At 42.8% G+C, this 72089-nt stretch overlaps 1 protein-coding gene across 2 annotated transcripts; it reads right to left on the bottom strand.

The window, feature by feature from the left end:
- Nucleotides 1-20955: 20955 nt before the first annotated feature.
- Nucleotides 20956-25584, bottom strand: LOC121976836 (serine/arginine-rich splicing factor SR45-like). 2 transcript variants are annotated; one of them, XM_042529206.1, is made up of 7 exons: nt 25257-25584; nt 25022-25094; nt 24504-24760; nt 22243-22320; nt 21642-21711; nt 21514-21551; nt 20956-21318 (listed from the first exon to the last, which is right to left on the bottom strand). In XM_042529206.1, exons 3-7 carry the CDS (start codon nt 24749-24751, stop codon nt 21252-21254), a joined length of 501 nt encoding a protein of 166 aa, XP_042385140.1. In that variant the 5' UTR covers nt 24752-24760; nt 25022-25094; nt 25257-25584; the 3' UTR covers nt 20956-21251. The 2 variants fall into 2 exon arrangements, with proteins under 2 accessions (XP_042385140.1, XP_042385141.1); XM_042529207.1 differs by lacking the exon at nt 25022-25094.
- Between the last annotated feature and the right edge of the window lie 46505 nt (nt 25585-72089).

Below are 72089 nucleotides of genomic sequence, written 5' to 3'. Positions count from 1 at the left end.
TGCATCCGTAGCAGGTCACTTCGAATTTAACCTTCGAGCTGGGTTGGGCTTCTTTAGACTGAATGGCCTTTCTGAGATCCTTTTTGTTGAAGCCCTTCTTTTTGCAGAGCTTCTTTACTAAGTTGACTATTTCGATTGTAAGTTCATCGTCGTCTTCTGAATCTAGTTCTTCTTCTGACTCAGGTTCGGTTCTCCGCTTGAATTTTGACTCACGCGATCTCCCTGTTCCTGCAACCAAAGCCAACCCTTTCTCGGTTGGGCGTGCATTAGTCTGTTCATGAAGTTCGAGTTCTGCAAAAAGTTCATCTAGTTTATTGGTAGATAAGTCCTTGGAGACCTTGTAGGCATCTACCATGGATGCCCACAAGGTGTTCCTTGGAAAGGCGTTTAGAGAATACCTTATGATGTCCCGGTTGTCTACCTTCTGTCCAATTGCATGAAGACCATTGAGCAGATCTTGAATCCGGGCATGGAGTTGGGCAGCTGTTTCACCTTCCTGCAATTTGATGTTAAATAATTTATTAAAAATTAGGTCTCTTTTACTTACTTTGGTGTCGGATGTCCCTTCGTGAAGTTCAATTAGTTTCTCCAACAACTCTTTGGCACTGTTGAAGGGGCCGACGCGGTTGAGTCCTTCTTTTGATAGGCCACACTGGAGGGTGCAGGTTGCCTTGGCATTAGCTTCCACTTTCTTGATCAAAGATGCATCCCAGTCCTCGTACGGTAGTGGTTTGCCGGCGCTGTCAGATGGTCGTTCGAATCCGATTTTGACAATCATCCAGACTTCAAAGTGAGTCGGGAGATATGCCTCCATCCGACCTTTCCAGTACCCGAAGTCGTCTCTGGTGAATAGCGGAGGGCGGGCAGTACTGTAGCCTTCTTGAAGGGCCATTTCAGTTTTACCTAAAGCGAAAAAACAACAAAAAAAAAATATCCCAGGACTTGGTCCTGGCTTAGTAGTGCTGTAGAAAAAAATGGATCACGAACTCGGGTGGTGTTGCACCAATTCCGAGAAAAACCGATTCGATGGAAAAAGAATTAGAATATAGCTATGAGGCTAAATTCTAATCGACTCCGAAAAAAAATACCACGAAAAAATATTTTGAATGGTGGTTGCACCGATTCAAAATGACCCCGCTCTGATACCAATTCATGGATCGAAAGCGCTAGAGGGGGGGTGAATAGTGCTCGTGGCTTTTTTAAGCTTTTAAAACACAGAATAGAAACGCAGCGGAAAGTAAAATCAAACACACAGAGACGCAGGTGTTTTACTTCGTTCGGAGCCTATGACGACTCCTACTCGAAGACCCGCGGTCCTTGACCGCTTTCGGTGGGCAACAACTATATATCGGAAAGATTACAATTTGAATTACAATTAATGCAATAAGTAAACTAATATCGACAACAAAAGATCGAAGAGTCTGAGCTTCGGGTTGTCGACGTCGAGTAGTAGCACTTCAAGGTCGTCTAGTTGGCAGCACTTCACAGAAGAAAGCTTAGAAATCGTTGTTGTTTTGGCTGCACCCTCGACCCTCTTTTTATATGACATTCCGGGTGCCTGGATCCCTTCCGGGCACCTGGAGTGTGACGTGGCCAACCAACCAGGATGCTCCACGTGGCGAAGTCGCGACAGGGATAAAACTTGGTCCCGGGCGCTCGGACCTGTTCCGGGCGCCTGGACTCCGGGCGCCCGGACTACCTTTTTTCAGCAGGTTCCTCACCTGCAAAACAAGGTTAGTCCGAGCAAATACCCTGCAAGACAGTGTTAGAATCTGATAAAACACAGTAAGGAATAATTGACAGTCTTCGGACTGTCCGAGTCTGACTTCGGATTTCCAACCGGAAACCCTAGGTCGACCCGACGCCTACTGTTCCCTCTACGGGGAACGCGTCCTCACCTACTCCCCTCAGGAGAGATTACCTGATGCCAGTCCGGTCCTCCAGAACGACTGGACTTTTCGCCTAGGGTTACCACCCCCTATGACCTAGGGTTACCGCCCCCTAGGGTTTTTCTCCACCTAGGGTTACCGCCCCCTAGGACCTAAGGTTACCGCCCCTTAGGGTTTTCCCTCACCTAGGGTTACCGCCCCCTAGGACCTAAGGTTACCACCCCTTAGGGGTTTTCACCTGCCTAACAGCAGCTAGGACTTTCCTGAAACACTCATTCAAATATTTTAGATCACACACTAACTTAACTTTGAATCCTTTGCCATTATCAAAACTAAGGTTCGATCGTCGGATGCTTCCCGCACCAACACAGTCTTCACATGGATTTTTTTTTTAAGCCTCAAGAAGATTGAGTTGGTTACTGTAGGACAAAAATTGGTATAATGGGTAGGGGTCAACTTTTAAGTAAAGCCGAATGAAAAATCTTCCCTTATAATACTTAACTATAATTTCAAACAGAATCTATGTTGCTAAAGGGATGATTCCATTATCTTTTTGCTATCATTGCTTTAGTATAAATTAAGAAAAAGAAAAAGAAAAAGATAATCATATTATTGAATCCAAAATTCATAATCAAAAATAAAAAAAAAGATAGTCCGGTGCACGAAACTCTTGTTATGCGAGATCATAAGAAAGGATCCATTTTACACAGTCTTACCCTACTTTTTACATGAGGTTGTTTCCAGGATTCGAACCTGTGATATTTTGGTCGCAAAGCAACAACTTTACCATTGCGCCAAGGCTCCCTTTCAAAAAAGGTAGCTCGATGCATGAAACTCCTGCCATGCAGGGTCCCGGAGAAGGATCCATTATACGCAGTCTTACTTTGCTTTTTGCAAAAGGCTATTTCCATAATTCGAACCCGTGACCTTTTGGTCATATAACAACAACTTTATCGTTACGCCAAGGCTCCCCTTCCAAAATTCATAATCAGAAATACATAATATAAATCCTTATATAGTTAAGTTAAGAAATCCTAAATAGAAAAGGGAAAAAAATCAAATTGTCCTAATATATATATATATATATATATATATATATATATATATATATATATATATATATAATCTAACATCCTCCCTCAAACTCACAATGCTACAGCTAGAAGTATTGAGAGTTTGTCAGACAAGAAATGAAAGCGTGAAGCGGAATGTGTTGTGTCTTGGTAAACATATCGACAATCTATAGATATGAAGGAACAAAAGGTAATGTGATGATATCAATCTGAAGATGATGATGAGTAATGTGACAATCAATTTTAATATGTTTCGTCTGCTCATGAAAAACTAAATTGCACGTAATTTGAATAGCACTCTGATTATCACAATATAACAAAGTAGGTTGATGAAGAGAGATACTCATATCTGCAAGCAACTAACACAACCAAACTATCTTACAAGTAGTTGTGGTCATGGCACGATACTCAATTTCTATAAAAGATCTAGAAATAACATCGTATTTCTTACTCTTCGAAGAAATAAAAGAATTACCAAGAAAAACGTAGAAGTCAGTGGTAGGTTTGCGATCCCTAGGATCACCAGCCCAATCAGCATTAAGATACGCATGCAGCTCCAGAGATGAAGTAAAAGGAAATAAAATACTTTGAAATTGAGTGCCACAAAGATACTTGAGAATATGAAGAATAGCAGCCGAGTGCATGGTAGTTGGTGCATGGTAATTGATGCAGCCTTTTAAACCCTGTTGAAAGAAAAATTGCTCTTTAGATATTAATCATAAAAAGCTAAGTGTTACTAAAATATTTTTTCCTCTTTAAAAGCCTAAGGTTCCAAAATTTTAACTAAGTTGTTTAAACTAAAACTGCGTTTGCAATGCTACAAAAGAAAAATCTTTCTCCGACTAAATTAATTGATAAAGTTTTCGAAAACCAACTTCGAGCTCAAACTATTTTACTTAGTGAATTTTATTTAGTTAAGATTTTTCTCTTACCTTTTTTCCTAAAAATCTTCATAAAAAAGTTAAGATTTTTTTCAAACGTTCTTATTTTTTTGATGAATGACAAAGGGAGAGAGTAGAGAAATTCAAAAGAAAGGTTAATTTTATAAAGAAAGCCTTTATTAAGGGGGAGCCTGACAAAGTTTAAGTTTTAGCTTAACCATGCTTGCATTCTAATTTATTAAGCTTACTTACTTAAACTTTAAGCGTCTATTTTACTTAGCTTTGAATTTCAGTTGCCATAATAAAAAAGGGGGAGATTGTTGGTGTGGGAAGCATCGACGATCGACCATTGTTTTGATAATGACAAAGGAATTTAAAGTTAAGTTGTTTTGTGATCTAATGCACTTAATTGAGTGTTTCAGGAAAGTCCTAGCTACGGTTAGGCAGGTAGAAAACCCTAGGGGGTGGTAACCCTATGCGAAAAGTCTTGGCGGGTCGAGAGCTTCAGGAAAAAGTCCTAGGGGGGGTAACTCTAGGTGGAAAGTCCTGGTGTCGCGAACCAGGTGAAAGACTGGACCAGCCGGGAAGCGGAAGTCCAGCAGAAAGTCCGGAAGCTTCGAACGCTGAGCAAAAGTCCAGTCGATCTGGAGGATCGCACTGGCAACAGGTAAATCTCCTGAGTGGAATAGGTGAGGACGCGTTCCCCTCAGAGGGAACAGTAGGCGTCGGGTCGACCTAGGGTTTCCGGTTGGAAATCTGAAGTCAGACCCGGACGTCCGATGACTATCAATTATATCTATCATATTGTTTCTGTGCTAACTTTGTTTTGCAGGGTTTGTGTTTGGGACTAACACATTTCGCAAGAACAAAGAAGCACACTTAGCCTCTGATGAACAGTGTCCGAGGCGCCTCCATGGGGCGTGGAGGCACCTCGGGTGCGAGCCAGAAGGAGTCCGCGAAGAGGAGCTGAAGGCGCCTTGGTTGGATCTGGAGGCGCCTTGGAGCTGGGATTCAAGGCGCCTTAGACTGGCCTTTAAGGCGCCTTGAGGAGGATAAGCCCAGAAGGAGTCTGTGCTGATCTACGCGACTGAATCGGCTCATTGGAGGCGCCTCGGACAGGCTTGGAGGCGCCTCCAGCACTGTTTAAAAGGGGACTTCGAGCAGCAGCTTGGAACAACGATACACAAGCGATCCTTCTGCGTTCAACTGCTAACGAGTTCATCCCGAAGTGTTGTGACGACATACCGACGACCCGGAACTCCAAATTTTGATATTCTTACTGTCGGTATTGTTTTCTTTTATAGTTCTAAATTGTAATAATCTTGTAACATTATTTTGAGCTTATAGTTGTTGCCCACCAAAAGCGGTCAATGACCGCGGGTCTTGGATTAGGAGTCGCCACAAGCTCCGAACTAAGTAAACGACCGTGTTCTTGTGTTGTTCTCTTTTCTTTATTTCCGCTGCGTGTTTCACTCCGATAGTTTTACGAATCGAACGAAATAGCCACGAGCGCTATTCACCCCCCCTCTAGCGCTTTCGATCCAACACTAACATGTTGGTCGGTCCTAGGAAGATCGTACCGGTTCCACTGTACAAAAATATTGTACAAGTGTCAAACCTTTCCTAAACACTTAATTGAGTGTTTCAGGAAAGTCCTAGCTACGGTTAGGTAGGTAGAAAACCCTAGGGGGTGGTAACCCTATGCGAAAAGTCTTGGCGGGTCGAGAGCTTCAGGAAAAAGTCCTAGGGGGGGTAACTCTAGGTGGAAAGTCCTGGTGTCGCGAACCAGGTGAAAGACTGGACCAGCCGGGAAGCGGAAGTCCAGCAGAAAGTCCGGAAGCTTCGAACGCTGAGCAAAAGTCCAGTCGATCTGGAGGATCGCACTGGCAACAGGTAAATCTCCTGAGTGGAATAGGTGAGGACGCGTTCCCCTCAGAGGGAACAGTAGGCGTCGGGTCGACCTAGGGTTTCCGGTTGGAAATCTGAAGTCAGACCCGGACGTCCGATGACTATCAATTATATCTATCATATTGTTTCTGTGCTAACTTTGTTTTGCAGGGTTTGTGTTTGGGACTAACACATTTCGCAAGAACAAAGAAGCACACTTAGCCTCTGATGAACAGTGTCCGAGGCGCCTCCATGGGGCGTGGAGGCACCTCGGGTGCGAGCCAGAAGGAGTCCGCGAAGAGGAGCTGAAGGCGCCTTGGTTGGATCTGGAGGCGCCTTGGAGCTGGGATTCAAGGCGCCTTAGACTGGCCTTTAAGGCGCCTTGAGGAGGATAAGCACAGAAGGAGTCTGTGCTGATCTACGCGACTGAATCGGCTCATTGGAGGCGCCTCGGACAGGCTTGGAGGCGCCTCCAGCACTGTTTAAAAGGGGACTTCGAGCAGCAGCTTGGAACAACGATACACAAGCGATCCTTCTGCGTTCAACTGCTAACGAGTTCATCCCGAAGTGTTGTGACGACATACCGACGACCCGGAACTCCAAATTTTGATATTCTTACTGTCGGTATTGTTTTCTTTTATAGTTCTAAATTGTAATAATCTTGTAACATTATTTTGAGCTTATAGTTGTTGCCCACCAAAAGCGGTCAATGACCGCGGGTCTTGGATTAGGAGTCGCCACAAGCTCCGAACTAAGTAAACGACCGTGTTCTTGTGTTGTTCTCTTTTCTTTATTTCCGCTGCGTGTTTCACTCCGATAGTTTTACGAATCGAACGAAATAGCCACGAGCGCTATTCACCCCCCCTCTAGCGCTTTCGATCCAACACTAACATGTTGGTCGGTCCTAGGAAGATCGTACCGGTTCCACTGTACAAAAATATTGTACAAGTGTCAAACCTTTCCTAAACACTTAATTGAGTGTTTCAGGAAAGTCCTAGCTACGGTTAGGCAGGTAGAAAACCCTAGGGGGTGGTAACCCTATGCGAAAAGTCTTGGCGGGTCGAGAGCTTCAGGAAAAAGTCCTAGGGGGGGTAACTCTAGGTGGAAAGTCCTGGTGTCGCGAACCAGGTGAAAGACTGGACCAGCCGGGAAGCGGAAGTCCAGCAGAAAGTCCGGAAGCTTCGAACGCTGAGCAAAAGTCCAGTCGATCTGGAGGATCGCACTGGCAACAGGTAAATCTCCTGAGTGGAATAGGTGAGGACGCGTTCCCCTCAGAGGGAACAGTAGGCGTCGGGTCGACCTAGGGTTTCCGGTTGGAAATCTGAAGTCAGACCCGGACGTCCGATGACTATCAATTATATCTATCATATTGTTTCTGTGCTAACTTTGTTTTGCAGGGTTTGTGTTTGGGACTAACACATTTCGCAAGAACAAAGAAGCACACTTAGCCTCTGATGAACAGTGTCCGAGGCGCCTCCATGGGGCGTGGAGGCACCTCGGGTGCGAGCCAGAAGGAGTCCGCGAAGAGGAGCTGAAGGCGCCTTGGTTGGATCTGGAGGCGCCTTGGAGCTGGGATTCAAGGCGCCTTAGACTGGCCTTTAAGGCGCCTTGAGGAGGATAAGCACAGAAGGAGTCTGTGCTGATCTACGCGACTGAATCGGCTCATTGGAGGCGCCTCGGACAGGCTTGGAGGCGCCTCCAGCACTGTTTAAAAGGGGACTTCGAGCAGCAGCTTGGAACAACGATACACAAGCGATCCTTCTGCGTTCAACTGCTAACGAGTTCATCCCGAAGTGTTGTGACGACATACCGACGACCCGGAACTCCAAATTTTGATATTCTTACTGTCGGTATTGTTTTCTTTTATAGTTCTAAATTGTAATAATCTTGTAACATTATTTTGAGCTTATAGTTGTTGCCCACCAAAAGCGGTCAATGACCGCGGGTCTTGGATTAGGAGTCGCCACAAGCTCCGAACTAAGTAAACGACCGTGTTCTTGTGTTGTTCTCTTTTCTTTATTTCCGCTGCGTGTTTCACTCCGATAGTTTTACGAATCGAACGAAATAGCCACGAGCGCTATTCACCCCCCCTCTAGCGCTTTCGATCCAACACTAACATGTTGGTCGGTCCTAGGAAGATCGTACCGGTTCCACTGTACAAAAATATTGTACAAGTGTCAAACCTTTCCTAAACACTTAATTGAGTGTTTCAGGAAAGTCCTAGCTACGGTTAGGTAGGTAGAAAACCCTAGGGGGTGGTAACCCTATGCGAAAAGTCTTGGCGGGTCGAGAGCTTCAGGAAAAAGTCCTAGGGGGGGTAACTCTAGGTGGAAAGTCCTGGTGTCGCGAACCAGGTGAAAGACTGGACCAGCCGGGAAGCGGAAGTCCAGCAGAAAGTCCGGAAGCTTCGAACGCTGAGCAAAAGTCCAGTCGATCTGGAGGATCGCACTGGCAACAGGTAAATCTCCTGAGTGGAATAGGTGAGGACGCGTTCCCCTCAGAGGGAACAGTAGGCGTCGGGTCGACCTAGGGTTTCCGGTTGGAAATCTGAAGTCAGACCCGGACGTCCGATGACTATCAATTATATCTATCATATTGTTTCTGTGCTAACTTTGTTTTGCAGGGTTTGTGTTTGGGACTAACACATTTCGCAAGAACAAAGAAGCACACTTAGCCTCTGATGAACAGTGTCCGAGGCGCCTCCATGGGGCGTGGAGGCACCTCGGGTGCGAGCCAGAAGGAGTCCGCGAAGAGGAGCTGAAGGCGCCTTGGTTGGATCTGGAGGCGCCTTGGAGCTGGGATTCAAGGCGCCTTAGACTGGCCTTTAAGGCGCCTTGAGGAGGATAAGCACAGAAGGAGTCTGTGCTGATCTACGCGACTGAATCGGCTCATTGGAGGCGCCTCGGACAGGCTTGGAGGCGCCTCCAGCACTGTTTAAAAGGGGACTTCGAGCAGCAGCTTGGAACAACGATACACAAGCGATCCTTCTGCGTTCAACTGCTAACGAGTTCATCCCGAAGTGTTGTGACGACATACCGACGACCCGGAACTCCAAATTTTGATATTCTTACTGTCGGTATTGTTTTCTTTTATAGTTCTAAATTGTAATAATCTTGTAACATTATTTTGAGCTTATAGTTGTTGCCCACCAAAAGCGGTCAATGACCGCGGGTCTTGGATTAGGAGTCGCCACAAGCTCCGAACTAAGTAAACGACCGTGTTCTTGTGTTGTTCTCTTTTCTTTATTTCCGCTGCGTGTTTCACTCCGATAGTTTTACGAATCGAACGAAATAGCCACGAGCGCTATTCACCCCCCCCTCTAGCGCTTTCGATCCAACACTAACATGTTGGTCGGTCCTAGGAAGATCGTACCGGTTCCACTGTACAAAAATATTGTACAAGTGTCAAACCTTTCCTAAACACTTAATTGAGTGTTTCAGGAAAGTCCTAGCTACGGTTAGGCAGGTAGAAAATCCTAGGGGGTGGTAACCCTATGCGAAAAGTCTTGGCGGGTCGAGAGCTTCAGGAAAAAGTCCTAGGGGGGTAACTCTAGGTGGAAAGTCCTGGTGTCGCGAACCAGGTGAAAGACTGGACCAGCCGGGAAGCGGAAGTCCAGCAGAAAGTCCGGAAGCTTCGAACGCTGAGCAAAAGTCCAGTCGATCTGGAGGATCGCACTGGCAACAGGTAAATCTCCTGAGTGGAATAGGTGAGGACGCGTTCCCCTCAGAGGGAACAGTAGGCGTCGGGTCGACCTAGGGTTTCCGGTTGGAAATCTGAAGTCAGACCCGGACGTCCGATGACTATCAATTATATCTATCATATTGTTTCTGTGCTAACTTTGTTTTGCAGGGTTTGTGTTTGGGACTAACACATTTCGCAAGAACAAAGAAGCACACTTAGCCTCTGATGAACAGTGTCCGAGGCGCCTCCATGGGGCGTGGAGGCACCTCGGGTGCGAGCCAGAAGGAGTCCGCGAAGAGGAGCTGAAGGCGCCTTGGTTGGATCTGGAGGCGCCTTGGAGCTGGGATTCAAGGCGCCTTAGACTGGCCTTTAAGGCGCCTTGAGGAGGATAAGCACAGAAGGAGTCTGTGCTGATCTACGCGACTGAATCGGCTCATTGGAGGCGCCTCGGACAGGCTTGGAGGCGCCTCCAGCACTGTTTAAAAGGGGACTTCGAGCAGCAGCTTGGAACAACGATACACAAGCGATCCTTCTGCGTTCAACTGCTAACGAGTTCATCCCGAAGTGTTGTGACGACATACCGACGACCCGGAACTCCAAATTTTGATATTCTTACTGTCGGTATTGTTTTCTTTTATAGTTCTAAATTGTAATAATCTTGTAACATTATTTTGAGCTTATAGTTGTTGCCCACCAAAAGCGGTCAATGACCGCGGGTCTTGGATTAGGAGTCGCCACAAGCTCCGAACTAAGTAAACGACCGTGTTCTTGTGTTGTTCTCTTTTCTTTATTTCCGCTGCGTGTTTCACTCCGATAGTTTTACGAATCGAACGAAATAGCCACGAGCGCTATTCACCCCCCCCTCTAGCGCTTTCGATCCAACACTAACATGTTGGTCGGTCCTAGGAAGATCGTACCGGTTCCACTGTACAAAAATATTGTACAAGTGTCAAACCTTTCCTAAACAACCTATTGTGTTCTTTAGAAGTTAAATTAGGAATCACAAACGGAACTTAACATTATTGATTCCAAATTTAACTTATCTGTTCTTAATGGTTTAGATTTGGATCGCAAGCGGAACTTAACACTATTGATCCAAATCAACTTATGTTATAAATTCAATTAAATATTATTTTCCAAAATTGGCTTCCAGGACTGCATGGCGAGGCACATGGCCTTCTTGGGTATGAGAGCATCCACCACCGCCTAAACAAAACCTTTTAAGGAAAGCTAATATTTAATTTCCTTATATAACTCTAGGTTTAACCAAAAAGAACAATCGAATCACAAATTCGAAAAATAAAACAAAAGAAACACAAATTTAAAACAAATCCGAAAACTCTAGAATCATATGCCTCTTGTGTTTGGTATTTCCAAAAATAACTATACAAAGAAAACTAGTATGATGCGGAAAACAATTACTAGTTATACCTTTCTTCATAAGCAAATAACCTCTTGATCTTCTACCGTATTTCTCTTCTAATCTCGGACGTTGTGTGGGCAACGATCTACCGAGATGAGAATCCACCTAAGCTACCTTCTTCTCCAAGCAAGATTCGGCCACCACAATAACTCCATGAAAGGATGAGGTTCGACCACCACCACCAAGCTCCAAGGGATGCAAGAAACAAAACCTCCTTTCTCTCCTTCTTCTCCTGGCTAGAACCGGCCACCATGGACTTCTCTTGTGCTGATGCCGCCGACCACAAAGGAGGAAGAGAAGAGAAAGAGAAGAGGCCCTAGGGCCGGCCACACCAAGGAGGAAAAGAAAGGAAGAAAATAGAATAGAGTTAGCACCCATGAAGGCACCTCTGCCCCCTCTTTTATAATCCTTGGCCTTGGCAAATAATGAAAGTTTAATAAAACTTTCTTATTTTCTTTGCCATGAAAAAGAAAAAATTAATTGATAAAAATTAATTTTATTTTCTCTTATTGAAGTGGCCGGCCACCTTAAGAGCTTCCATAACTAGGTAAGTTTTAAACAAAATTAAAACTCCCTTATTTGTTTCCAGAAATTTTAAAAATAAAATTTCTCTAATAATTTTTTCCTTCATGGTGGTTTGTAAAAAGGAAATTTTATAAATTAAAATCTTTCTTTTAAACATGTGGATGATTTCCAAAAAGGAAAGTTATCTCTAAAAATTAAAAACTCCTTTCAATCTACAAATAAGGAAAGATATCAAATCTTTTCTTAATCTTTTGTAGAAACTTATAAAAGAAATATTTAATTTTTAAACTCTCTTTTAAATCATGAACATGGTTAAAAAAGAAAAGTTTTCTTAAAAATAAAATCCACTTTTCAAACTACAAATAAGGAAAGATTTCAAATCTTTTCTTAATCTTTTGTAGGAAGCTATAAAAGGAAAGATTTAAAATTTAAACTCTCTTTTAAAACCATGATATCCACATAAGAAATAATTTTAATAAAAATCCCTTTTTATTTTCTATGTGGCCGGCCACACCTAGCTTGGACTCAAGTTAGGGCCGGCCACTAATCTTGACATTATCCTTGGGTCTTGGCCGGCCCTAGCTTGGGCCCTTTGACCCAAGCTAGCTTGGCCGGCCCCTTTGGGTTGGGTAAGAAGTGGGTATGTGGTGGGTATAAATCTCTATATACAAGAGGCTACGATAGGGACCGAGAGGAGAAATTGGTTTTGGTCTCCTGATGAAATTAAGCTTTCCATGTTCGCCCCGAACACACCACTTAACTTCATTAATAATAATTTATACCACTAAAGAATTATTATTGAACTACCGCACCAATCCCAAATTATATTTTGGGCTCCTTCTTATTATGAGTGTGTTAGTCTCCCTGTGTTTAAGATGTCGGATGTCCACTAATTAATTAAGTTACTGACAACTCATTTTAATTAATATCTCTGTCCAAGAGTAGTATCACTCAACCTTATCATCATGTCGGACTAAGTCCACCTGCAGGGTTTAACATGACAAACCTTATGAGCTCCTCTTGGGGACATTATCAACCTAGATTACTAGGACACAGTTTCCTTCTATAATCAACAACACACACTATAAGTAATATCATTTCCCAACTTATCGGGCTTATTGATTTATCAAGCTAAATCTCACCCTTTGATAAGTTAAAGAAATAAATATTAAATATATGTGCTTGTTATTATATTAGGATTAAGAGCACACACTTCCATAATAACTAAGGACTTGTTCTTTTATTAAGTCAGTATAAAAGAATTTTCCTTAAATAGTCTTGCTCAATACACTTAGAGTGTACTAGTGTAATTTTTTAGTCAAGATAAACTAATATCTAATTACACTACGACTATTCCAATGGTTTGTTCCTTTCCATCTTAGTCGTGAGCTACTGTTTATAATTTATAAAGAACTGATAACACGATCTCCTGTGTGTGACATCACACACCGTGTTATCTACAATATAAATTAATTGAACGACTACACTCAGTATATATTGTTGAATCGAAAAGAATTTAGATATCTCCACAATGGCATGATATTGTCCACTTTGGGCTTAGACTCTCATGGCTTTGCTCTTGGGCTCTCCCCAAAAGGCCTCATGCTAATGGAGATATCTTTCTCTTTATAAACTCATGATCTTTCCCATGTGTTTTCAATGTGGGACTATGTTTACAACCTTGCAACACCAACAATCCCCCCCTCAAACAAAGGACCACAGGCTTCCCATGTCCGATCCTTGACCCACCAGGTCTTCCTGCCCCTCGGTCCACCGGACCTACTAGGACTTCCTGTCTGGTGTCTGGTCCTCTTGATGCGAACATAGGAGCCCCCACTTTCTTTGTTCGAGTCAATATTGTACCCACATAGCTCAATCAGACCATAGCTCTTGTGCACAGTCGGTGGTTAAACCTTCTGGCAGTCCGGGCTCTGATACCAATTGTTGGATCGAAAAGAATTTAGATATCTCCACAATAACATGATATTGTCTACTTTGGGCCTAAGTCCTCATGGTTTTTGCTCTTGGGCTCTACCCAAAAGGCCTCATACTAATGGAGATATCTTTCTCTTTATAAACCCATGATCTTTCCCATGTGTTTTCAATGTGGGACTATGTTTGCAACCTTGCAACACCAACATATATAAATGTAGACACTTGACCAATGTGATTCTTATTTCTAAATAAATGTTTATACAAAAGCTAGACTTTTAGTATACACTCCAACATAACAGACAAAAGGAGGATCAACCGATAACTTTATGGTAACGCGTGCCACCGACAGATGGCATGGTTGGCGGCATGGCTAGGCAGAGGATTGTATGATGGAAGCTTCCACTGTCATGTCAAAGATATGTTCGGGTCATTGAGGTATGGTGTCAGAGACGCTTTCCTGACATATCTTTTCAGGGAAAACTTTGGGAAGAGTGCACACCTCGAAAAGCATGCACGCGCGCTCTCGGTAGCCCTATATAAGGAGCACCAAGCTTTAACGGAGGTATGCATAATTTCTACTGCAGCTACACTGTTATTCTGCTTCTCCGCTTCCTTGCTTATACATCAACGAAGATTGACTTGAGCGTCGGAGGGCCATCGCTGGGGAGCCCCTCTCTGGCCCGGCACTGACGCTGCTGTGATTGTAAGATCCTCTAGCTCGAAGTTCACCAGTGGTCAACGGAAGCGAGACATCCCCCCAGCATCCATTGCCTCGACGCCTCGGACAGAATCAGGGAGCAAATGTTTCCTCATAATCCATGTTATACTCCTAAGAATAACATTTAGCAACAAGACGAGCTTTGTATCATTCGATAGATCTATCAGATTTAATTTTGATCTTATATACTCAATGATAACTAATAGTGTGCTTTCCTGGTGGCAACGACAACGTTTACTGATCCTGTCCGAACCGGTTATCAGTGGACGCTGGGCACGTGGCGCTTCCTGCTAGATCCTCGAATGCTCCGGTGAACCTGCAACAAAACCGAGCCGGGAGGGGTGTCCCGGCGACGGCCCTCCGACGCTCAAGTCAGGCGAGGAATAACAAAAAGGTGGCTTCAAGATGAAGATTTTTCATACCTCCAGTGGAGAAATGGAAGCCTTATATAGATCTCTCAAAGAAGCCTGGACGTGCCAATCAAAGCAACCACCTGCCTTTGACCATGCCCAGGTATGAGTCTGTCAGAAGGGCCATGTCTGAATATGGATCTGTCAGGGAGACGTCCATGAGACCATACTGTTACTGTATCAGCCTCTCCATGATGTGACGGCAAGATCGTGCGATCTTGTGTACGGCCTAATCATCAGACATGCTTCTGCTGATATCTTATATCCTAAGCCGAGCGCATAGGCCGCTCGACCTTTATACCCTCGCCCCTATTTGGCCGAATCGGACAACCCCCTTGGCCCCTGCCGAGCGGACTCCGCTCGGCCCTTCGGTCTTCCCGCCTTGGCGTCGGAAACATGAGCCCATGGATGGGCTTATCTCTAGTCTGCTCGGACCTACCCATCCGCTCGGCTCGGCCATCCACCGCACAGCCTTTCATCGGTCCTCGGGTTGATCCCCTTCGAAGTGGGTTCCCATTCTTACCGTCGGATCACTTGCCTTCCCTTCAAGTCTAGTCGAAGGAGGCGTGAGTCCCACCGATCGACTATATGTGTCCGAGCCGCGCCGCTTCCGTAGCTTATAATATCATCGGGCCGTCCGCCCGCCAAATTCACCGCTCGGCTCTTTATTTTGTTGTCTTGTTGCTTAATGTTGATATTTGCTTGTCTAGATCTCCTCGAAATTATGCAAATCCTCTCCATTAAGTCGGAGCACGCGGTATGGGCGCATTAATTGCACTTGGTGACGTGGCGCCACGTGTCGACCCTTGTGTGGCGCGGCACACTTACGATGGGACGCCTCTTGAAATGGACGCCCGATGGCGCCTTGTTTCGTGACTGGATCGGACGGCGGTGGTCGACGCCTACGGCATAAAGCCTCCGTCCTTTTTCGCATATTCGCCGCGCGTTGCCTTCCTCGTTCTGTTGCTGCGGCCTCCGCGATCTAGTGTCTGGTTTTTAGCGGCGATCACCTCATCGGTGATTCTTTCCACCCGTTTCCTTCCCAGTGAGTCCTCTGCCTTCACTTAATAGGTCTTCCCTGCTCATTTCGCTCCTTTCGTTTCCCTTCCTTTGATTTTTTTCTGAGATGGCGAGTTCCTCCGAACCCGCTGTTAACATTTCGGGCCCCTGGTACCTGACCATGGAGAGCCGATTCGATGAGGAGCATGCCCAGCGCCTTGTTCGGACATACGGGCTTCCTGATGACCACGAAATAATTATAGCCGGCCCGACCGATCGTCCACATGACCCGCCGATCGGCTCCATTTGTTTCTTTTTAGACCAATTCCAGGGCGGCCTTAGATTTCCTACCCATCCATTTATTCTGGAGGTTTGTAATTACTTCCGCATCCCGCTCGGCCAGCTTGTGCCGAATTCCTTTAGGTTGCTGAGCGGGATGGTCGTCCTCTTTAAGTTGCACAGTATTCCTCTTGACCCTAAGATATTCCATTTCTTCTTCTACCCCAAACAATCCGAGCCGGGCACCTTTATCTTCCAAAGTAGAATAGGCTTTAAATTTTTTGATAACATGCCGACCTCCAACAAATACTGGAAGGAGTTTTTCTTCTTCATCCGACTTCCCGATCGGCCAGCCTTCCGCACCCAATGGCAGACCGCCGTGCCGACCCAGTTCGTAAGTAATCCACCATCTTCATGCGGCGAACTGGTTGTCCTGCCAACGATACAAGATCGACCAGTTGCTTCTCCCGTTCGGGCGAATCTCCCCTTCCGCATGAGTAAGGACTCTTTACTCTCTTAGTCTTTTTTGTCTAACTGATTTTAATTTCTTTCACTGCAGCTGATGTCATGTGGCGCTCCAAGGCTATCGCTCGCTTGAAATTGAAGTCTGTAGAAATTGAAGCGGCCACCAAAAAGGAGCTCGCCGAGCGGGGTTTAATCCCTAGCCGCCCGGCAGGTGCAGGAGAGGGAGGGGCACAGTCCGCTCCTAAAACAGAAGCTGCCTCATCCGCTTCAGCGGCGGTTGAGGCGGAAATCGATCCTGTTTCCTCGGCTCCCGCCGAGCTGGGCGTTCCCCAGGTTGGAGATCCACCTTTGGAGGTTCGGCGGAAACGTCAAAGAGACCCCCGCCTTCCGCTAGCCCCATGTTATACTCCTAAGAATAACATTTAGCAACAAGACGAGCTTTGTATCATTCAATAGATCTATCAGATTTAATTTTGATCTTATATACTCAATGATAACTAATAGTGTGCTTTCCTGGTGGCAACGGCAACGTTTACAATAAAAGGGCAAAATGGAAATACGTCAATGCTAAAACAAATAGTCCCCGACAAAGATATCCAAGGAAGAAAACAGGGAGAAATGCTTAGCTTAAAAACATAATTTTTCATGAGGAAAAAATAACAGTTCAAGGTCTAGGTTCCACGACGACCAACCAGACAAAAATGGATCTGTGTTGGATAAACAAAATCCTAAAATCTTGCTATTAATCAAAAATATATACCTATGAAGGATGTCGCTAGGGTTCTTCATGATAGCGAGTCAGGAAAGTCGTGCCTTCGCGAGTGGGGCGCCTTGATGAGTGGAACACCGCTAGGGTTCTTCATGTAGTGGGGATGGCTTCGAATGCCAAAGTAGGGTTTCACAGGGCGAGAAAGACTCTGCTAGGGTTTCGCGAGTTGGGACACCTCCGCGATCGTGACTTCGTGAGTCGGCAAAGTTGGGAATAAGTATGGTCTGATTGTCATTTAATAAATTTTTAGAAGTATTTTTATCCCAAGGGGTAAATATCGGAGGATAATTTTGGAGAGAAGATTTTGTTAACCCCAGAATCAAGAAAAATCTCACTTTTTCAAAGTTGTCCCATTCCTAATTGCATGCCCTCATTTCACGACGTGTTAGACATACATCAATGACTCGAAAATCGCTCATTACCTAAACCAAACAAGATTTTTATTGATAACCTTGGATAAATAACCAAGATTATCAACAACAACTTTTAACCAAACACACACTTATAGTGTGCTCTAGTTGCCCAAACCTATATTTTGATTGCCCATAGTTTAGGTCGCTCACAACTTTCACTCTAGCCTACTAAGGCTAGGTCCTCCTAGGTTGAGGTCTACCCTTTGTCTAAGTATAAATTCACTTAACTCCCATTTCACAACAGTTTACCTTGTGTAGGCTTCTACTCAGCTTCTCGTCATTTGGATGCACCAACTTCTCTAGTTCACTTCTCATGTTTTCTTCTTGCTTTACTGATGTGCTATTTTATCAAGCTTTTCATCTCTTAGGTGCATTGAGCCTATCGGCTCCATTCCCATGTTATCTTTTTCTCTCGCTTACTCCATATTTACCTACATTCGTTACTTTTTGTTCGGTCCCTCAAGTGTCTCATACCATCCTTCTTCATTCTTTTGTGAACCCTTAGTTATCGAATATATTTGTGTCTATTACTAAGTTCCTATGCACTTAACACACATTAAATCATAATTTAAGGCCTTACTTAAAATTTTTGTTCAAAAATTAAAATCATAGCCAAACCTCTCGAGGTATTAGCAATCACTTTCTTTCTTTTGAATGTTTGAAAAAATTATTTAAGGATAAATGAGCAAGAAAATAAAGATTAATGTATAATCAAGTACAACAAATATGTAGATTCCCCTTGCATCCATTCTCTCCCTAGGTCAACTTTCCAATTTTCTTTGTCATGATTTAACCTACTTCTCTCCCTTTGACAATATCAAAAATTGACATCCAAATAATCTTGGAGTTAATTTTGTAGTTTAATTTGTAAATATTGATTTTCAAAATTGAACATTCCTGTTGGTATATCAATTTTTTAGAAAATCATTTAAAAATTTATAAACTTCAAAAAATTTGTCTGACATATTTTCACATAAAAATATTTATAATGAAAAATACATATCAATTTTTAAGATTATAACATAAAATTGAGACCATCCTACATGATTTCATTCAAAAATTATGAGAAAATATATAAATTTTGAAAAAATCATGAAATTTTTAGCACTTAAAGTTTTCATACCATATTTTTAGAGAAAACTTTTTTTTCAAAAAAAATTATTCTATTTTTGAAATTTAAGAATTTAACTATGAAACTAACTTTAAACTAAGCACTATGTAATTGCAATACATTTTTTACCAATCTACTATAGCAGTGAAGAAATGATCACCAAGGTATTGAAAATTAAATTAACATCTCATGGGATATCATCAAAGTATTAGTCATCATCAACTACACAAATCTTATCTCTCCCTTTCCCACTAGATTGCCGTCGATGCAAGATTGTTGGCATCAACACCTAGAAAATTCACTACAAAGCTAGTTTTAAACGACAAATTCATAAAAGCATTACTGCAACAATATCTCAGTAACTATTTATTGTAACGGTTTCCTAAAGTGCATCAACTATATAATTCTAGTTTGTAATTACCGACGGAAACAATAGTTCTGTCAATAATGACTGGTGGAACCATCGTTTCCATCTGTAATGCTGCCTGCGGCGCACAATGCTCCCGACGAGTATGTACCGATGGAGCAAATATTCCGTTAGAAAAATACCGATAGAAATTAGACTTCCGTTGGAACTCCCCGTTCTGACAAATAATATTCCAACATATGCTTTCCCATCAGAATTCCATTGGAAAGCGGATACCAACAGATGCCGATGGAAAATTCCATCGGTAAACCAGAAATTTTTTTGTAGTGAGATAAATTATTTCAACTTTCAAAGTGTAGCAAAGCACTGTCCCTGCAATAAATGGTTACTTGCCTCTTCGCAGAGGGGAGCAGTTGCTCCTGGAGCTTCTTCTTTTATCGAGCTTGACATGTAACAATCAATTCCTAATGTTAAATAGTAAAACAAAATATCATTTTTACACTAAAATTTCAATTTTTAGGGGAAAATTTGAGGAAAAAACTATATTCTCCATAAGGTAAGTAAATTTAAGCCTTTTATTCGCTCGACCTTTGCTCGATTGATCATATATTAAAGCCTTTAGGCAAGGCTAAGTGCACTTAAGCTCGTACGGGTCTTGCCCGGCCGAGTGTATACACAAGACCTTCTATTCACTTGGCTTTTGCTCGACCGATCATATATTAAAGATTTTATATAAGGCTAAATGCCTTTAACTCGTCCGTATCTTGTCCGACCGAGCGTATATGCAAAGTCTTATATTCGTTCGACCTTCACTCGATCGATCGCATGCTAAAGACTTTATATAAGACTAAATGCCTTTAACTCGTTCGGATCTTGTCCGACCGAGCGTACACATAGAGTCTTATATTCGTTCGGCCTTCGCTCGACCGATCACATGCTAAAGACATTATATAAGGCTAAATGCCTTTAACTCGTTTGGATCTTATCCGACCGAGTGTACACATAGAGCTTTATATTTATTCGGCCTTCACTCGACTGATCGCATTCTAAAGACTCCATACAAGGCTAAGTGCCCTTGAGCTCGTCCGGGCTTAACCTGACTGAACATATACACAGAACTTCTACTCGATCAGCAAGTGTCTAATCAACTAACTGAGTATATTATTTCTTTATTGTAAAGCTTTGAAATACTCATATTTGGTCAGGCTTATAATTGGTTAACCTTAATCATATACTCTATTTAAGGGACTTCCGGACGTAATTCCAGGACCTTTGATATAGGGCGATTGGCAAAACCAGATTACCAATCCTGCTATCTCCTACCCTCAACTCCCTTATTATAATCCTAATATCTACGTCATCTCCTGGGACTGATTATTATAACCCATATCACTAACCTCCCCTTCAAGTCTAGTCGAAGGAGGCATAATCGAATGACTAGACTCAAGTTCTAGAGCAAGCTCACCTCATTATCCGTGCATGAGGGCACGGAGGCACCTTCAAAGCATTTGAAGGCACCTTGAGCTTGGCATTGGAAGGCGCCTTGGAGATCGCTTTCGGTCGGATAACGTAGAAGACTTCGGCAATGATAAGGAACGACTTACTCGAGATAAAATTTAAAGGGTTGAACGCACCTCTAGTGAGATTGTATGCACCTCTAATGCTCTTTAAAAGAGTTGTTCGACCAGTGCTCAAAGACAAAATTCACTTACAACTCATACACGCAATCCTTCGAGATTTCAATAGCTTCGACTTCATCCTTCTACTGTACTGCAACATTGCTACACCCGACTACTATCAAGAAGCCGCCCAACACGAAGCTCGATTTGACTATCTTCAAAAGTGTTGGGTAACGAATGTTTTTGTATTTAATTACTACTTTAAGGAAAATATAACTTGCTACACTTATCTTCGATTTTATTATACTTGATTCCCTCTCCCAGAGATTCAAAAAGAGGTCAGTAGTAGATCATCTGTCGATAGATTCGCGAGACCTGGATCTTAGAGTAGAAATCACCAAATGCTCCGAATCAAATAACTCCTCAAGTGATTGTTTCTGCTTCTATCTTATCCGCTGCACCCCCCTCACACGTGCGCTACGATCCTCCACTAACAACAACTAAATAGAACTTAACTAAATCAAAATTACATGATCACATAGTCAAGGAAATTACATCAAATGCATTCATTGTCATACTCAATACCTTTGCTGTAAGGGCAAAAGGGCAAAATGAAAACAAGGTGATGCTAAAACAAAAAAAAACCCAGATAGAAATTCATCGGAGATATCCCAGGAAGAAAACAAGGAGAAATGCTAACTTAAAAACACGATCTTTCATGGGAAAAAAAAAACAACAGTTCAAGGTCTAGGTTCCACGATGATCAACCAGATAGAAATGTAGCAAAGCACTGTCCCTGCAATGTGGTTACTTGCCTCTACACAGAGGGGAGCGGTTGCTCCCGTTGTCGCTGTGGCTTCTTCCTTTATCAGGCCTAAAATGTAACAATCAATTCCTAGTGTTAAATGATAAAACAAAATATCATCTTTTCACTAAGCTTTCAGTTTCCAGGGGAAAATGAGGAAAAAACTATATTCTCCATTAGGTAAGTAAATTTAAATTACTCTGTCATTTTATGCTAATGTGGACAAAGTTGAATGGTGAAAGTACAAATGTGAAAACATTTTACCTTATAGGACTGCGACTTCTTGTTCTTCTTCCAACTCCCTGGAAAGCAGGAGAAGTTAGATTTGGGGGTGGTGTGTTATCCTGAAGAAGTGTTTAACACAAGTGTATATACAACATGCTGTTAAATACTTTGTGAGGACTAGAAGAACCCGAGTATGATGCTTTAGAGTTACCCCGCCTTGGTGAAGGAGAACGACCCCTACATTGAGAAAGATTTCCATTATTAGAGAAGCAAATACACTCAGTATATGGAGACAAACTCCTTGGACTATGTGGGAAAAAATGGGCCCAACATCAAAAGGACACTAAAATTACTTGTGGATATTAATTCCTCCATCTAGTGATACTAGGCCTATTAAAAGGTCCTACCAAAATTGTAGATCCAATCAACTCACAGCAGCCCTAGACTAACACTATGAACATTGGACAAGGATATGGAATTAGCCAAGATTCATTTTTATAAGATCAAAAAAATAGCCAACTAAATATGGAAAAAATGTCCAAGACTTTTTCATACTGGCCAAAAGATGGCATACCTTAAATTATTTCAAGAGATCAAATCAAGAGCATAAAGATATATTTTTTACACAAGCAGGAATGAAAATGGTGGAATTGTAAATTAGCAATGAAGAATAAGAGGGTTCATACATGCAAGTTCACAAAGGGAAAGGGGAAGCACTGCCAAAACCTGTGAGGAGATATTGGTCTAGAATTAGAATGTAGAGATCACCTCATTGGCGAACGGCTACGATGTCGATGTAGAGGAGGTGACCTCCTTGATGGGCTCCTTCCGTGCCTAGGAGGTGATCTGAAAAAGAAATTCCATTGAGGAAATGATCATAAGCTAACATGATACTTTTAAGACTTTAATTGTTACAAAATTAGATATATATAGCCAAAAAAAAGATATAATTTAGAGCATGTCAGCATATTATTTATGCAATATTTCCTTTTCCTTATCACACAATTTTATGTTTGTTGAGTATAATATGTAGCCTCTTTATACAAGTTTTCAGTAATTATATAACTTCTTGTAAGTTATGGTGTATGGATTAATTTCTTGGCACAGACTTTTAACAAAACTGGCCATATCTGCCAACGAGGGCAAGGAGAATAAACTTGAATAATCTGATTAGAGTACAGGCAGAAGTTACACCAGCATACAATCTTGGATGCCAGGGAATTCCAAAAATTCAAGTAACTGCATCGTTAGTGCCAATCATATTAATAAAATAATGTTAAAAGGCAAGGAAAACCACCAATACCAATCTCAAGCCCAAATGTAAAAAATCGAGGATGGTGTTAGACCTTGGCAGATAGCATAATATAATGTTAAAAATAGTATAAATATGGATCCTTATCATGTCTGCTGATTCAATGGTGGGACAGGATTGATACAGCTGGCAACTTGAGGCTTATTCTAAAAAGGCATGGAAGAGATTTATGGTTGATGACTTGAAGCATTAGGGAACAGATAGCTAATATGGGTATTAATTGGTGCAGTTTAGGGCGCTTCCTTTGGCCTAATTCTTATTCAAGTGAGTCTATTGTATTGAGCAAGGATGAGTCTTCTCCCAGTTTCTCTCTTTGACCTCTCACTATCCTGGTAGTTCTCTCAACATTTTTGTCCGTTATAACATTTAATTGATTGACTTTTCATCCTGTTAGCCTTCCTCGTCTTCTTATTCCTCCTCTCCTTTCTGGATCTTCCTCCTCTTCCCCTCTGTTGTTCACTTCACTTATTGATTTTCCTCTGCTCTCATTTCCAGTTTTAACTTCCCACTTTCTCATTCTACTCCCTTCGTCTCTCCCTCTCCCTCTACTGCTACTATTCTCTTTAGATTCTCACTGCACTTAATATTAATTGGTGATGTTTAGGATGCTTCTTTTGACCTAATTCTTATTCAAGTGAGTCTATTGTATTGAGCAAGGATGTCAGGTGGAAACAATGGATCTATCTGATGTCGTCCCTCTTTTCCCAGTTTCTCTCTTTGACCTCTCACTATCCTGGTAATTCTCTCAGCATTTTTGTCCGTTATAACATTTAATTGATTGACTTTAATTTTCATCCTTTTAGCCTTCCTCGTCTTCTTATTCCTCCTCTCTTTTCTGGATCTTCCTCCTCTTCTCCTCTGTTGTTCACTTCACTTCTTGATCTTCCCCTGCTCTCATTTCCAGTTTTAACTTCCCACTTTCTCATTCTACTCCCTTCATCTCTCCCTCTACTGCTATTATTCTCTTTAGATTCTCACTGCACTTAATATTCTTCTCTTCCTCCAAGATACAAATCCTTTTTCCTCTCTTCTTCCTGTTCGTCCTTCCATCTTCTTCAGCTCCCATCTTCCTTCCAAAGGGAGAAACTCACATCTCCAATTCTTCTGGTAGTTTCCCAGCCAATGATATTGTTAAGTAGCAGCATAACTGCAACTCAACAACAAATCTTCTATGAAATAAACATAAAGAATATGCCAAAACAGTCAATCAGGCATATACTATGATTCTTCAGTTTGACAAAATTTTCCATCATGAAAATAATAGAAAACTACCTCACTCACAGAAGAGTAGCTAAAATTTCAGGCCTCTCATTTAGAAATGCTATGCATGAAAATGAACTTTCCAGGAGCAAACATGACATGAATACCAAATAAACGGACTATCTCGTGCAGATAAGCAGAAATTGTTGTAGAAATTAGATTAAGGATTCGTCACATTACAAAATAATGAAGAATTGAGGAGAGAGAAAATTCTTGTTCAACTTGTATAAACATTAAAAGGTTACATTCATTGCTTGACTGGAAAGAAAAATTGGGGTTCTAGTTGCAACAAATTGTGCTGTTGATTTAGACAAAAAGTAGGATATCCTATAGTAATTTTATAAGATATTTGGCTGAAGGAAGAAAAAAAAGGGTAAATGTTTATATATGGTTAAGTTTAACCAATAAGTAAATTATGTGTGATCTAAACAAGTGTGAACAAATTTCATTGACTTACCGCCTCCTAGGAGGAAGAGGAGATCGTTCACCAATGTTTTCAGCATCTTCATTCTCCTTTGTTTTCCCCTTCAGCATCTCTTTGAGTTTTTGAAGCTCTTTATTTTTCTTTTCCAGCTCTATATTTTTCAGTTTCAGCTCTTTTTCAAAGTTTTTTAACTTCTGCTCCAATTTTTTAGTCTGCTCATATGCAAACTGAAAGTTTTTCATAATCTCTATGGCTGAATTCCGATAATTGTCTTCAACCATCCTTTATAACTGCAAAAAAAAAAAGGAAAAAAAGAACCGGAATAATAAAAAAATCTGTCCTAGTTTATACAAAATGTCTTCAAAGTAAACCATTAACATATAAATCACTTAATTGATTATAACTAGAAAAATGATCCTTAATTACCCATCTCATTACATTACAATAATATATAAATCATAATATTTAGCATGAATATAGAAATTGATCACAACTCATACTAGAAAATAACAAAATTACAAACAATGAGTGAAAAAGATAAAAGAACTTACTTTTCTGAGGTTAAAATCCAAAGTAATAAAGCGATGCCCAACTAAGATCACACCGGTGTTCACAATTTAAAGACTAGAGTGCAAAAGACAAAAATGAGTGCAAGAAACAAAAATTCAAATGGATAATAAGACATAATAATAATTTCAATATAGATTCTTTTTTCTTTAGGCAGCAGTGAAAAAAAAATAAAGAAAAAAAAAGATTAAGCTAGCTATAAATTCAGACGAAGCATACCTAGATTGATCGCTTCTCGGTGATGGTACAGATCGCTACTCTAAGAACACGTCGACAAGAAGAACGCCTCTGCTGGGGACGACACGAGTCAAGCACACGGCGGTGCCCTAGGATGCCGAACCGCCGACGATCGCGAACAAGAAACGCCTGACCGCTCAGCAGTGATGGCCTGGACAACGCCGGTACCGTCGATATCTGGCGGCGATTCCCCAGATGACGTCGGTGAGGGAGAGATCGGAGAAGGAGGAAGAGCTCTGTCGTCGATGGATTACTCGCGTGAGAGGGAAGAAGAAAATAAATCGGGTTTTGGGTTTCCGTGAGAGGTGAGCTCTTTATAGCTACGTAGGTTTTAATCGGCTCATACGACATCTATTTAAATAAAAAAAAAATCTAAAAAATCTTTAAAATTTCATAAATTATTCTAAGATAATATTTATTAATAAATTTATATGTGTCACATTCTCCTCTACTAATAAAAATTTAGTCTCTAAAGTTACGACTACTCACTAAAAGTAAGAAGTAATATATAAACTCATTCTAGTTATTGAAATAAACTTTACACACTTTCGATAAACAAGTGCGGGTATCGAACCCGGATCTTATCTTCCAATTCTCAAGTGGCTTCCTCATCCGAATAGTGCTGTCATCTGACCTTTACTAGTCAGATCGTCTTGTTATGCAATTGGCGCTCGTTGCGGTCCAAAATCCGTATAGGAATCTCCTCATAAGATACGTCTGGTTGAAGTGCAACCAATACATCTGCGAGAATATGCGAAGGGTACGATACGTACCTCCTCAACATAGACGCATAGAACACATCATGCACCCCAGTGAGTGATGGTGGTAGCGCCAGCTGATACGTTATCTCACCTATCCTCTTGAGAATTTGGAAGGGCCCAACATAACGAGGAGCTAATTTATCCTTCAACCCAAACCTTTTAACACCTTTAGTAGGGAACACCAGTAAGAATACATGATATCTGTGGAAAATTCTAAAGGTGTGTGATCCGGCGGTAAGAATGGGGGGCCCACCTTCTGAAGGGTCCCAGCCTAAGGACGGATGGAGGGCTGGCCAAGCGGGTAATGGTTCGAGCGGAGCTAGAGATAACCCATCCATGGGCTTGGGTTTCCGACGCCAAGGCAGGAGGATCGAAGGGCCGAGCGGGAGTCCGCTCGGCTGGGACCAAAGGGCCGAGCGGGTTGTCCGTTCGGCCAAGATAAGGGCGAGGGTACAAAGGTGGCCGAGCGGCCTATGCGCTCGGCTCGGGATATGGGATATCAGCAGAAGCATGTCTGATGATTAGGCCGTACACAAGATCGCACGATGGAGGATCTCGCCGTCACATCATGGAGAGGTGGATACAGTAACGGTATGGCCTTAGGGATGTCCTTCTGACAGACCCATACCTGGGCATGATCGAAAGCAGGTGATCGCTTCGATTGGCGTGCTCAGGCTTCTTCAATAGGTCTATATAAGGCCCCCATTTCTTCACCGGAGGTACGGGCATCTAGATCTCTGAAGCCACTTCCTTTGTTATTCCTCGCCTGACTTGAGCGTCGGAGGGCCGTCGCCGGGACACCCCTCCCGACTCGGTTTTGTTGCAGGTTCGCCGGAGCACTCGAGGATCCAGCAGGGAGCGCCACGTCCCCAGCGTCCGTTGACTCCTGATTCGGACAGGATCAATTTGGCGCCGTCTGTGGGAACGCACCTGCATCCGAGCAGAGGCAATGGACGAGGCTGGAAGACTACACACCGTGGCACTCTCACAAGAGGAGTTTGACGCTATAGTCGAGGCGAGGGCAGCCAAGATAGTGGAGCAGCAAAAGGAGAAAGCACAAGCTGAGCGAGCGCAACAGCAAACAACCTCAGCTTCAGCAGACCGCCCGGAATATGTTTCAACAGGAGGGTTCCCTCGGGCTCTCTTCCGTACTCCCCCAGAAACCTCGCCCGCCCACGGGGAGCAAGGATCTTCGTTCGATGAGCCTCCCGTTCGGGATCATAGAAAGGGTAAAGCTCCCCGAGCGGACGCGCCACTCGAGCAGGTTCACCGACAATTCTCTGAAGCCATACATCGGGATCCGCTACCAAAATATTATACACCACCGCCGATCGGAGCTTACAATGGAATGACCGACCCCGACGATCATTTGGGGAAGTTCGACAGCATCGCCACCTTGCATCAGTACTCCGATGGCGTAAAGTGCCGGGTATTTCTCACCACTCTATCGGAATCTGCACATGGGTGGTTTCGGAGACTGCCGGACGGCTCTATCACTAGCTTCCAGGAGTTCCGGACGGCTCATCAAATGGACAACCGAGCTAAGCGAATTTGATATCCAATATCAACCCCGCTCGGCTATCAAAGCACAAGCCTTAGCCGATTTCGTGACAGAAGTGCAGAACCCGGAACCCGAAGCTGTGTGGAAAGTGTTCGTGGATGGATCGTCCACTAGACACGGAAGCGGAATTGGCATAGTATTGCTGTCCCCTCAAGGAGAGCGGATGCAGCTCTCCGTCCGGCTAGATTATCGAGCGACCAACAACGAAGCAGAATATGAAGCCCTTATTGCTGGATTACAGGCCGCTCGGCACGTTGGAGCCGACCGAGTCATCCTCTATTCAGATTCCCAGTTGGCTGCTCAGCAAATCTCGGGGATGTTCGAGATAAATAGTGCAAGGCTCAAGCTCTACGTGGAAGCTATTGAAAAACTTAAACTCAACTTCAGGGAGGTGGTTATTCAGAAGATCCCCCGGGCGGAGAATCAAGTGGCGGACGAATTGGCCAAGCTGGCAAGTGCGTTATCCCCGGTCGGCTCTCAGAAGCCGATCGAGCAAGTATCTTTAGTGGCACATGTCGATCGGATGGAGGGCATCACATACCCGAGCGACTGGAGGACAACTATTGTGGAGTTTTTGCGCTCGGGAGCTATCCCATCCGACCGGGAAGAAGCTCACTTACTGAAGAGAAGGGCTAGTCGGTTCACCCTCGTAGGAGATCAACTCTACAAGAAGGCCTTCTCCCGTCCGCTCCTAAAATGCGTCAGCTGGGAAGATGCCGAGTACATCCTTCGAGAAGTGCACCAAGGTTCGTGCGGTGGACATCCAGGAGGAAGGTCATTGACCAGGAAGATTTTGCTAGCCGGGTATTTTTGGCCAACACTTCAAAAGGATGCTGCCCAGACCGTTGCAAATTGTCTATCCTGTCAGAAGTATCACAGCATGTCCCACCGACCGGCAGAAGAGATGAAAGCATCAACTGTGGCGTGCCCGTTCGACCAATGGGGGATGGACATCGTGGGACCCTTCCCCATGGCTACCGGGCAGCGGAAGTTCTTATTGGTGGCGGTCGATTACTTCTCAAAATGGGTGGAAACTGAGCCACTTGCAAAAATATCCGAGCAGATGGTCAAAAAGTTCATATGGCAAAATATCATATGCCGCTTTGGCATCCCAAGACGACTCGTCTCTGACAACGGACGTCAATTCACGGGGAAGTTGCTCGAAGAGTGGTGCGACAGTTATGACATCGAGCAGCACTTCACATCGGTGGCATATCCCCAGAGTAACGGTCAAGCCGAGGTAACAAACCGGGAAATTCTCAGAATTTTACGGGCTCGGCTTGACCATGAAGGAGGTAGCTGGGTAGACGAGCTGCCGGGCGTCTTATGGGCTCTCTGCACGACACCAAAGGAGGGAACGGGCGTTACTCCCTTTCACTTGGTATATGGAGGCGAAGCAGTCATCCCGATTGAAGTTGGGGTGGAGTCCGTCCGGGTGCAAAACTACGATGAAGATAACGCCGAATGGAGGAGCGTGGAGCTAGACTTGGTCGAAGAGGAAAGAGCTAAAGCGTCCGTCCGGCTGATGGCGTACCGGCAGCGTATGAAGCAGAACTACAACCGACGCGTGATCCCTAGGGCCTTTCAAGTAGGCGACCTGGTTTGGAAGAAAGTTAAGCCGGTTGGGGATGTCGGCAAGTTGGAAGCTCCCTGGGCAGGACCCTTTGAAGTGGTCGAGAAGCTCCGTTCGGGCGCTTATTACCTCAAGGATGCGGAAGGTCGTATGCTAGACCGGCCATGGAATGCCAATCACCTTCAGCCCTATAGAGCTGGGTGAGAGGTGCGCTTTGCTCTATTTTGTGTGAATTCAAAATAGCTGTACTCCTTTTATCGCAGGAAGTAAATTATTCCCAAGGCATTCTATGTTCATAGCCGAACGGTTGGTTATCCGAAGGCCCCGAGCCGTTCGGCCGGAGGTATATTGAACGAGCCACGCGCTCGAACGAAGGCCAAGGCCGTTCGGCCCGGTAAGGAGTTAGCCTTGGAAGGCCGACGAGCTCCGTCGTTAAAGATCGAGAGCCGCGCCGACCGGCTATAAATATCCGCGCCGACGAGCTCAGTCGTTAAAGATCGAGAGCCGCGCCGACCGACTATAAATATCCGCGCCGACGAGCTCCGTCGTTAAAGATCGAGAGCCGCGCCGACCGGCTATAAATATCCGCGCCGACGAGCTCCGTCGTTAAAGATCGAGAGACGGTCCGGCGTCTATAAACCCTCCGGCCGGGAAACCGGGAGACGAGCCGGCGTCTATAAATCCCCGAGCAGAAGACCGACGAGCTCCGTCGTTAAAGATCGAGAGCCACGCCGACCGGCTATAAATATCCGCGCCGACCGGCTATAAATATCCGCGCCGACGAGCTCCGTCGTTAAAGATCGAGAGACGGTCCGGCGTCTATAAACCCTCCGGCCGGGAAACCGGGAGACGAGCCGGCGTCTATAAATCCCCGAGCGGAAGACCGACGAGCTCCGTCGTTAAAGATCGAGAGCCGCGCCGACCGGCTATAAATATCCGCGCCGACGAGCTCCGTCGTTAAAGATCGAGAGCCGCGCCGACCGGCTATAAATATCCGCGCCGACGAGCTCCGTCGTTAAAGATCGAGAGCCGCGCCGACCGACTATAAATATCCGCGCCGACGAGCTCCGTCGTTAAAGATCGAGAGCCGCCCCGACCGGCTATAAATATCCGCGCCGACGAGCTCCGTCGTTAAAGATCGAGAGCCGCGCCTATAAACCCTAAAGATCGAGAGATGCGCCGACCGACTATAAATATCCGCGCCGACGAGCTCCGTCGTTAAAGATCGAGAGCCGCGCCGACCGGCTATAAATATCCGCGCCGACGAGCTCCGTCGTTAAAGATAGAGAGTCGGTCCGGCGACTATAAATACCCCGGGCGGACGAACGAGTACAAGAGTAAGAAACCGCGGAAACCAAAGGTACCAAAACATTTAGGCCCACTCGGGGAGCAGATGTTAGTCTTTCAAAACTTGCCAGATACAAGCAAGTAGGCCCTCCCGCTCGGACTTTCTTTAATGGGTTAAGTTAAACAGCCGCTTGACAAAGAACACTTGGAGCATGAATGACTCGGAGCATAAGCGTTAAGCAAACAGAAGAATATTATGAGTAATAACCAGGAAGACGCAAGCAAAGATAAATTGCATTAGAGGGAAAGCATGCCGAAACGGCAAGTACAAAGAGTTGTACTGGACATGAAAAACACAAAAACAAGACAGGCAACACTCCTCACTCGGGGTCTTCAAAGTTAAAAAAGGCGTCCGGGATGTCGTCTATCATAACAGCCAGATCCGAAGGGGGAATGCTTAGGTCAGCAGGAAGGTGCCCCCTTTTCTTCAAGTACACCATGGTGACCTTGACCGCCTCGGCGAAAGTTGAGGAGACGTTGCCACCGAATTTTGCGCCGAACCGCTCCGAGCGGAGGTATTCTTGGCGCACTGCTGCTAGGCGGTTCGGCTCTCCCTCCTTATATTTTTTGAGTGCCGCTCGGGAAGCGGTTAAGGTATCTTGGACTGCCTTCAAGTCCACCTCGGCCTTTGTGCGTTCTGCCGAATGGTCCTCTCGCTCGGCGTTCAGCTGGGCCTCCAGATCCTTGGATCGCTGATCTAGCGCACGGACATCTACTTTCATCTTGTCCAAATCAGCTACCGCTCGCTTCTTCCGGGCAGTAGCGCGTTTGGCATCCGCTTCGCGCTTCTTGACTTGGCCCTCTAGCCGAGCCACCTCTGTAGCCAGGTCGGCAGCCTTCTTCTGTTCGGCCTCGAAGGCTTGTTTCTCTCGCTCAGTCGACGGACCTCCCGACACTTGGAGTTTTTCCAGGAGCTCCTCCAGCTCGGCTAGCCGATGGCTAGTGGCGATTTGCTCAGCCCAACGTTGTAAGGGAAATAATGAAATCAGGAACCAAACAGTAGCATGGTGCGGGAAGAAAAATGAATTTACCTGAGTGCCCTGCTGCATGTTGTTGTCGCCGAGCTGCTTGGGCGTCATGAGGGTCACTTGAATCTGCGCGTCCTCAAAAAGCTTGGCGAGCGGACCCGTCAAGGTTATTTCGTGAACGGGGCTCGATGGCCGATCGGCGGACAGTAAATATTCCTCCGATGGGAATCGGAGGGTAGTCTTGATGGTCGGATGGCCGGCCGGCGCTTCTTCAGTCGCGGTCGCCTGACGCGAGGACTCCCCTATGGTGGAAGTTTCGCCCAACCGACGTAAGCGGCGACGAGTCCGGGGAGGAGAGCCGGAGGGCTGTGCGGTGGGCGAAGCCACAGGGGTCCCGATCTGAGATGGCGTGCGATCAGGCGAAGTTACGCCGATCGGCGCTTGTAGTTCCCCCTCTTGAGACGGCGGAAGGCTGGAGTCTCTTCGACGTTTTCGCCGAACCTCCAGTGGTGGATCCCCGACCTAGGGGACGCCCAACTCGGCGGGGGCCGAGGAAACAGGATCCGCCTCAACCTCCGTTGAAGCGGATGGGGCAGCTTCTGTTTCAGGGGCGGACTGCGCCCCCCCCTCTCCTGCATCTGCCGAGCAGCTGGGAATGAGACCCCGTTCGGCGAGTTCTCTTTTGGTGGCCGCCTCAATTTCCACGGTTTTCAACTTCAGATGATCAGTAGCCTTGGAGCGCCACATGACTTCAGCTGCAGTGAAGAAATTAAAATCAGTTAGACAAAAAAGGCGAAGGGAGTAAAGAGTCCTTACTCATGCGGTAGGGAAGATTGGCCCGAACGGGAGACAACCCAAAAATGTACAACACCCCCTTGAGAAGCAACTGGTCGATCTTGTACCGCTGACCGGACAAGCAGTTAGCCGCATGAAGATAGGCCGGATCGCTTCTGAATTTGCCGAGCTCCGGCTGGGTAGGCACAGCAGTCTGCCATTTGGTTCTGAATGCTGGCCGCTCGGGAAGTCGTATGTAGAAGAAAAACTCCTTCCAGTGCTTGTTGGAGGTCAGCATGTTATCAAAAAATCTGAAGCCTATTCTACTTTGGAAGATAAAAGTGCCCAACTCGGATTGTTTGGGGTAGAAGAAGAAGTGGAATATTTTGGGGTCAAGAGGGATACTGTGCAGCTTAAAGAGGACAACCACCCCGCTCAGCAGCCTAAAAGAATTCGGCACCAGCTGGCCGAGCGGGATGCGGAAATAATTACAAACCTCCAAAATAAATGGATGGGTAGGAAACCTAAGGCCGCCCTGGAATTGGTCTAAAAAGAAACAAATGGTGCCGATCGGCGGGTCATGTGGCCGGTCGGTCGGGTCGGCTATAATTATTTCATGGTCATCAGGGATCCCATACGTCCGAACAAGACGCCGAGCGCTCTCCTCGTCAAATCTACTCTCCATGGTCACATACCAGGGACTGTGAACATCAACGGCGGGGGCGGAAGTGCTCGCCATGACTAAAGCCCCAAGAAGAGGAAAGAAGGAAGCCGAAAGACACTCGGAAACAGAGGACCGATGAAAGTTCGCAAGCAAGGAGACGAAAGGAGTTCCCCGCGAAAGGGAAAGGCCGAAAGGAAGGGAGAAGCTTACTGAGGGAAGATGGACAGAAAGGATCACCAGAGAGTCGAAGACCACCAAGAGGCGAGAGCTGGGACAGCCGGAATGATGCAGCAGCAGCGGGCACCTTCGACGGAGAATACGCGATGAAACAGAGAATGCGGCGTAAAAGGCGAAGACGAGGGCTTTATACGAACGAGGCTGGTCGGCCTCGTCCGTCGGATGCAGGTCACGGAAGACGAAGTCATCATCTAACCGTCCGTTTCGAAATAACCGGCGTCCCATCGTATGGATCATCACCGCCACGCGAGAAGAGCCACGTGGCGCTCTGTCACCAGGTGCAATTAATGTGCCCATACCGCGCATGCTTCGACTTAATGAAAAGGATTTGCGCGATGTTCGAGAAGATTTAGACAAGCGAACATCCACGTTGAACGCCAAGACATCCAAAACAAAGAGCCGAGCGGCTGAATGTGGCGTAAGGGCTGAACGGCTCAAGGGATATTATAAGCGACGGTAAGGCGACGACCGCTCCGTTCGGACACATAGTCCAGTCAGTCGGACTCACTGCCTCCTTCGACTAGACTTGAAAGAGAGGCAAGTGATCCGGCGGTAAGAATGGGGGGCCCACCTTCTGAAGGGTCCCAGCCTAAGGACGGATGGAGGGCTGGCCAAGCGGGTAATGGTTCGAGCGGAGCTAGAGATAACTCATCCATGGGCTTGGGTTTCTGACGCCAAGGCAGGAGGATCGAAGGGCCGAGCGGGTGCCGTACCCGCTCGGCTGGATCGAAGGGCCGAAGATAAGGGCGAGGGTACAAAGGTGGCCGAGCGGCCTATGCGCTCGGCTCGGGATATGGGATATCAGCAGAAGCATGTCTGATGATTAGGCCGTACACAAGATCGCACGATGGAGGATCTCGCCGTCACATCATGGAGAGGTGGATACAGTAACGGTATGGCCTTAGGGATGTCCTTCTGACAGACCCATACCTGGGCATGATCGAAAGCAGGTGATTGCTTCGATTGGCGTGCTCAGGCTTCTTCAATAGGTCTATATAATGCCCCCATTTCTTCACCGGAGGTACGGGCATCTAGATCTCTGAAGCCACTTCCTTTGTTATTCCTCGCCTGACTTGAGCGTCGGAGGGCCGTCGCCGGGACACCCCTCCCGGCTTGGTTTTGTTGCAGGTTCGCCGGAGCACTCGAGGATCCAGCAGGGAGCGCCACGTTCCCAGCGTCCGTTGACTCCTGATTCGGACAGGATCAGTGTGTTTGGTTCAAATTATCATATATAATCTTGATTATATGATTACTAGATAATCACATAACTAAGATTAGAAGGAATAAAAAATAATCAAATATTATGTGGTTCAATCTAGGTAATGTAACTAAAATTTATTTATTTAAAGATTTGAATGAATAAGTTAATTTATATTTTACTGTATTATCCTCCATAAAAAAACAATCATTTTATATTTTTTTCACTTTTTTTTTCACGTTTTTCTTTTTTCTTTTTTCTTTTTTTATGTTTCTTTTTCTTTCTTTTTATATATATATATATATATTTTTGTGTTTTTTACTTTTCGTTTTTATGTTTTTTTCCACGTTTTTATGTGTTTTTTTATACTTATTTTTTCCTTTTTCTTTTTTTCTTTTTTGTCTTTTTTTTTTATTTTTTACGTCTTTTTTATTTTTTATTAGTTTACGTCTTTTTATTTTTTTATTTTTTTCTTTATATTTTTCTTTTTTTCATATTTTTTTCTTATCAGAGGGTATTTTTGGTAAAAAAATTTCATTAACCCGAGAATCAAGAAAAACCTCAATTTTCCAAGATTTTCCGATTCCTGGTTGCATGCCCCTTTTACTGATGTGTCAAGCATGGAACATTAATCGGGAATCATCGATTATCTAAACCAAACAGGGTTTTCGTTGATAACCTCCAACCAAATGCACCCCAAAGGTCTCCGTCTCCGCATAACTTTTCTGTTGATCCTGAACTTCTGACATCCTGCACCTGATAGTACAAACCATCTCTGCATCACACTGAATGCTCTATGGCCCCAAGATATGCGATTCCCCAACTTCTTCCCATAAGGTGGGAGATCTACATGCTCTGCCATACAACGCCTCATAAGGTGACATCTGTATCGCTGAATGATAACTGTTGTTATAGGTGAATTCTATTAGGTATAAATGATCCTCCCAACTATCTCCGAAGTCCATAACACATGATCTCAGTAGGTCCTCTAACGTCTGTATGGTACACTCTAACTGACCATCTGTCTGGGGGTGGAAAGTCGTACTAAATTGTAAATCTGTACCCATAGCCTGCTATAGACTCTGCCCGAACCGTGAAGTAAACCGTGGATCCCTATCCAAAATAATACTTAGACGTACACCGTGAAGTCTGATAATCTCGCTACAATACAATTCTGCTAGTCGATCCAATGAATCTGACCTACGTATTGGTAGGAAATGAGCAGATTTCGTTAACCGATCAATGATTACCCAAATCGTATCATGCGCTCTCTGTGTCCTAGGCAACCCCACAATGAAAACCATCGTGATAAGCTCCCATTTCCATTCTGGTATCTGTATCTTTTGGAGCATTTTGCTAGTCGATCCAATGAATCTGACCTATGTATTGGTAGGAAATGAGCAGATTTCGTTAATCGATCAATGATTACCCAAATCGTATTATGCGCTCTCCGTGTCCTAGGCATCTCCACAACGAAAACCATCGTGATAAGCTCCCATTTCCATTCTGGTATCTATATCTTCTGGAGCAAACCAGTTGGCCTCTAATGTTCGGCCTTCACTTGCTGACACACAAGACATTGCGCAATGAAATCCGTAATATCTTTCTTCATGACAACCCACCAATATGAACGTCTCAGATCCCTATACATGTGTGTACCACTAGGATGAATCGCAAATCTGGACTAGTGTGTCTCCTGGAGTAGGTCTTCCTTCACGGAATGTGATTTAGGAACACACAATCTTTCCTGAAAATACAGAATGATATTGGCATGATATTGTCCACTTTGGGCCTAGGTCTTCATGACTTTGCTCTTGGGCTCTCTCCAAAAGCCCTCATGTCAATGAAGATATCATACATCCTTTTAAACCCATAATCTTCACCATCTCTTTCCAATGTGGGGCTTTGATTGAACCTCAAACGAAGGACCACAATTACTCTCATGGTCTGGGCCCCCCGCGAGCATCTAGTCACTCTTGACATGCTTCGGGCCTCCCCGTGAGCATCCGATCCGCTTCGGACCTCCCCATAAGCATCTGATCCGCTCCGGACCTCCCCTTGAGCATCCGGTCAACCTGACCTACTCCAGACCCACCCATAATTTTGTTCCACATTACATCTGATCTAGACCATGACTCTGATACGGAAAGAAAGAAACCTAAAACTTTTTTTAAAAAAAATATTAATAATAAATAAATAATGGCTTGGAAATAGGGCTAGGCTAGAGCCCAGTACAACCCATATCCGTCTCTGCGGCCTAACATGTCAAAGATACTGTCATTTTCTTTATGCCAACATGGACAAAATTGAATGGTGAAAGTACAAATGTGAAAACATTTTACCTTACAGGATTGCGACTTCTTGATTTAGAACTGTGGGTGGTGTGGTACACTGAAGAAGTGTTAAACACGAGTGTGTACACAACATGATGTTAATACCTTGCAAAGACTAGGAGAATCGGAGTATGATCATTCAGAATTGCCCCATCTTGGTGGAGCATGATCCCTAATTTGAGAAAGATCTCCATTAGTAGAGAAGCAGATACACTCCGTGCATGGAGGCAAACTCCTTAACTATGTGAAAAAAATAGACCCAACATCAAAACAACACTAAAAAAATTATTTAGCATGTCAAGGTCGCCATAAGTTACTTATGGATATTAATTCCTCCATCTAATGATACTAGGGTCTGTTGGACAAAACAATAGGTTGCCTGCAATATTTGGGAATTAGCTGAATTTAAATTTATCAAAATAAATTCCACTTATCTGTTGAGATGACCTGAGCGGATAATCTTAGGTTGCTAGCAAGGGCTGGTTTCTGCTTCTTCTTTGCACCCAGACTGCATAACGGCCAAGCGAGCTATCAAGACGAGTGGACGTTCGGCTGAGCGAGTGAGCAACTGGGCGGGCGAGCTCCTGAGCGAGATTGAGGCTGGTGGGTCGTAGTAGCCGAGAGAGTGTGCGACCGAATGGGCGTATAGCCAAGAGACCGAGCGGTCTTACAATCGGTCGGGCGAGCAGAGAGACTGAGCGGCCGAATGAGCGGACGGGCGGCCGAGCGAGGAGAGAGATCGGCGGGGTGAATTGATCGAGCAAGCAAACAGTTCTCCAGTAAGCTTGTGGCTGGCCGGATAGAGAAGCCGAGCAAGCTTGCGGGCGCGCGAGTGAGGAGCTGAGCAGCCGGGCAAAAAGGCTGAGTGAATTGGAGGACAACCGGGTAGATATGCCGAGCGAGCTTGCTGCCAAGCGAGTGAACAACTGAGCGGCCGAGTGGAACTTGCTTCCGAGTGAGTGAGAAACCGAGCGACCGAGCGAAACTTGCTGCCGAGAAGACTTGCTGCCGAGTAAGTGAGCAGCTGAGCGGAACTTGCTGCCGAGTAAGTGAGCAGTCAAGCGAAAAGGCCAAACATCCGACCGAGCAAATGTACGATCAGACAAAGACGTCGAGCGGGTTTGAGGACTCCGAGCAAGTGAGCGAGTTGCCGGTTAGGCGAGCAGACAGGCTAAGCGACCAAAGAAACCGTGCAGCCGAAGAATCCACACGGGCGAATGGATCGAGGCCTGTAAGAGTCGTAGTTTCCTTGAAACATATTCACCCACCTCCGGCTATGCTTTGAAGTTTTCTCGGGTTGTCTGTTTCCCAGGATACAACCGTTAACCATGACGCGCACCAAGTACTGGCGGTCACGGCGAACTGAGTGGTACCCGACTGCTATCACGGGTACTCTGCCGAGCAGGAGTTGCATGACATAGAAGGAGGGGAACGAAGGTGGAGAGTTTCTACTTGTGTGTATTTCCGTGCCTCCACCTATGATCGCAACCTTCTTATATAGGAGTTCAGATGAACGACAATGTTAATGATCGATTAATGATCATTACACACTGAGCTGTGAAATGCCAGTGTTTCTTTCAGCCGTTTTGATTATGCATTAATCTTGCTTTAATGCATCTGTTACACAAGCAACAGAAAGGGTTATGTGGCAAAACGTTGGTTGTTCCACTTGGGCAAATTTTGCCCCGACCGGTCCTACATTCGGAGCGCACAGGTCGTGCTCACACACGAGTCTATTTCCTAAGATACAATGGTTAACTATGACGCACACCAAGCACTGACGGTCACGGTGAACTGAGTGGTACCCGGCTGCTATCACAGGTAGTTCGCCGAGCAGGAGTTGCACGACAGAGGAGAAGGGGAATGAAGGTGGAGAGCTTTTGTTTGTGTGTATTTTCGTGCCTCCACCTATAATCGCAACCTTCTTATATAGGATCTCAGATGAACAACAATGTTAATGATCGATTAATGATCATTACGCCCCGAGTTGCGAAACGTCAGCGTTTCTTTCGGCTATTTTGATTCTACATTAATCTTGCTTTAATGCATCTATTACACAAATAGCAAAAATGTTTACGTAGCAAAACATTGGTTGTTCCACTATCGGCCCTGCATTCGACTTGCGTAGGTCGTGCTCGCACACGAGTCAACTTAGTTGAATGCAATCTGGGCCCTGGATTCGCACCCTCCCTGTGCACCCATGCATGAGAGAGAGCCTCTCCCCATGCATTTATTCACATCACCAATGTATGTGAATCAATATAAACAAACCAATATGCCTTGAAGCTCCCAATGTGAGACTAAAGTCTTATTCACAATGGAGCTTCCCTCTTCCACCTCTTCTCCATTTACATATATCCAATAGGGCCTATGAAAAGGTCCTATAAAATTATAGATCTAATTAACTCACAGCTACCCTAGTCTAACTTGTTGTCCAGATCTCCTGGTCCATAAAAAAGTGGACCAAGGGATGGACCACTTATAATTATGATAGGATTGTATCCGTGATCCGGTCGTAATTGGTTGTGATCCCTTCCTAGGTTCACCGTCCCCTCCATATTATAGTTTGGGTCAGGACGGGTGATCAGAGGCCACACGAAGACTGCCCCTCGCTTGGCGCTAGGCTGCCTAGCCACTTGTGTAAGGAAATATGTTGCTAAACACGTAAACGCGCAACGGAAAAACATATTTCCTCCAGAAGATCCATGCGAAGGGAAAGAAAAATTCCTACATATACTAAGTTTTCTAACATGAGAGATTATACCTTTGGTGTGTGCTCACGGACTCCTGATAACTCAGATCACAACACGATCTCACGTTTGCGCCTCTACGGTATCCACACGAACAAGCGTTCGTTTGTCTCACAAACTCACAAAATGGAGAAAGGTTGTGCTAGCAACCTATGGAGTGGATTTCGGCCAAGAGAGGAGAGGAGCAATGAGAGTAAGAAGTAAGCCAAAATGAAGAGAAAAACTCTTAAGTATTTTCATCCAATGAAAACACTTAATTAACATTAATAGCCTTAATAAGCATTTACACTCCATTAAAAGGACCACAAACTTGTAACTCCTCATTTCAAATAACTCCTCATTTCAATTTCGAAAATTGAATCAAATGTATCATTGAATTTTGAAATTCAATGAATGTCTCATTAATCCTCACTTGAGTCTAACTCAAGTCTCCTCACTTGAGTCTAACTCAAGTCTAATTCACTTGAGTCTAACTCAAGTCTAATTTAATCGAGTCTTACTCAATTAATCCTCATGCAATTCAAATTTAATGAATCACTATTTCATTAATTCAAATTGACTTATTGAGTCTAGTTTGAATTGGATTTAATCTAACAATTAGATCCAATTGAGTCCAACTCAATAAGTCCAATTCAAATTATACTTAATCCAATGATTCATCATATGAACTCATCTCTAAATCTACTTGTTCTTTGTGTGTGACCCAATAGGTTCTCGCAACGTTGGCAAAGTACCCAAATCAACATTTAGATACATAAGTGATCCGGCGGTAAGAATGGGGGATCCACTTCCTGAGGGGTCTCAGCTTGAGGACAGATGGAGGGCTGACTAAGCGGTTAATGGCCGCGCCAAGCAGCTGAATAGGTCCGAGCAGAACCAAAGATAACCCAGTCATGGGCTGGGGTTTCCGACGCCAAGGCGGGAGAACCGAAGGGCCGAGCGGGGCGTCTGCCCGGCTGGGACCGAAGGGCCGAGCGGGTGGTCCGTTCGGCCAGGATAAGGGCGAGGGTACAAAGGTTAGCCGAGCGGCCTATTCGTTTGGCTCAGGATATGGGATGTCGATAACGGCATGTCTGATGATTATGCCGTACACAAGAGTGCACGATGGAGGATCTTGCCGTCACATCATGGAAAGGTTGATACAGTAGCAGTATGGCCTCATGGACGTCTTTCTGACAGACCCATATCTGAGCATGGTCCTTCTGACAGATCCATACCTGGGCATGGTCAAAAGCAGGTGGTTGCTTTGATTGGCGCGCCCAGGCTTCTTCGAGAGGTCTATATAAGGTCTCCATTTCTTCACCGGAGGTATGCAAATCTTCATCTTGAGGCCACCTATTCGTTATTCCTCGCCTGACTTGAGCGTCGGAGGGCCGTCGCCGGGACACCCCTCCCGGCTCGCCGGAGCGCTCGAGGATCCAGCAGGGAGCGCCACGTGCCCAGTGTCCGTTGACTCCTGGTTCGGACAGGATCAAATTGGCGCCGTCTGTGGGAACGCTCCTGCATTCGAACGGGAACGATGGACGAGGCTGGACGACTACACACGGTGGCGCTTTCAACAGAAGAACTCGACGCTCTGGTCGAGATGAGGGCCGCCAAACTTGTGGAGCAAAAACAGAAAGCAGCGGCCGAGCGGCCGGAGCAACAAGCAACATCTGCGTCGGGTGGCCGAGCGGAAGCACCTCAGGCCACCGTCGCATTCCACCGGGCCTTATTTCGCACCCCTGAAGCCGCACCAGCTCGAAGAGATAGAGGCTCTTCTTCAGACGAAATGCCAAGGCGGGATGACAGAAAAGGGAAAGCTCCCCGGGCGGACTCATCTCCCGAGCGGATCAATCGCCAATTCTCGGAGGCTATTCTACGAGACCCTCTACCCAAGCACTACGTGCCTCCGACGATCGGCGAGTACAACGGAACAACGGACCCGGATGATCATCTGGGTAAGTTTGATAACACAGCTACACTCCATCAATATACAGATGGAGTAAAGTGTCGAGCGTCTTGTGGGCCATCCGAACGACGCCAAAAGAAGGGACAGGAGTCACACCGTTCCATTTGGTATATGGCGGCGAGGCCGTCATTCCGGTTGAAGTCGGCGTTGAGTCCGCCCGGGTCCAGAGCTACGATGATGACAACGCCGAACGGAGAAACATGGAGCTGGATTTGGTAGATGAGGAGAGGGCAAAGGCGTCCGTTCGGCTGATGGCATACCGTCAACGGATGAAGCAAAACTACAACCGGCGCGTCATTCCCAGGTCATTCCAGGTTGGCGATCTTGTTTGGAAGAAAGTCAAGCCGGTCGGCGAAGTCGGCAAGCTTGAAGCTCCGTGGGCAGGTCCCTTCAAAATCATCGAGAAGCTCCGCTCGGGAGCGTATTATTTGGAGGATGAGGAAGGTCGGCAGCTAGATAGGCCGTGGAGCGCGAACCACCTCCAGCCTTACCGGGCAGGGTGAAAGGTGTGCCTATGTAAATCATCTTGTGTACTTTTTTCGACTGAATGCTTGAAATGCAGAAACAAAAAATCAAGAGAACAAATAAGGCATCGCCAACAAAAGAACGCAGGCCCCGAGCCGCTCGGCCGGAGGTAAATGGGTCGGGCCAAGCGCTCTAAAATTGAAGGCCCCGTACCATTCGGATGGAGGTATATTATCCTAGCCAAAATGCTCCACGAAGCAGACCCTGAGCCATTCGGCCAAGAGCACGTTATCCAAGCTGGGTGAAAGGAACCAAAAGTGATAAAAAGGAGGGCAAAAAGCTTCGCCGAATGGAAGCGTCAAAATTAGCCAGAGCCGACGAGCACCGTCGTTAAAAATCGAGAGCCGCGCCGATCGGCTATAAACATCCGCGCCGACGAGCACCGTCGTTAAAAATCGAGAGCCGCGCCGATCGGTTATAAACATCCGCGCCGATGAGCACCGTCGTTAAAAATCGAGAGCCGCGCCGATCGACTATAAACATCCGCGCCGACGAGCACCGTCGTTAAAAATCGAGAGCCGCGCCGATCGGCTATAAACATCCGCGCCGACGAGCACTGTCGTTAAAAATCGAGAGCCGCGCCGATCGGCTATAAACATCCGCGCCGACGAGCTCCGTCATTAAAAATCGAGAGTCGCGCCGATCGGCTATAAACATCCGCGCCGACGAGCACCGTTGTTAAAAATCGAGAGCCGCGCCGATCGGCTATAAAGATCCGCGCCGACGAGCTCCGTCGTTAAAAATCGAGAGCCGCGCCGATCGGCTATAAATGTCCGAGCGAAAGGTCGACGAGCTCCGTCGTTAAAAATCGAGAGCCGCGTCGTTGGCTATAAATGTCCGAGCGAAAGGTCGACGAGCTCCGTCGTTAAAAATCGAGAGCCGCGCCGATCGGCTCTAAATATCCGCGCCGTCGAACTCCATCAAAGATCGAGTGCCGAACTCTCGACTGTGAACTTGGACGGAACTAAGGACGCCAAATAACGAGCGTTCGCAAGTACTAAATTAATTAGGTCCGATCGGCCATCGGTTTGCTAATACTTCGCATTCACTGGATGCGAACAGTATAGCCAAGCGTTAAACGATTTCGAGGAAAACGAGTCTACCGATTAACCTGATCAGTCGTTTAGTAGGAAACATGGGGAGCCCAACTGATTCTACGAATAAGCAGCAACACACTAAAAGGAGACAATGAAGGGCAAACAAATACAAGCAAAGGAACATAAGGAGGCCGAACGTCACGTACAAAAAATGTTGCATCCGCCGAGCGGATGAAATACAGAAAGCACTTGAAAGAACTCGCCTCACTCCAGGTCTTCAAAATTAAAGAAGGCGTCCGGGATATCATCAATCATGGCCGCCAGGTCGGAGGCGGGAATATGCATGCCCTCAGGAAGGTGGCCACCCTTCTTCAAGTACGTCATGGTGACCTTGACCGCTTCGGCGAAAGTAGAAGAGACGTTGCCATCGAATTTTACGCCGAACCTCTCCGAGCGGAGGTATTCTTGGCGCGCTGCTGCCAAGCGACTCGGCTCTCCCTCTTTATATTTTCTAAGCACCGCCCGGGAGGCGGTTAAGGAATCTTGGAGGGCTTTCAAGTCCACCTCAGCCTTTGTGCGTTCAGCCGAACGGACATCCCTCTCGGCGTTCAGCTGGGCCTCCAGATCCTTGGATCGCTGATCTAGCGCACGGACATCTACTTTCATCTTGTCCAGATCAGCTACCGCTCGCTTCTTCCGGGCAGTAGCGCGTTTAGCATCCGCTTCGTGCTTCTTGACTTGGCCCTCTAGCCGAGCCACCTCTGTAGCCAGGTCGGCGGCCTTCTTTTGTTCGGCCTCGAAGGCTTGTTTCTCTCGCTCAGCCGACGGACCCCCCGACACTTGAAGTTTTTCCAGGAGCTCCTCCAGCTCGGCTAGCCGATGGCTAGTGGCGATTTGCTCAGCCCAGCGCTGTAAAGGAAATAAGGAAATCAGGAACCAAACAGTAGCATGGCACAGGAAGAAAAATGAATTTACCTGAGTGGCCTGCTGCATGTTGTTGTCGCCGAGCTGCTTGGGCGTCATGAGGGCCACTTGGATCTGCGCGTCCTCAAAAAGCTTGGCGAGCGGACCCGTCAAGATTATTTCGTGAACGGGGCTCGATGGCCGATCGACGGACAGTAAATATTCCTCCTATGGGAATCGGAGGGTAGTCTTGATGGTCGGGTGGCCGGACGGCACTTCTTCAGCTGTAGCCGCCTGGCCCGAGGACTCCCCTATGGTGAAAGTTTCGCCCAACCGTCGCAGGCGACGACGAGTCCGGGTAGGAGAGCCGGAGGGCTGTGCGGTGGGCGAAGCCACAGGGGTCCCGATCTGTGATGGCGTACGAACAGGCGAAGTTACGCCGATCGGCGCCTGTGGTTCCCCCTCTTGGGTCGGCGGAAGGCTGGAGTATCTTCGACGTTTCCGCTGAACCTCCAATGGTGGATCCCCGCCCAGCTCGGCGGGGGCTGAGGAAACAGGATCCGCCTCAACCTCCGTTGAAGCGGACGGGGCAGCTTCTGTTTCAGGGGCGGACTGCGCCCCCCCCTCTCCTGCATCTGCCGGGCGGCTGGGGATGAGACCCCGCTCGGCGAGCTCTTTTTTGGTGGCCGCTTCAATTTCCACGGACTTTAATTTCAAATGAGCGGTAGCCTTGGAGCGCCACATGAATTCAGCTGTAGTAAAAGAAATTAAAATCAATTAGACAAAAAAAGACTAAGAGAGTAAAGAATCCTTACTCATGCGGAAGGGGAGATTTGCCCGAACGGGATACAATCCGAAAATATACAACACCCCCTTGAGAAGCAACTGATCGATCTTGTACCGCTGACAAGACAACCAGTTCGCCGCATGAAGATAGGCTGGATTGCTTCTGAACTTGCCGAGCTCCGGCTGAGTCGGCACAGCGGTCTGCCATTTGGTTCGGAATGCTGGCCGCTCGGGAAGTCGGATATAGAAGAAAAACTCCTTCCAGTGTTTGTTGGAGGTCGGCATATTATCAAAAAATTTAAAGCCTATTCTACTTTGGAAGATAAAAGTGCCCGGCTCGGATTGTTTGGGGTAGAAGAAGAAGTGGAATATTTTGGGGTCAAGAGGGATACTGTGCAGCTTAAAGAGGATGACCACCCCGCTCAGCAGCCTAAAAGAATTCGGCACAAGTTGGCCAAGCGGGATGCGGAAATAATTGCAAACCTCCAAAATAAATGGATGGGTAGGAAATCTAAGACCGCCCTGGAATTGATCTAAAAAGAAACAAATGGTGCCGATCGGCGGGTCATGTGGCCGGTCAGTCGGGTTGGCTATAACTATTTCATGGTTATCAGGAATCCCATACATCCGAACAAGGCACCGAGCACCCTCCTCATCAAATCGGCTCTCCATGGTCAGGTACCAAGGGCCATGAACACCAACAGCGGGTTCGGAGGAGCTTGCCATCTCGAAGAAGTAAAAAGATAGCGAGAAATCGAAGGAATGGGAACAAAAGAGGCAGAACAAGTTGGGAAGGCCTTGTAAAGGAAGGGAGAAGCTTACTAAGGGAAGGTAGACAGAAAGGATCACCAGAGAGCCGAAGACCACCAAGAGGCGAGAGCTGGGACGGCCGGAATGATGCAGCAGCAGCGGGCACCTTCGACGAAGAATACGCGATGAAACAGAGAATGCGGCGTAAAAGGCGAAGACGAGGGCTTTATACGAACGAGGCTGGTCGGCCTCGTCCGTCGGATGCAGGTCACGGAAGACGAAGTCATCATCTAACCGTCCGTTTCGAAATAACCGGCGTCCCATCGTACGGATCATCACCGCCACGCGAGAAGAGCCACGTGGCGCTCTGTCACCAGGCACAATTAATGCGCCCATACCGCGCATGCTTCGACTTAATGGAGAGGATTTGCGTGATTTTCGAGAAGATTTAGACAAGCAAATATCCACATTGAGCGACAAGACAACCAAAATGAAGAGCCGAGCGGCTGAATTTGGCAGAAGGGCCGAACGACCCCAGGAATATTATAAGCTACGGAAAGGCGGCAACCGCCCGCTCGGACACATAGTCCAGTCAGTCGGACTCACTGCCTCCTTCGACTAGACTTGAAGGGAAGGCAAGTGATCCGGCGGTAAGAATGGGGGATCCACTTCCTGAGGGGTCTCAGCTTGAGGACAGATGGAGGGCTGACTAAGCGGTTAATGGCCGCGCCAAGCAGCTGAATAGGTCCGAGCGGAACCAAAGATAACCCAGTCATGGGCTGGGGTTTCCGACGCCAAGGCGGGAGAACCGAAGGGCCGAGCGGGGCGTCTGCCCGGCTGGGACCGAAGGGCCGAGCGGGTGGTCCGTTCGGCCAGGATAAGGGCGAGGGTACAAAGGTTAGCCGAGCGGCCTATTCGTTTGGCTCAGGATATGGGATGTCGATAACGGCATGTCTGATGATTACGCCGTACACAAGAGTGCACGATGGAGGATCTTGCCGTCACATCATGGAAATGTTGATACAGTAGCAGTATGGCCTCATGGACGTCTTTCTGACAGACCCATATCTGAGCATGGTCCTTCTGACAGATCCATACCTGGGCATGGTCAAAAGCAGGTGGTTGCTTTGATTGGCGCGCCCAGGCTTCTTCGAGAGGTCTATATAAGGTCTCCATTTCTTCACCGGAGGTATGCAAATCTTCATCTTGAGGCCACCTATTCGTTATTCCTCGCCTGACTTGAGCGTCGGAGGGCCGTCGTCGGGACACCCCTCCCGGCTCGGTTTTACTGCAGGTTCGCCGGAGCGCTCGAGGATCCAGCAGGGAGCGCCACGTGCCCAGTGTCCGTTGACTCCTGGTTCCGACAGGATCAATAAGCAATGAGTGACATCTAGCAAGACATCATTGCTACCCAAGTGATGAGAAGATCAAGATCCGACCTAACATGTCCGTGAGTATTATCTTGTATGATTTGGTCCCTCTATCCTTGATCAATGAGCCATAGACTGTGTTATCCTCTTATCAACCTTTGTGTTTCTTGATCTCTAAGTAGACATACTCAATCAAATAAGTTTAATATCTCATATTGACTCATTTGAGCATGATCATGCTTTCTTTATGTCCTATTAATCAAGGGGCCCACAGATATTGCTTCCGTCAGATGGAAGGGATAGATCCCATGTACATTACTCACATCCCTCCGCATAATTCATTGCATACCTAGTGATCGATTTTATTGTCCACCTTGTTACAGGTGACGTTTGCCAATACCAAAGTACACAACTCCTTATGTAGGGAACTGTAGCGACTTCAGGTCTAAGGACTATTTATACCAATAGTCACATGAGAATATTTATGACACTCATATAACAATCCATGAAGCATTCTCATGGCGGGTCATTCAGTATATATTCTCTAATATATACCCATGTGTCGACTTGATATTTCATATCCATGACTTGTGAGATCAAGTCATCTGTTGACCTACATGCTAGTCTCAACGCATTAATATTGTCCTTGTATATTAATGCTCGACTAGGAACAGTTAAGAGTAGTATTCTTTACAATATCTTACTATCAATTCAACCAATTGATATACTGTAGATAAGAACTTACTACCCAAGGATATTATTATACTTATTCAATTAACACTGAACTGAAATAAATATAATAACCAACTTTATTTTTTATTAATAATGATATATGATACAAAAATGAACCATTTACAATCATCTCATAATTGGTACTAGGGCTAATACTAACAACTTGCCCACCGTCGACGGCCTCCAGCTACCCATCCCGACCCAAACTATAACCTAAGGGGACAGTGAACCCAGGGAGAGATCACAATCAATTACGACCTGATCACGACCATATATAAGTTTAGGCAGGATAATAGAAGGATGTGCTAGAAAGATTAACTTTGTGGTTGTAGACATACTAGATTCAACTATTATGACTTTGTGTGTTTGTGTATGATTTGAACCCTCGGGCATGTCTAGGTTGTTTGTGTGTGCATGATTGTAATAATTAAATACGACCGGTTGTCATATTATTTTTATATTTATTCGATTTAGATTACATGTAAATTCCTTTGTGGAATATAGGATAGATAAATATAAAATTTTTATTTCTTTTTGTTGCGGCTTGTATCCTTGCTATTCATGGTGCTATTTTGAGGACTGGAGAAGGAAGTGAGATAGACGCAACGGCTTGATACATTGGTGACATATTGGAGGGCAGCGTTGGATGAAGCCATAATAGTTAAAAAAATTATTTTCATATTTATTACCTTTATATGTTGTTTATGTGTGCTGTGATGATGGTTTTATGTGCTGTGATGTGTGTGCATGTTAAAATTTCTCAATTTAAATAACTAAGTAGGAGAGAGATTATTTAAATAAATTTCATGGTCTCCATTATTGGTTTGTAAGTGATGCATTCAAACTTGCGCGTTGGTTTTAAGTGTCTTCCTCCATATCGGATGAGTTTGTTTACGGATCACTAGATCAAACTTCCTCTATGGATGATTATAGGAAATTATTTAGCTATGTGTGATCTTCTCCATCTGAAGGAAGACAATTCTAATTAATGGACTAAGTATCAAGTAATGGTATATACTTAGACGCATTTAATAGTATCTTCCCCATCGGAGTCACTATTATTATTTGTGTGACCGAAGATGAACCAACTATTAATTTTATTTGTCATAAAGTTAGGTTGACAAGATAATAAAATTAATGGGTAAAATCTCCTCTTACAAATGTTTGAATTAGTATACATTCACATTATCGTGGCATACGAAATTCACAGTATTTTGAGGTATTGGTGAATTTAAATTATATTATTTGAGGAATCAATATTATTTTAAATTCTAAAGTTTTGACCAAATATTTTATTTTGTGATTCTCAGGATTTTAAAATGGCTTTCAATCCTCTTGCTGTTATTTTAAAAGAAAACAAACTTATTGGTCCAAATTATATTGATTGGAAATGGAACTTAGACATTGTCTTAACTGCTGAAAAATACAAGTTCATACTTTTTGAGGTCTGTCCTAGAGTGCCTGATAAGGATTTTAGTGAAGAGGAGGTAGAGAGACATAGGAAATGGGTCAAAGCAGATGAGATGGCGCGGTGTTACATTTTGGCTTCTATGTCAAATATGTTGTAGCATCAGCATCAGGCCCTACCCACTGCCTATGACATGATGCTCAATCTCAAGGAACTCTTTGAACACCAGAATCGGGCTGCCAGGCAGGAGGCCATGAGAAACTTAATGACGACCACCATGACTGAGGGGATACCCGTGAGGGATCATATCCTCAAGATGATGACTCATTTAAATGAGATGGAAGTCCTTGGAGCTGAAATTGATAGGGAAACCCAGGTCGATATCATTCTCCAAACGCTGCCCAAAAGTTGTGAGCAGATCTGCTTGAATTACAACATGAACAAAAGGGTTTATTCGTTGGTGGAACTTCTGACAGAACTCCAAGCAGCAGAAGGGCTATTTGGTCAAAGTTCTCAAGTTCACATTGCTGAAAATGTTTCTGCCTCTAAGCCGAAAGGCGGAAAAAAAAAGAAGAAACAAGTTGGTTCAGCAAAGAAAGTGATTCGACCTCTAGGGATTGGGTCGCAAGTAGGTGTGAAGAAGCCGAAAGGCAAGTGCTTCACATGCAAGAAGTCTGGACATTGGAAGGTGGACTGTCCTCGTAAAAAGGAGAACAATAAAGGTATATCTTATTCATTAGTTGTTGAAACATGTTTAGCGGTGTTATCTACCAGTACCTGGTGTGTATATACGAGAGTCACTGATCATGTCTGTAATTCATTGCAGGGGTTCCAGGAAACCCGACGACTACATGAACGGGAGATCACCGCCTACATGAGCAATGCTACTAGAGTGGTGGATGTTGCAGTGGGAGATGTTTATCTATCTTTTGATAGGAATAAAACTTTGATTTTGAAAAATTATCTTTACGTACCATGTTTTAGAAAGAACTTGATTTCAGTTTCTAAATTATTTATGGATGGATATTCTGTTTCTTTTGATGACAAAGTGGTTGTCAAGAAAAAAGGGTGGTTATCTGTTCTGGTGCCTTGGTTGACAATTTGTATACTCTTAATCTAATAACTCCCACGATGCAACAAATGAAAATTAATAACACATCTTCTAATTCTAATAAGAGAAAGCAACATTTGAAAATGAACCAAACATATCTTTGGCATCTAAGGTTGGGTCATATTAACTTGAGTAGGATTCAAAAGTTAATAGCCAATAGACCTTTGGGTTCATTGGTAGTGGAAAACTTTCCGACCTGCGAGTATTGCTTGGAAGGAAAAATGACCAAAAGGCCTTTTAAAGCAAAGGGGTATATAGCCAAAGAAGAGTTGGACTTGGTTCATTCTGATTTGTGTGGGCCTATGACTATCCAGGTAAGAGGTGATTCCAAATATTTTGTCTCTTTTATAGAAAATTATTTGAGATATTGGTACATTTACTTGATGCGCCACAAGTCTGCGTGCTTTGATATGTTCAAAGAGTACAAGGATGATGTGGAGAAATGTCATGGTAAAAGTATCAAGACACTATGGTCTGATCGTGGTGGAGAGTACCTCTTAGGAGAGTTTAGGAGTTACTTATCAGAGGTCGGGATTCAATCCCAATTGTCTGCACCTGGTACACCCCAACAGAATGGTGTGGCGGAACGAAGGAATAGAACTCTTATGGAAATGGTTAGATCAATGATGAGTTATTGAGAATTACTAAATTCATTTTGGGAATATGCTCTAGAAACAGCGGCGTACATTCTGAACTTGGTACCTTCTAAGTCAGTATTCTCTACTTCCACAAAATTATGGAATGAGCGTAAGCCTAGTTTGAAACACATTCAGATTTGGGGTAGTCCATTACATGTGCTGAAGGGAGACGCTGATAAGTTGGAATCACGTACAGAAGTTTGCTTGTTCATGGGATATCCTAGAGGAACGAAAGGTGGTTTGTTTTATAGTCCTAAAGATCAGAAGTTTATTGTTAGCACCAATGCCCGATTTTTAGAAGAGGACTATGTAATGAACCACAAACCCATGAGTAAAATTATTCTTGAGGAAATAAGAGAGGACACTTCTACTTTAGTACCAATGGTACAAGATGAGATATCACAAGTAATTGCAACACGTGTCACAAATGATGCACAATTACAGGTAGTGTCTCGTCATAGTGGGAGGGTTGTTAAACAACCTAAAAGATTCATGTTTTTGAGAGTCTTCGAACATGATCCCTGGTGAACATAAAGCTGATCCCTGGACATATGATAAAGCACTCCAAGATAAAGATGCAGCATCTTGGCAAAGTGCAATGAACTCTGAAATAGAATCTGTGCATTTTAATCAAGTCTGGGAGCTTGTAGAACCACCAAATGGTGTAAAAGCTATTGGATGTAAATGAGTCTATAAAAGGAAAAGAGGAATAGACGAAAAGGTGGAAACCTTTAAAGCTAGGCTTGTTGAGAAGGGGTATACTCAGAAAGAGGGAATCAATTATGAGGAAACTTTTTCGCCGGTAGCCATGCTTAAGTCTATCCGGATTCTTTTAGCTATTGCTACTCATATGGATTATGAGGTTTGACAAATGGATGTCAAGACAGCTTTCCTTAATGAAAGTCTTGAAGAAAATATCTATATGAAGCAACTAGAGGGATCCATTGTGAAGGGCAAAGAACATCTTGTATGTAAGCTCAATCAATCTATTTATGGACTTATGCAAGCTTCGAGATCTTGGAACATCCGATTTGATGAATTGATCCAGTCTTATGGATTCATTTAGTGTCCGAATGAGTCTTGTGTATACAAGAAAAATGACGAAAACATGGTGGTATTTCTTGTACTATACATAGATGACATTTTGCTCATTGGCAATAATGTCAAAGTGTTGTCAGACGTAAGGGTATGGATATCCAAGCAGTTTGATATGAAGAATTTGGGAGAATGTGGACATATTATTGGGATCAAAGTAATAAGGGATCGCAAGAAAAGGATGATGTGCTTATCCCAAACTTCATACATCGATACTATCTTAGCTCATTTTAGCATGCAAAACTTCAAGAAAGGTTTTCTACCTTTTCGGCATGAAGTACCTTTATCTAAAGAGATGTGTCCTAAGACATCAAAGGAGATAGAGGAGATGAAGGATGTTCCTTATGCTTCGGCTGTAGGAAGCCTAATGTATGTGATGTTATGCACGAGACCGGATATCTATTTTACCATGGGCATGGTTAGCAGATATCAAAGTAATCCAGGACAGGGACATTGGACTACCGTAAAGCATATATTGAAGTACCTAAGAAGGACTAGAGATTATATGTTAGTTTACCAGACAGATGATTTGTTCCCCTTGGATTACACGGATTCTGACTTTCAATCAGATAGGGACAGCAGTAAATCAACCTCGGGGTATGTGTTTACTTTGGGAGGTGGAGCCATAACATGGAGGAGTGTTAAGCAGAAATGCATTTCGGACTCCACCATGGAAGCTGAGTATGTGGCAGCCTCTGAGGCTGCCAAAGAAGCTGTATGGCTCAGAAAATTCTTGATGGACTTAGATGTGATTCCTGGTTTGCCTAAAATTATCATAATTTATTGTGATAATAGTGGTGTAGTAGCAAACTCGAAGGAACCACGAGCCCATAAGACAAGCAAACACATTGAGCGCAAGTACCACCTGATACGAGACATCGTAAAACGAGGAGAGGTTGTTGTCGCCAAGATTATATCAATAGATAACCTGGTAGATCCCTTCACTAAGACCTTTCTGGCAAGAGCTTTTGATAGACATGTTGAGGGGATATGAATCAGATGTATGCATCATAGTCTTTTAGTATAAGTGGGAGATTGTTGGGATGTATACTATAAGCCTAGCTTTTGTATGAACATCTATTTTGAAATATTTTATGAGAATCACTTTGGTTAAATGTTTGCATTTATATATATATATATATATATATATATATATATATATATATATGTCAATGCAGTTATCCATTTAATTTATATTATAGATAACATAATGTGTGGTGCCACACAGAAGATCATGTTATCGGTTCCTTATAAATTATAAATAGTGGCTCACAACTAAGATGGATTGAGACAAACCATTGGAACGGTTGTAGTATAATTTGGTATTAGTCTGTTAACTATAAAATTACATTACTACACTATGTCTGTATTGAGCAGGACCGTTTGAGGTTATTCAATTTGTACTGACTATATAAAAGAACATAACCTCTGTTATTATGGATATGCGTCCTCTTAATTCCTATATAATAACAAGCACGTATACTTAGTATTTATTTCTTTGACTTATCAATGGGTGAGATTTATTTATTAAATCAATAGGCCCGATGAGTTGGGAAATAATACTGTTTATATGGTGTGTTGTTGATTATAGAAGGAAACTGTGTCCTAATTATTTAGGTTGATGATGTTGTTGGTTGCTACTCGGAAAACCTATAGGTTCCACTGTACAAAAATTTTGTACAAAGGTCTGAACCTTTTCCTAGCTACCATGTGTTCTTTTAAATTAAATTTTGGATCGCCTGCGGAACTTAACACGTTTGATCCAAAACTTAATCTATTTGTTCTTTTAGGTTTTTGACTTGGATCTCCTGCGGAACTTAACACGTTCGACCCAAGTCTCCTTAAGTTATTAATTCCATTAAATATTAATTTCCATAAAAGGTTCCCAGTACTGACGTGGCGAGGCACATGACCTTCTTGGATATGGGAGCAACCACCACCGACTAGACAAAACCTTTAATAGAAAGCTAATATTTAATTTCCTAAAATAACTTTAGGTTAACCAAAGAGAACAATCAAATCACAAGGAAAAGAAAGAAACAAAAGAACACAACTTCGAAAAAACATATTCGAAATTCTAGAACGTAAGCCTCTTGTATTTGGTATTATTTCCATAAATAACTAGCATGATGCGGAAATAAAATTTACTAGTTATACCTTGTAGAAAAACCTCTTGATCTTCTACTGTATTCCTCTTCTAACCTCGGACGTTGTGTGGGCAACGATCTTCCGAGACGAGAAACCACTAATCACCTTCTTCTCCTCCTAGCTAGGTTCGGCCAACAAAGAGGAAGCTTCACCAAGGAAGAAAAATAAAATACTAACCAAGCTCCAAGAGATGCTAGCTTTCTCTCCTTCTTCTTCTTCTTCTCCGAGTAGTATCCGGCCACCACAAGAGCTCCAATAGAAGGGTAGGGTTCGGCCACCACAAGAGGAAGAGAGGGAGAGGTTGGCCGGCCACACCAAGGAACAAAAGAAGGAGAGGAATAATAGATGTTGTGTCTTGTGAAGGCACCCTCACCCCTTCTTTTATATTCCTTGGCCTAGGCAAATTAGGAAATTTAATTACAATAAAATTTCCTTAATTTCCTTGACATGATTTAATTGAGAAAAATTAAATAAAATTTCCAATTTAATCTCTAATGGCGGCCACTTCTAGAGGAAATAAATTAGACAAGTTTTAATCAACAAATTAAAACTTCCTAATTTGTTTCGGAAATTTTAAAATAAAATTTCTCTTTAAAATCTCTTCATGGTTGATAAAGGAAATTTCTATAATTTTAATTTTATCAACATGTGGATAATTTTTAAAGAGAAAATAAAATAACTCATCAATCTACAAATAAGGAAAGAGATCTAATCTCTTTCTTTAATCTTTGTAGATCTTTTACAAGAGAGATATTTTAATTTTAATTCTCTTTAAAAATTATTTCTTCCACATAATAAAAACTAAAATTAAAATCCATTTTTAATTTAATTTGGCCGGCCCCACTAGCTTGGGTTCAAGCTAGGGCCACCCAATATACCTAGGCCGGCCCTAGCTTGGTTCCCAAGCTAGCTTGGCCGACCCCTTATTAGTGGGTATAGAAGGTGGGTATAGGTGGGTATAAAACTTCTACAAATAAGAGGCTACGATAGGGACCGAGAGGAGGAATTGGTTTTGGTCTCCGATAAAATTAAGCATCCCGTGTTGCCCGAACACACAACTTAATTTTATCAATGATAATTCATTCCACTAGAGAATTATCATTGAACTACCGCACCAATCCCAAATTACATTTTGGGCTCCTTCTTATTATGAGTGTGTTAGTCTCCCTGTGTTTAAGATATCAAATGTCCACTAATTAAGTGAGTTACTGACAACTCATTTAATTAATATCTAAGTCCAAGAGTAGTACCACTCAACCTTATTATCATGTCGGACTAAGTCCACCTGCAGGGTTTAACATGACAATCTTTATGAGCTCCTCTTGAGGACATTATCAACCTAGTATCTCTAGGACACAGTTTCCTTCTATAATCAACAACACACACTATAAGTGATACCATTTCCCAACTTATCGGGTTTATTGATTTATCGAACTAAATCTCACCCATTGATAAATTAAAGAAATAAATATCAAATATATGTGCTTGTTATTACATTAGGATTAAGAGCACACACTTCCATAATAACTGAGGTCTTGTTTCTTTATAAAGTCAATATAAAAGAAACGACCTCAAATGGTCCTACTCAATACACTCAGAGTGTACTAGTGTAATTATATAGTCAAGATAAACTAATACCTAATTACACTACGACCTTCCAATGGTTTGTTCCTTTCCATCATGGTCGTGAGCTACTGTTTATAATTTATAAAGAACATAATCTTCCGTGTGTGACACCACACACCATGTCATCTACAATATAAATTAATTGAACAACTACATTTATCATAAATGTAGACATTCGAGCAATGTGAGTCTTATTTCTAGCTAAATGTTTACAAAAGCTAGGCTTTTAGTATACACTCCAACAATCTCCCACTTATACTAAAAGACTAACTGTCATATCTGCCGCCATACATCCGATTCTAAACCCTTCAACATGCCCATCAAAAGCTCTTGCCTTAAGGACCTCAGTGGAAGGATCAATAGGTCATCACCTGATGCAATCTAGGCGGCAACAACTTCTCCTCGTTTATACGATTTCTCGTATTGGGTGGTACTTGCGCTCTATTGTGTTTACTTGCCTTATAGACTTATGGTTTCTTCGAGTTTGCTATTGCACCAACATTATTACAATAAATTGCAATAATCTTTGGACAAACCAGAAATCATATCTAAGTCTATCTTGAGGTTATTGAGTCATACAGCTTTTAATGGCTACCTCAGAGGCTTGCCATATACTAAGCTTCTATGGTGGAGTCCAGAAAAACACCTATGCTTATCACTCTTCCATAGTTATGACTTTACCTCCTAAAATAAACACAAAAACCCTGAGGTTGACTTATTATTGTCCCTATCCGATTGGAGGTCAAAATCCATACAACCTATAGGAACCAAATTAACTGCCTTGTAAGCCAGCATATAATCTTTAGTGCCTCTAAGGTACTTTAATATATACTTTACTGCAGTCCAATGTCCTTGTCTAGGGTTACTTTGATATTTGCTAACTATGCTCTTAGCAAAACAGATTTCTGATCTCGTGCATAGCATACATTAGGTTGTCTAACTGCCGAAGCATAAAGAACTGCCTACATGTCCTCAATCTCCTTTAATGTCATCGGAGACATCTCTTTAGATAAAGACACTCCATGCTTAAAAGGTAAGAAACCTTTTGAGGAGTTTTGCATGCTTAAAACGAGCAAGGATTTTTTCGATGTATCAAGCTTGGAATAAATATATTTTTTCTTGTGATCCCTTATTACTTTGATCTTAAAAAATATATACATTCTCCCAAGTCCTTTATATCGAATTATTTGGACAACCATACCTCTCTGACAACATTTTGATATTGTTTCCAACTACCAAAATGTTATCTACGTATAGTACAAGAAATACCACCACGTTTCCATCACATCTTTTGTATACACAAAACTTTATCCGTTTACTCAATAAATCCATAGATGTGGATTACTTTGATAAACTGGATGTTCCAAGACCTTGAAGCTTTGTATCAGTCCATAGACTGATTGAGCTTGCACACAAGATGCTCTTAGCACTTTGCAATGAACCCTTCTGGTTGCTTTATATGGATGCTTTCTTCAAGACTTCTATTAAGGAATGCTGTCTTGACATCCACTTGCCAAATAGATAAAAGAATCCGGATAGACTTAAGCATGGCTACCAGTGAAAAAGGTTTCCTTTTTCATCAAGCCTTGCTTTGAAGGTTTCTACCTTCCTGTCTATCCCTCTTTTTCTATTATAGACCTTTTACACCCAAAGGCTTTTACACCACTTGGTGGTTCTACAAGCTTCCAGATTTATTAGAATACATATATTCTAATTCTATTATTCATTACTCTTTGCCAAGATGCTTCATATTTATCTTGGAGTGCTTCGTCATATGTCCGGAGATCAGGTTCATGTCCTTCAGGGATCGAGTTCAAAAACTCTCCCAAAACATGAATCTTTTAAGGTTGCTTAACAACCCTCCCACTACGACAAGGCATTTTCTGCAATTGTGTATCATTTGTGATACGTGTTGCAGTTTTCTTGTGGTATCTCATCTTGTACAGTTGGTACTAGATTAGACATGTCTTTTATTATTTTCTTAAGAACAAATTTACTTATGAGCACGTGGTTCATTATATAGTCCTTTTCTAAAAATCAGTCATTGATGTTATCAATGACCTTCTGATTTTAAGACTATAAACCTACTTTTGTTTATCTAGGATAACTTACAAACAAGTGAACTCTATCCAACTTATCATTATCTCTCTTTAACATATATGTTGGATTACCTGAATCCGAATATGCTTCAAAATAGGCTTACGCCTATTCAGCAATTCTATATGAGTAGAGAGTTATGACTTGGAAGACACTATGTTCACTTTCATTTTCAGAGTTTATCCTTAAAACAAATTTGGTAATTTTCTGAATAACTCATCATCTATCTAATTATTCCATAAGAGTTCTTTACCTTCTTTCTACTACACCATTCTGTTGGGGTGTACCAGATGCAGTTAGTTGGGATTGAAATCAACTTCTGATAAGTGACTCCTAAAATCTCTCAAGAGGTACTTGCCACTACGATCTTCCATAGTGACTTTTTACTTTATTCCTCCACATCAACCTTGTACTCTTTGAACTAATCAAAGTACTTAGTCTTACGGTACATTAAGTAAATTTATTTGTATCTTGAATAGTTGTCTATAAATTAGACAAAATATTCAATACTACCTCTTGTCTGGATAGTCATAGGATCACACAAATCAGAATGAACCGATTTCAACATATCTTTGACTCCATACCCCTTGGACTTAAAAGCTTCTTGGTTATTTTCCTTCCAAGTAAGACTCGCAGGTTGGAAAGATTTCCACTACCAATGAACCCAAAAGTTCATCAGCTACCAATGAATCCTACTCAAGTATAACCTAGCTTTATATGCCAAAGATATAATTGGTTCATTTCCGAAGGTTGCTTTCTCTTAAAATTAGAAGATGTGTTACTAATTTCCATTTGTTGCATCGTGGGAGTTATTGGATTATAAATTGTCAACCATCATACCAGAATAGATAACTTTCCTATTTTTCTTGATAACAACTTTGTTATCAAAATAGACACAATATCTATAATAGTTTAGAAACTGAAATCAGGTTCTTTCTAAACTTGGTACGTAAAGACAATTACTTAAAATCCATATTTTATTCTTATCAAAGGATAAACATCTCCCACTGCAACAGCTACCACTTTTACAGTAGTGCCCATGTGGACGGTGATTTACCTTTCATTTAGTTGTCGGGTTTCCTAGAACCCTGCAATGAATTGCAGACATGATTAATGGCATCTTGTATCTACACTCCAGGTTCTGGTAGATAACACCACTGGACATGTTTCAACTAATGAATTAAATACATCTAAATTGTTCTTAGTTCTAAGAAGACAGTCTACCTTAATGTCCAAGTCCTATTTCCAATCATTACAATTGGGACTAATAAGTCTTTTCTATAGTATGACTACTAGGGATTGACAAACATCCTAAGAATCACAAAAATATTTGGTCAAGATCAACTCCTTAAAATCTCCATGAATTTTGTGTATACAAAATCGAAGAGGAGATTTTATTCATTAATTTTATTATCTCGTCAACTTTACTTTATGAATAAAATTAATAGTTGATCCGTCTTTGATCAAATATTTGGTCAAAACTCTTTGAATTTAAAATAAAATATTGATTCCTCAAACAATATTATTTAAATTCACCAACACCTCAAACACCGTGAATTTTGCATGCCACGTTAGTGTGGACATATACAAATTCAACATTTGTAAAAGGAGGGTTTTACCCATTAACTATCTTGTCAGCGTATCTTTATGACAAATAAAATTATCTCAAACACCGTTAATTTTGTATGCCACGTTAGTGTGGACGTATACAAAATCAATCATTTGTAAGAGGGGTTTTAACCCTTTAATTTTATTATCTTGTCAACCAAGTTTTATGACAAATTAATAGTTGGTTTCATTTGGTCACACAAATAATAGCAGTGACACCGATGGGGAGGATACTATTAGATGTGTCTAAGTGTATACCATTACTTGACACTAAGTCCATTAATAAGATTATGCCCCTTCCGTTGGGGAAGATCACACGCTCTTAATTAACTTCCTATAGTCATCCAAAATGGAAGTGTTCTAGTGATCCACAAACAAGCTCATCCGTTATGGAGGAAGGCACTCGAGCCAGCAAGCTTGTTTGCATCACTTACAAACCAGTAATGGAGACCATGGGATTTATTTAAAAATCCCTCTCCCACTTAGTTATTTATAAACGAGGAATTTTAACTATGCTAGCCTACTAGTCATGTATACTAACATGCACACACAGCACAATATAAAAGTAATAAATAGAAAATCTAATTTTCAACTATTATGGCTTTTATCTCTAGTTGTCCTCCGTGTGTTGTCATCCCAAGCTGCTGCCATATTTGGCCACCGCCACCGGGTCTAGCTGTCGCATCCATCTTGCTACTAGTTCCGCTGCGCCTCTGGTCCTTAGAAGGTTCCACGCTTTGCAAGATTCGATCCACGACATACATAGAATTTTACATTTTGATCCTATATTCCATAAAAGGAATGTACATGTATCTAGATCAAAAATAAAATCCTAATAAAACTAAATACAGCTCCTGCTGTATTTTAATACAATCATGCACACACAGATAAATGCCCTTGACATGTCCAAGGGTCCAATCACACACATAATAACTAAAAGCCATAATAGTTGGATCATGCATCCACAAAGTTAGCACATCCTACTATTAACCTGCCTAAATTATGTATGACATGTGCATAATTAAACTAATACCAAATACACAGAGGCAAAACCCTAGCTCTGATACCAATTGTTGGTTGCTACTCGGAAAACCTATAGGTTCCACTGTACAAAATTTTGTACAAAGGTCTGAACCTTTTCTAGCTACCATGTGTTCTTTTAAATTAAATTTTGGATCGCGAACTTAACACGTTTGATCCAAAACTTAATCTATTTGTTCTTTTAGGTTTTGACTTGGATCTCCTGCGGAACTTAACACGTTCGACCCAAGTCTCCTTAAGTTATTAATTCCATTAAATATTAATTTCCATAAAAGGTTCCCAGTACTGACATGGCGAGGCACATGACCTTCTTGGATATGGGAGCAACCACCACCGACTAGACAAAACCTTTAATAGAAAGCTAATATTTAATTTCCTAAAATAACTTTAGGTTAACCAAAGAGAACAATCAAATCACAAGGAAAAGAAAGAAACAAAAGAACACAACTTCGAAAAAACATATTCGAAATTCTAGAACGTAAGCCTCTTGTATTTGGTATTATTTCCATAAATAACTAGCATGATGCGGAAATAAAATTTACTAGTTATACCTTGTAGAAAAACCTCTTGATCTTCTACTGTATTCCTCTTCTAACCTCGGACGTTGTGTGGGCAACGATCTTCCGAGACGAGAAACCACTAATCACCTTCTTCTCCTCCTAGCTAGGTTCGGCCAACAAAGAGGAAGCTTCACCAAGGAAGAAAAACAAAATACTAACCAAGCTCCAAGAGATGCTAGCTTTCTCTCCTTCTTCTTCTTCTTCTCCGAGTAGTATCCGACCACCACAAGAGCTCCAATAGAAGGGTAGGGTTCGGCCACCACAAGAGGAAGAGAGGGAGAGGTTGGCCGGCCACACCAAGGAACAAAAGAAGGAGAGGAATAATAGATGTTGTGTCTTGTGAAGGCACCCTCACCCCTTCTTTTATATTCCTTGGCCTAGGCAAATTAGGAAATTTAATTACAATAAAATTTCCTTAATTTCCTTGACATGATTTAATTGAGAAAAATTAAATAAAATTTCCCAATTTAATCTCTAATGGCCGGCCACTTCTAGAGGAAATAAATTAGACAAGTTTTAATCAACAAATTAAAACTTCCTAATTTGTTTCCGGAAATTTTAAAAAATAAAATTTCTCTTTAAAATCTCTTCATGGTTGATAAAGGAAATTTCTATAATTTTAATTTTATCAACATGTGGATAATTTTTAAAGAGAAAATAAAATAACTCATCAATCTACAAATAAGGAAAGAGATCTAATCTCTTTCTTTAATCTTTTGTAGATCTTTTACAAGAGAGATATTTTAATTTTAATTCTCTTTAAAAATTATTTCTTCCACATAATAAAAACTAAAATTAAAATCCCTTTTTAATTTAATTTGGCCGGCCCCACTAGCTTGGGTTCAAGCTAGGGCCTAATATACCTAGGCCGGCCCTAGCTTGGTTCCCAAGCTAGCTTGGCCAACCCTTATTAGTGGGTATAGAAGGTGGGTATAGGTGGGTATAAAACTTCTACAAATAAGAGGCTACGATAGGGACCGAGAGGAGGAATTGGTTTTGGTCTCCGATAAAATTAAGCATCCCGTGTTCGCCAACACACAACTTAATTTTATCAATGATAATTCATTCCACTAGAGAATTATCATTGAACTACCGCACCAATCCCAAATTACATTTTGGGCTCCTTCTTATTATGAGTGTATTAGTCTCCTGTTTAAGATATCAAATGTCCACTAATTAAGTGAGTTATTGACAACTCATTTAATTAATATCTAAGTCCAAGAGTAGTACCACTCAACCTTATTATCATGTCGGACTAAGTCCACTGCAGGGTTTAACATGACAATCTTTATGAGCTCCTCTTGAGGACATTATCAACCTAGTATCTCTAGGACACAGTTTCCTTCTATAATCAACAACACACACTATAAGTGATACCATTTCCCAACTTATCGGGTTTATTGATTCAACGAACTAAATCTCACCCATTGATAAATTAAAGAAATAAATATCAAATATATGTGCTTGTTATTACATTAGGATTAAGAGCACACACTTCCATAATAACCGAGGTCTTTGTTTCTTTATAAAGTCAGTATAAAAGAAACGACCTCAAATGGTCCTACTCAATACACTCTGAGTGTACTAGTGTAATTATATAGTCAAGATAAACTAATACCTAATTACACTACGACCTTCCAATGGTTTGTTCCTTTCCATCATGGTCGTGAGCTACTATTTATAATTTATAAGCTACTGATAACATAATCTTCTGTGTGTGACACCACACACCATGTCATCTACAATATAAATTAATTGAACAACTACATTTATCATAAATGTAGACATTCGACCAATGTGATTCTTATTTCTAGATAAATGTTTATACCAAAAGCTAGGCTTTTAGTATACACTCCAACAGATCTCCCCTTAAGGAGCTCATAAGGATTATCATATAAACCCTGCAGGTAGACTTAGTCAGGCATAATAATAAAATTGAGTGATACTACTCTTGGAATCAGATGTTAATTAATTGTGTTGTCAGTAACTCAATTAATTAACGGACATATGATATCTTAAACACGGGGAGATTAACGCACTCATGATAAGAAGGAGTCTATATTGTAATATGGGATTGGTGCGATAGTTCAATAATAATCCTTTAGTGGTATGAGTTATTATTGATGGACTTGGGTTGGGTGTTCGGGCCGAACACAGGAAGCCAAGCCCATCAGGAGGCCTAAACCAATTCCTCCTCTAGGTCCCTATTGTAGCCTCTATATAAAGTCTCACATCCACCCATCCGGTTTGGTTTCACTTGGTTTGGTTTAACTTAGTTATAGAAAGGGAGATTTTTTCCAAACAGAATTTTGTTATTTTTCTTTCTTTATAACCGATGGCAAGCCTATAAAAAGGAGTAGATGGTGGCTCATAAAACCTATTTTTCTCTCTTCTTCTCCTTGTGGTCGGCGCCCCTCCCTTTCCTCCTCACCTAGGGTCGGCGCCCCTCCCCTTCTCCCTTACTAAAAGCCGACGGCCCCTCTCGTTGCTAGGGCTGGCGGCCCCCTCCTTTCTAAGACCGGCGTCCCCCTCTTCTACTCCTTGGTGGACGACGGCTTGAAGAAGAGGAAGAAGAAGAAGAAGAAAAGAAGGTGCCCTATCTTAGAGCCTCCTTTTGTAGCCGATGGTTTGGAAATTGAGAAGAGAAGGAGGGTGATGTTGTCTTGGTAGATCGTCACCCACACGACGTACAAGAAGAGGAGAGGAATACAGCAGAAGATCAAGAGGTCTTTAGCTACGAAGAAAGGTACAACTAGTTCTTTGTATCGATCTTGAAAACCAACACAAGAGGCCAGCGATCTTGTACTTCGATCAAGGTGTGCTTTGATCCGTCAAGAACTTGCTTGATTGATCAAACACATGTCTGATCGAAAATGTGGGTTGTTAGGAAAAGTTCTGTTCTTGTAAATTTTTGTACAGGGAATTTTAAACAGAACGGAATTCCTGCGTCATCACCACTACCGATCTTGTATTCGACACGCGTAGGTCGTGCTCGCACACGAGTCAACTTAGTTGAATGCAATCTGGGCCTTGGATTCACACCCTCCCTGTGCACCCATGCGTGAGAGAGAGCCTCTCCCCATGCATTTATTCACATCACCAATGTATGTGAATCAATATAAACAAACCAATATGCCTTGAAGCTCCCAATGTGGGACTAAAGTCTCATTCACAATGGAGCTTCCCTCTTCCACCTCTTCTCCATTCATATATATCCAGGAGGGCCTATGAAAAGGTCCTATAAAATTATAGATCTAATCAACTCACAGTTACCCTTGTCTAACTCGTTGTCCAGATCTCCTGGTCCGTAAAAAAGTGGACCAGGGGATGGACCACTTATAATTACGGTAGGATCGTATCCGTGATCCCATTGTAATTGGTTGCGATCCCTTCCTAGGTTCACCGTTCCCTCCAGATTATAGTTTGGGTCGGGATGAGTGATCAGAGGCCACACGGAGACGACCCCCCACTTGGTGCAAGGCTGCCTGACCACTTGCCCACCATCGACGACCTCCAGTCACCCACTCCGACCCAAACTATAACCTGAGGGGACAGTGAACCCAGGGAGAGATCATAATCAATTACGACCTGATCACGACCATGATCCAACACAATTATAAGTAATTCATTACCTGATTTACTTTTTTATGGTTTAGAAGATCTAACTGTTAGAGTGTATACTGAAAGCCTAAGCTTCTGTAGTCACCCACTCTGTAAACATTTATTTTGAATAAAAAATCACATTTGGTCAAATTATCTACATTTGATTGTAGTTGTTCAATTAATTTATATTGTAGATAACATAGTATGTGGTGTCACATACAGAAGATGATGTTATCAGTACCTTATGAATTATAAACAGTAGCTCACGACCGAAATGGAAAGGAACAAACCATTGGAAGGTCGTAGTGTAATTAGGAATTAGTTTATCTTAACTATATAATTACACTAGTACACTTAGAGTATATTGAGTAGGACCATTTGAGGTCGTTTCTTTTATACTGACTTTATAAAGAAACAAAGACCTCAGTTATTATGGAAGTGTGTGCTCTTAATCCTAATATAATAACAAGCACATATATTTGATATTTATTTCTTTAATTTATCAATGAGTGAGATTTAGTTCGATAAATCAATAAGCCCGATAAGTTGGGAAATTATATCGCTTATAGTGTGTGTTGTTGATTATAGAAGGAAACTGTGTCATAGTAATCTAGGTTGATAATGTCCCCAAGATGAGCTCATAAGGATTGTCATGTTAAACCCTGCAGGTGGACTTAGTCCGACATGACGATAAGATTGAGTGGTACTATTCTTGGATTAAGATATTAATTAAATGAGTTGTCAGTAACTCACTTAATTAGTGGACATTTGACATCTTAAACATAGGGAGACTAACACACTTATAATAAGAAGGAGCCCAAAAATGTAATTTGGGATTGGTGCGGTAGTTCAATAATAGTTCTCTAGTGGAATGAATTATTATTGATAAAATTAAGTTGTGTGTTCGAGGCGAACACGGGATGCTTAATTTTATCGGGAGACCAAAACCAATTCCTCCTCTCGGTCCCTATCGTAGCCTCTTATTTATAGAGTACTATACCCACCTATACCCACCTTCATACCCATGATAAAGGGGCTGACCAAGCTAGCTTGTGGTTCAAGCTAGGGCCGGCCAAGCCTTAATTCATGGGTGGCCGGCCCTAGCTTGAACCCAAGCTTAGGTGGACGGCCCCCATTAGATTAAAAAGAATTTTAATTTTTAATTTTTATTATGTGGAAGATATAATTTATTAAAGAGAATTAAAATTAAAATATCTCTCTTAAAAGGATCTACAAAAGATTAAAGAAAGAGATTAGATCTCTTTCCTTATTTGTAGATTGGAAAGATATTTATTTTTTCTCTTTGAAAATTATTCACATGTTGAAAAATTAAAATTATAGAAATTTCTTTTTATCAACCATGAAGGGATTTTAAAGGGAAATTTTATTTTTTAAAATTTCCAAACACAAATAAGGAAGATTTAATTGTTGATTAAAAAGTATCTTATTTGCTCTACATGAGGTGGCCGGCCACATACAATTAATTAGGAAATTTTAATTAATTGTTGTCAAGGGAAGTTAAGGAAATTTTATTATAAATAAATTTCCTTATTTGCCAAAGCCAAGGAATATAAAAGAAGGGGTTGGGGTGCCTTCATGGGTTACAACTTCTATTGTTTTCTCCCTCTTTTCCTTGGTGTTGTGGCCGACCATTCTCCCTCCCTCTCTTCCTATTTGTGGTGGCCGAAACCTATCTCTTGCTTGGAGTCTTTGTGGTGGCCGGATACTACTTGGAGAAGAAGAAGAAGAAGGAGAGAAAACTTGCATCCCTTGGAGCTTGGTTGGTGTTATTCTTCATCCTTGGTGAAGCTTTTGTTTTGGCCGAACCTAGCAAGGAGGAGAAGAAGGTGGTTAGGTGGTTTCTCATCTTGGAAGATCGTTGCCCACACAACGTCCAAGGTTAGAAGAGGAATACGGTAGAAGATCAAGAGGTCTTTCTAAAAGGTATAACTAGTAATTTTTCCTTTTCGCATCATACTAGTTATTTTTAGAAATAATACCAAATACAAGAGGCATGTGATTCTAGTATTTCGAATGTGTTTTTCGATGTTGTGTTCTTTTGTTTTTTCTTTTCCTTGTGATTTGATTGTTCCTTTCGGTTAACCTAAAGTTATTTTAGGAAATTAAATATTAGCTTTCCTTAAAAGGTTTTGTCTAGTCGGTGGTGGTTGCTCCCATATCCAAGAAGGCCATGTGCCTCGCCACGTCAGTACTGGGAACCAATTTTGAAAATTAATATTTAATGGAATTAATAACTTAGGTGATTTGGATCAAACGTGTAAAGTTTCGCAGGAGATCCAAGTCAAAACCTAAAAGAACAAATAGATTAAGTTTTGGATCAAACGTGTTAAGTTCCGCAGGCGATCCAAAATTTAATTTAAAAGAACACATGGTAGCTAGTAAAAGGTTCAGACCTTTGTACAAAAATTTTGTACAGTGGAACCTTTAGGTTTTCCGAGTAGCAACCAACAATTGGTATCAGAGCTAGGGTTTTGCCTCTGTGTATTTGGTATTAGTTTAATTATGCACATGTCATACATAATTTAGGCAGGTTAATAGTAGGATGTGCTAACTTTGTGGATGCAAGATCCAACTATTATGGCTTATAGTTTTTATGTGTGTGATTGGACCCTTGGACCTGTCAAGGGCAATTATATGTGTGTGCATGATTGTATTATAAAATACAGCAGGAGCTGTATTTAGTTTTATTAGAATTTTATTTTTTATCTAGATACATGTACATTTCTTTTATGGAATATAGGATCGATGGATGTAAATTTTTATTTTATGTTCGATCTAGTTTACATGTACATTCCTTCGAGAAATATAGGATCGAAAAATGTAAAATTCTACTTATGTCGTGGATCGAATCTTGCAAGGCGTGGAGCCTTTTGAGGACCAGAGGCAGCGGAACAAGGAGCAAGATGGATGCGACAGCTAGACCCGGTAGCGGTGGCCAAATATGACAGCAGCTTGGGATGACAACACACGGAGGACAACCATAGATAAAAGCCATAATAGTTGAAAATTAGATTTTCTATTTATTGCTTTTATATTGTGCTGTGTGTGCATGTTAGTGTACATGTTTAGTAGGCTAGCATAGTTAAAATTCCTCATTTATAAATAATTAAGTGGGAGAGGAATTTTAAATAAATTCCACGATCTCCATTACTGATTTGTAAGTGATGCAAACAAGCTTGCGCGTTGACTCTGAGTGCCTTCCTCCATATCGGATGAGCTTGTTTATGGATCACTAGAACAAACTTCCATTTAGGATGACTATAGGAAATTAATTAAGAGCGTGTGATCTTCCCCATTGGAAGGAGCACAATCTTATTAATGGACTTAGTGTCAAATAATGGTATATACTTAGGCACATCTAATAGTATCCTCCCCATCGGAGTCACTGCTATTATTTGTGTGACCAAAGGATACCAACTATTAATTTTATTTATCAAAAAGTTAGGTTGACAAGATAATAAAATTAATGGGTTAAAACCCTCCTTTTACAAATGCTGAATTTGTATACGTCCACATTATCGTGGCATACAATATTCGCGGTGTTTTGAGGTGTTGGTTAATTTAAAATAGTATTGTTTGAGGAATCAATATTATTCTAAATTTAGAGTTCTGACCAAAAGTTATTTGTGATTCTTAGGATGACTTTCAATCCACTGTCCATCATACTACAACAAAATAGACTTACTGGTCCTAACTACATAGATTGGAAAAGGAACCTGGACATTGTTCTTACTGCTGAAAGCTATAAGTTTGTACTGACTGAGCCTTGTCCTGATGCACTCACTGGTGAATCTATCCAAGAGGAGATTGAATATCATAGGAAATGGGTAAAAGTAGATGAGATGGCGCGGTGTTACATTTTGGCTTCAATGTCAAATGTATTACAACATCAGCATCAAGATTTACCAACAGCCTATGATATTATGAACAATCTCAAGGAACTCTTTGGTCATCAGGATCGGGCTTCTAGGCAAGAAGTTATGAGAAAGATAATGACAGCCACCATGCAAGAGGGTACTCCTGTGAGAGATCATATCCTAAAGATGATGGCTTATTTGAATGAAATACAGATCCTTGGAGGAGAAATTGATGGGGAAACCCAGATCGATATGATCCTCCAAACACTGCCTAGAAGTTTTGAGCAATTCCGCCTGAATTACAATATGAACAAAAGGGTATATTCTTTGGCGGAACTACTGATAGAACTTCAGGCAGCAGAAGGTTTGTTTCGTCATAATTCTCATATTCACTATGCTGAAAATGGTTTTACTTCTAAACCGAAAGGAAAGAAGAAGAAGAAACAAGTTGGTCCAGCAAAGAAAGTGAATAAATCTCAGAGTACAGGATCTAAAGCCGGAATGAAGAAGCCGAAGGGCAAGTGCTTCATCTGCAAGCAGTCAGGGCATTGGAAGGCGGACTGTCCTCGTAGGAATCAAAACAACAAAGGTATATCTCATGCTCTAGTTGTTGAAACATGTTTAGCGGTGTTATCTACCAGCACCTGGTGTGTAGATACGGGAGCCACTGATCATGTCTGCAATTCCGTGCAGGGGTTCCAGGAAACCCGACGACTATCTGAAGGAGAAATTACCGTCTACATGGGCAATGCTACTAAGGTGGCGGCTGTTGCAGTGGGAGACGTCTACTTATCTTTTAATAGAAATAGAACTTTGGTTTTAAGAAATTATCTTTATGTACCCAGTTTTAGAAAGAATTTAATTTCAGTTTCTAAACTATTTTTGGATGGATATTCAGTTTCCTTTAGTAACGATGTAGTTATTAAGAGAAATAAAGTGATTATCTGTTCTGGTGCATTAGTTGACCATTTGTATACTTTAAATCCAATTTCTCCCACAAAGCAAAACATGGAAATTTATAACTCATCTTCTAACTCTAATAAGAGAAAAGAACCTTCGGAAATGAACCAAACATATCTTTGGCATCTCAGGCTTGGTCATATTAACTTAAGTAGGATTCAGAGGCTTATAGCCGATGGACTTTTGAGTTCATTAGAGTTGGAAAATTTTCCAACTTGTGAATCTTGCTTGGAAGGTAAAATGACCAAAAGGTCTTTCAAGGCCAAGGGGTATAGAGCCAAAGAAGTGTTAGAATTGGTTCATTCTGATTTGTGTGGTTCTATGTCTGTCCAGGCAAGAGGTGGTTTTGAATATTTTGTCTCTTTCATAGATGATTATTCAAGATACGGATACATTTACCTAATGTGCCGCAAGTCCGAGTGCTTTGATAAGTTCAAAGAATACAAGGCTGATGTGGAGAAACGACTAGGTAAAAGTATCAAGACACTACGGTCTGATCGTGGTGGCGAATACCTCTTAGGAGAGTTTAGGAATTACTTATCAGAGGCCGGGATTCAATCTCAACTGTCTGCACCTGGTACACCCCAACAGAATAGTGTGGCAGAACGAAGGAATAGGACTCTTATGGAGATGGTTAGATCGATGATGAGTTACTCAGAATTACAAAATTCATTTTGGGGATACATCAGTGTACATTCTGAACTTACTACCTTCTAAATCAGTTTCTTCTACTTACACAGAATTGTGGAATGGGCGAAAGCCCAGTCTAAGACATATTCGGATTTGGGGTAGTCCAGCACATGTGCTGAAACCAGATGCTGATAAGTTAGAATCTCGTACAGAAGTTCGCGTGTTTGTGGGGTATCCCAAAGGAACAAAAGGTGGTTTATTTTATAGTCCTAAAGACCAGAAGGTCATTGTTAGCACCAATGCCCAGTTTTTAGAAGAAGACTATATAATGGATCACAAGCCAAGTAGCAAAGTTGTTTTAGAAGAACTTAGAGAGGATACATCTACTTCAGTACCAACAGTACAAGATGAAGTACCACAAGAGACTGCAACACGTGGCACACATGATACACAACCACAAACAGTGCCTCGTCGTAGTGGGAGGGTTGTAAGGCAGCCTGAAAGATTCATGTTTTTGGGAGAGTCTTCGGACTTGATCCCGGGTAAACATGAACCAGATCCCCGAACATATGACGAAGCACTCCAAGATATAGATGCAGCATCTTGGCAAAAGACAATGAATTCTGAAATAGAGTCTATGTACTCTAATAAGGTCTGGGAGCTTGTAGAACCACCTGATGGTGTAAAAGCCGTTGGATGCAAGTGGATCTACAAAAGGAAAAGAGGGACAGATGGGAAGGTAGAAACCTTCAAAGCTAGGCTTGTTGCGAAAGGGTACACTCAGAAAGAGGGAATCGACTATGAGAAAACCTTTTCACCGGTAGTCATGCTTAAGTCTATCCAGATACTCTTATCCATTGCTGCTCATATGGATTATGAGATTTGGCAAATGGATGTCAAGACAGCTTTCCTTAATGAAAGTCTTGAAGAGAACATTCATATGAAGCAACCAGAAGGGTTTATTGAAAAAGGCAAAGAGCATCTAGTGTGCAAGCTCAATCGGTCTATTTATGGACTAAAGCAAGCTTCAAGGTCTTGGAACATCCGGTTTAATGAAGTAATCCAGTCATATGGATTTATTCAGTGTCCGGATGAGTCTTGTGTATACAAGAAGTGTAACGGAAACGTGGTGGTATTTCTTGTACTATACGTAGATGATATTTTGTTAATTGGCAACAATGTCAAGGTATTATCGGACGTAAGGGTATGGTTGTCAAAACAATTTGATATGAAGGACTTAGGAGATTGTGCACACATTCTTGGGATCAAAGTTATAAGGGATCGCAAGAAAAGAATATTGTGTCTGTCCCAAGCTTCATACATAGATACAATCCTTGCTCGTTTTAGCATGCAAGATTCCAAGAAAGGTTTCTTACCTTTTAGGCATGGAGTAGCTCTATCTAAAGAGATGTCTCCGAAGACATCAAAGGAGATAGAGGACATGAAAGCAGTTCCTTATGCTTCGGCTGTAGGAAGCCTAATGTATGCAATGCTATGTACGAGACCTGATATCTGTTTTGCCGTGGGCATGGTTAGTAGATATCAGAGTAACCCTGGACAAGGACATTGGGCTGCGGTAAAGCATATATTAAAGTACCTGAGAAGGACTAGAGATTATATGCTAGTTAACCAAGCAGACGATTTGCTCCCTGTGGGTTACACGGATTCAGATTTCCAATCAGATAGGGACAACAGTAAGTCTACATCAGGCTATGTGTTTACTTTGGGAGGTGGAGCCATTGCATGGAGGAGTGTTAAGCAGAAATGCGTTTCGGACTCAACCATGGAAGCTGAGTATGTAGCAGCCTCTGAGGCGGCTAAAGAAGCAGTATGGCTCAGGAACTTTTTAATGGACTTAGATGTGATTCCTGGTTTGCCCAAAATCATCACAATTTATTATGATAATAGCGGTGCAGTTGCAAACTCGAAGGAACCACGAGCCCATAAGGCAAGTAAACATATAGAGCGCAAGTACCACCTGATACGAGATATCGTGAAGTGAGGAGAAGTTGTCATCGCCAAGATTGCATCAGCAGATAACCTGACAGATCCTTTCACTAAGGCCCTTCCGGCAAAAGCTTTCGATCGACATGTGGAGGGAATGAGAATCAGATGTATGACAGAAGATATGGTAGCTTAGTCATTAGTATAAGTGGGAGATTGTTAGAGTGTATACTGAAAGCCTAAGCTTC

Source organism: Zingiber officinale, chromosome 4B (assembly GCF_018446385.1).
Source record: "Zingiber officinale cultivar Zhangliang chromosome 4B, Zo_v1.1, whole genome shotgun sequence".
NCBI classification, from domain to species: Eukaryota; Viridiplantae; Streptophyta; class Magnoliopsida; order Zingiberales; family Zingiberaceae; genus Zingiber; species Zingiber officinale.
This window is presented reverse-complemented; position numbering and strand designations above follow the sequence as displayed.

What these genes read in the sequence shown, in the direction of transcription:
- LOC121976836 (XM_042529206.1), bottom strand. Translation starts at nt 24,751, where the DNA reads ATGGTTGAAGACAATTATCGGAATTCAGCCATAGAGATTATGAAAAAC. An exon ending in CCTCTTCCTCCTAGGAGGCG is followed by an intron (nt 22,321 to 24,503) that starts GTAAGTCAATGA and finishes TTTCTTTTTCAG; the next exon opens with ATCACCTCCTAGGCACGGAA. An exon ending in CGTAGCCGTTCGCCAATGAG is followed by an intron (nt 21,712 to 22,242) that starts GTGATCTCTACA and finishes TTCTCAATGTAG; the next exon opens with GGGTCGTTCTCCTTCACCAA.